This window comes from Copadichromis virginalis, linkage group LG11 (assembly GCF_057382275.1).
Source record: "Copadichromis virginalis isolate Kocher_CV1m ecotype Utaka linkage group LG11, C_Virginalis_male_GT1.1, whole genome shotgun sequence".
Classification (NCBI taxonomy): domain Eukaryota; kingdom Metazoa; phylum Chordata; class Actinopteri; order Cichliformes; family Cichlidae; genus Copadichromis; species Copadichromis virginalis.
The window spans coordinates 19,559,301-19,620,248 of NC_140628.1; the positions used below are offsets into that span (position 1 = coordinate 19,559,301).

The 60,948-nt window shown below is 39.2% G+C and overlaps 5 protein-coding genes across 8 annotated transcripts; 4 read left to right on the forward strand and 1 right to left on the reverse strand.

Moving 5' to 3' along the window:
* The first annotated feature begins 13,270 nt into the window (after nucleotides 1–13,270).
* Nucleotides 13,271–19,418, forward strand: LOC146698387 (protein BTG3). The gene is made up of 6 exons (XM_085473480.1): nucleotides 13,271–13,352; nucleotides 13,753–13,858; nucleotides 15,936–16,113; nucleotides 16,213–16,350; nucleotides 16,529–16,874; nucleotides 18,190–19,418. The coding sequence occupies exons 3-6, from the start codon at nucleotides 15,941–15,943 to the stop codon at nucleotides 18,385–18,387; spliced, it is 855 nt and encodes a 284-aa protein (XP_085329606.1). The 5' UTR covers nucleotides 13,271–13,352; nucleotides 13,753–13,858; nucleotides 15,936–15,940; the 3' UTR covers nucleotides 18,388–19,418.
* A 702-nt stretch (nucleotides 19,419–20,120) lies between these two features.
* kcnn4 (potassium intermediate/small conductance calcium-activated channel, subfamily N, member 4) lies at nucleotides 20,121–41,314 on the forward strand. 3 transcript variants are annotated; one of them, XM_085473481.1, is made up of 9 exons: nucleotides 20,121–20,749; nucleotides 28,557–28,652; nucleotides 30,320–30,768; nucleotides 32,003–32,138; nucleotides 35,062–35,079; nucleotides 35,557–35,667; nucleotides 37,616–37,737; nucleotides 38,751–38,820; nucleotides 39,910–40,080. In XM_085473481.1, the coding sequence occupies exons 1-9, from the start codon at nucleotides 20,462–20,464 to the stop codon at nucleotides 40,078–40,080; spliced, it is 1,461 nt and encodes a 486-aa protein (XP_085329607.1). In that variant the 5' UTR covers nucleotides 20,121–20,461. The 3 variants fall into 3 exon arrangements, with proteins under 3 accessions (XP_085329607.1, XP_085329608.1, XP_085329609.1); XM_085473482.1 differs by lacking the exon at nucleotides 35,062–35,079 and adding an exon at nucleotides 40,207–41,314 and having other exon boundaries at nucleotides 20,122–20,749; nucleotides 39,910–40,076; XM_085473483.1 differs by lacking the exon at nucleotides 35,062–35,079 and having other exon boundaries at nucleotides 20,404–20,749.
* A 156-nt stretch (nucleotides 41,315–41,470) lies between these two features.
* LOC146698389 (uncharacterized) lies at nucleotides 41,471–45,398 on the reverse strand. 2 transcript variants are annotated; one of them, XM_085473485.1, is made up of 2 exons: nucleotides 45,315–45,398; nucleotides 41,471–43,418 (listed from the first exon to the last, which is right to left on the reverse strand). In XM_085473485.1, the coding sequence occupies exon 2, from the start codon at nucleotides 43,410–43,412 to the stop codon at nucleotides 41,610–41,612; it is 1,803 nt and encodes a 600-aa protein (XP_085329611.1). In that variant the 5' UTR covers nucleotides 43,413–43,418; nucleotides 45,315–45,398; the 3' UTR covers nucleotides 41,471–41,609. The 2 variants fall into 2 exon arrangements, with proteins under 2 accessions (XP_085329611.1, XP_085329610.1); XM_085473484.1 differs by lacking the exon at nucleotides 45,315–45,398 and adding an exon at nucleotides 45,157–45,280.
* Nucleotides 45,399–47,043: 1,645 nt separating this feature from the next.
* smg9 (SMG9 nonsense mediated mRNA decay factor) lies at nucleotides 47,044–54,746 on the forward strand. Its single transcript, XM_085473486.1, has 14 exons — nucleotides 47,044–47,248; nucleotides 47,341–47,508; nucleotides 47,591–47,665; nucleotides 47,866–48,097; nucleotides 48,204–48,301; nucleotides 48,419–48,531; nucleotides 49,710–49,821; nucleotides 50,018–50,113; nucleotides 50,280–50,365; nucleotides 51,119–51,225; nucleotides 51,309–51,416; nucleotides 53,461–53,586; nucleotides 53,678–53,822; nucleotides 54,533–54,746. The coding sequence occupies exons 2-14, from the start codon at nucleotides 47,362–47,364 to the stop codon at nucleotides 54,609–54,611; spliced, it is 1,524 nt and encodes a 507-aa protein (XP_085329612.1). The 5' UTR covers nucleotides 47,044–47,248; nucleotides 47,341–47,361; the 3' UTR covers nucleotides 54,612–54,746.
* Nucleotides 54,747–55,298: 552 nt separating this feature from the next.
* Nucleotides 55,299–57,315, forward strand: LOC146698391 (uncharacterized). Its single transcript, XM_085473487.1, has 5 exons — nucleotides 55,299–55,814; nucleotides 56,077–56,193; nucleotides 56,271–56,417; nucleotides 56,718–56,828; nucleotides 56,917–57,315. The coding sequence occupies exons 1-5, from the start codon at nucleotides 55,769–55,771 to the stop codon at nucleotides 57,156–57,158; spliced, it is 663 nt and encodes a 220-aa protein (XP_085329613.1). The 5' UTR covers nucleotides 55,299–55,768; the 3' UTR covers nucleotides 57,159–57,315.
* The last annotated feature ends 3,633 nt before the right edge of the window (nucleotides 57,316–60,948 follow it).

Here is a 60,948-nt window from a genome sequence, read left to right on the forward strand (position 1 = left end):
TTATTACTGTCCCAGACAATGTTAGTTTTAAACTCTTTATTAGCAAACAGTAATTATCCTTTTTAAAAAAAAAAAAAAAAAAAAAAGAAAAGAAAAGAAGCAAACACGTGTGGCTCTACAATTTCCCTCATTTTAAGAGGTTTGTCTTCACTTTTCGCTTTTTTTCTGCCCAACTGCTTTACTCTCACTGGTCTTCTCAAAAAAAGACAGCCCACCGTCATCTCCAAAGAGCACACAAATAAGGCAACCAGCTGGTGAAACTACAGGAGAACTACAAGCAAATGACAGGAGCTTAAAAAACAAACAAACAAGTAAATGCTGGACTTACCTCAGATGACGACTCCACATCCATCCGCCCTCTGTTACAGATAAACCCGTGTACATGGTTTGGCTAACAACTCTACCATGGAAAGAGAGTGTTAGCACCGCCCCCGTGTGGACGACAGAAGGTAGGTTTAAACTATTGCTACTATTTCTTGCAAATAGTATGAGAATTTTTCCTTTTTCACATTCTCGTTCACATACCTTTCTAGAGCAACTGCAGTTTGCACATTATGTCAATAATTATGTACATGGAGAGCATTTTATAATATTATAAAACACAATAAAAAAAAGAGTCTTTATAAACTACATCTTAAAACTTTAAACTTTGCACTGATATAGGTTTATAACTTCTCCTGAAAAATAATAGCATTTAGGTTCTCATAACAGGGACAAAGAAGTTACATGATACAGGGACACGCTTTGAGCAAAAATCTTATTTCCTTTTAATTTAGCCTTTTCTTTATTCATGTTGTATTTATGCAGAATCAAAAATAATTTATGCACTTATACACACAAAACAACATTTTGTGTGTATAAATCCCAGAGCTTACCTTCTCTCTCATCAGAAATCTGAAAGTTGGCATGGGAACTGAAGATTCACATTCACGTTTGAGCTTCAAACCATCGGCAGTGAGCTACTGTACAGGAGGAAATTTTAGGGGATTCAACAGGGTGTTTCTTGATGGTTATTTTTAAAAAACAGGAAATATATTTTGCAAGCTTTTTCTAACAGAACCAGAATAGAAGAGCTTTTCTCCAAACAGAAAGTCAAACTGAACCAACAGTTATTTTGGTTTTTGTTTTTTCAAAATGATATTCTGTATTGAAATGTTTGTCCATTAATGTATGACTGGAGCTTTATTGTATGCCGTGTTTAAAAAACAACCACGTGACAACCACAGAGACACTGAGCCTTCTTCAAAGCATTAGAGGATAATTAGCATGCTTTAAGCAAAAATTGTGTTTACTTATAATTAATCAATTAAAATATCAATGGGATAAAGTAATGCGAGTTCAGGTTTGTCCTCTACATTATTACTCCATGCACCTATTTTGGTACAAACCCCTTTTATTGCCAAACACAGTGATTGGCCTTCCCTTCACATTCTTATCCTATTATTTCTCAGTTTAGGTCAAACTTCCAGTTTTGCAGTCCAATCTCACTACAAGGAGTACAGGTTTGAAATATACATTATTTACCTATATATCTAATGTGTATACATATATAAAATAAATTTCCATGCGGGGGCTTGTGACAAAGTGGATGAGCAGTTGTAATACTCTCCACTTGTCCCAGAAGTATTGACTTATTGACTTTTTGCACACTATGCACATTATTACCTCTATATATTTATTTGCTATAATTTGCTATTGTCAAAGTAACATTGCTGCACTTACTATCCCGGGTTTGTTTGTGTAAGCATTATGTTGCCAGCAAAACAAACATTCAGCAAATGAAAGCAAATACTCAGTTACATGTTGCTTTATATTTTGTTATGTTGCATAATTAATTCATTTGTGCATACTTACTTTGTTTTTTTTTTATTTGTTTTCAGTCAAGGTGTAGGTCAGGTGTAGGGAAAAGCCCGCCCAATGTTTCCTGATTTTTAAAGTACTGATGATGTCATCTCTGACATGAGCTGGTTAAACCAAGAGGAGGGGTTTCTTTTACCATAGGAATGCTTCCTTTTGTTTGTTTTAAGATACAAGGGGATTTATTGAATATTTTTTCTTATTTAGAGCCATTTAGTTAGTAAAGATGCAGGGAACTGCAGGGAAATTGATAGCATTATATATAGTCAATCTCTGCTTGATTCGGAGGAGGAAGGAAAGGTGAGCTGTTTTACTGAATCCATGTACGTTTGAGTTTTGTTAATTAAGTTAATTTGAGGGAGTTTTGTTAAGTTTCACATATGATGGAGGTCACTGTAAATAAATTGCTCATCTCTAGGAACCCCAAATTTCTGCTGACCTATTACCTTTCTTGACGCTCGAGTAGGAGTACCTCACAGAGGTCTGGGAGTTTGAGAATCCTACGCAGTATCTTTGCTGTTCTTAGGACTGCGCTCTTCCGCTGGGGTTCCTTGCGTAATAGTAGTCCAACAGCATCCTGTTCTCATCCCTTGTCCATCTATGCCTTCTTGTTCCAATAGTAAACTTCTCATCACTGTGTCCTGGTTCTCCCAACACCTGAATGAATCAATCAAGCAATAGAGCAATTTTTTACAGTTTTTAACACAAAAATCTTTCAAGAACATGATATTTGAAGACCCTAATTATAAAAATTAACAAATACAGTTGACCTTATACCATTGTCCTGAGAAAAACAAAGTACACTCCAGGATCGAGAAGCTGAGAATCACTTTTAGCAGCAGTAACTTGAAGTTATAATTTTCTTTATGAGTTTTTATCAGTCTCTCACGTCATTGTGGAAGGATTTTGACTCACTCTTCTTTACAGCATTGCTTCATTCAGGTTTGCAGGCATTTGTTTAAGCACAGCTCACTTAATCACTTAAGATTCTGCCACAGCCTTTCAGTCAGTTTGAGGTCTGGAGTTTGGGCCATTGCACCACCCTGATTCTTATTTTCAGCCATTCTGTTGCTTCTGTATTTGGGATCATTTTCCTGTTGCATGATAGAGCTTTTGCTTAACTTAAGCCGTCTGACAGACGGCCTCACGTTTGACTCCAGAATACTTTTGGTATACAGAGAATCCATTGCCAAATCATCGGCTCCCCATCACCATGCTTGACAGCTGGTGTGAGGTGTTTGTGTTGATGTGCTGTGTTTGGCTTTCACCAAACATGACACCGTGCATTACCATCTCCTCTTTGCTCTCCTGTCCAAAAAACATTGTTCCAGAAGTTGTGTGGTTTGTTCAGATGCAGCTTTGCAGATTTAAACTGTGTTGCTATGTATTTTTTCAAAGAGGGTTTCTCCTGGTAGTCTTTCCAAAGAAGTTGTGCTTGTTCAGTCTTTTTCTAATTTTACTGTTATGAATTTTAGCATTTAACATGCTAGCTGAGGCCTCCAGAGTCTGAGATGTAGCATGTGGTTGTTTTGGGGGTTTGGTACGGTCTGACCTTTGGGCTGTGACATCCACCCCTGGTGAGATTGTGGCATTGTGTTAAGGCATGCCTGAAGTGCTCACACTTCCCAATGATCAGTTAATCAAAAAACATTTGATTAGCACCATCTGGCTGCTACTTAAAGTCTTAATTCCTATGGAAGCAGTAAGGGTGTATAATATATTTATTTGTTTATTTATTTAATTTCCAGTTGATTTTAATGGTGAAATTGTTAACATTCATTTAAAATCAAACCTGCCTGCAAGACGGGAACTTGAGAAAGACCAACTTTTTTTAATCTAAAAAGAGGGAAAGGGTGTAATGCATTGCAAATACAAAGAGGTATCGATCCACTGACAGGTGGGGAGAAGGAGTGGGGTGTGGTGAAGATTGATAAAGGTCAAAGCATGTGTGTGCTGCATCTGGCATACCTTTTGTTAAAGAGGAAATTAAAAGTTCCATACTCATCCGCATTACTGGGGACCAGAGAGAGGAGGAGGAGGGGGATGGATGCCCAGAGAAACAGTTTTCTGTCTTAATGCAGACAAACTCTTCCCTCAGGCCAAGGACAATCATTAGCTGAAGGGAAAGAGCCAGCATGTGTGTTATAAGAAGAGATCCTTATACTGGCACTGATCTTGAAAGAGCCTGGACGATCGATCGCATTAAGCTCCCTGTGAAAGAGAGAAATCAATATGTTTTTAAAGGCAAGGCAGGCTGCATGTGGCGTATGCGTGTGGGCTTCATTGATACGGCCAGATGCATTCAGGGAGAAGCTGTTCCTGAAAAAGAATCACATTTCGAGGTCAAGTGGTCTCATTTCCAATACTTCCACAAAATGGCAATGCTTCTGAGAGAGCCATATAACGGGAAAAGGTGGCAAAGTGTGTCTGAAGAGTCCCAGTTTGGGTTCCTGTTATCACAGCAGAATATCAGTCAATGTTTGAAGAGCCCAGATGACACACTGGCAGGGGGAAAAATCAATAGTTTTCAGTTGGATAAAGTTATACTAGGTGAGGAGTGTGAGAAATACGGGAGGGAAAGGAAAAGATAAATGACCTGTGAGTGTCAGAGAAAAGTCAGTGCTAAAGATACAATTCATTGCCTGCATGGGTTAATGGGAGAATATGGAGTGGGGCAGAGGTCAGCGAAAGAAAAACAAAGAAAAACAAAGAAAAACAAAGAAAAACAAAGAGAGAATTGAATTCCAGTCAATTGTCAAAACAATGCTAATCAATACAAAACACAACCGCCACGCAGCAGATTTGTTGCTCTCACCCTTGCCTTGCCTATCTCTCTCTCTCTCGGGTATACTCACAGTAATAATTGACTCTTTTCATGGTATCTGGGTGAGTGAGTTCAACCCACTAAAGGCAGGAGTGAAGAAAAATGAACCCAAATGAGACAAACTCCCATGAGGCACACACACACCGACACACACATCTTATAAAGCGGGCTGTTTTTTAAAACAACCCTGATCTGATTTGATTAAGGGTGGTTCGGGGGGGGGGGGTGTACCAGTCTGTGGTTGCATAAAAAATTGAAAACAATAAATGGGTGGGTAAGATTTGAGGGGGATAATTCAGGAAGTAATATGTGAGAATGAAGATAAAGGAAGCAAGGCAAGAAATTTCAAATGTGGCTCAGTGTTGTAGAACAGGCCAGTGACTCTTCTTTTAAACAAAATACCACACTGCCCTCACATGGTCACAAAGAGAAACAAACTGAAGTGTTGAAGCACACTTCTTGCTTGAGTTTATCTTCTTTTTTGCACATAATTTGCCACTATAGTCAGAAACATTGTACATATATTTGTATTTAAATTGCTGGAATAACCAAGACCTTCACTAAAATATTTTTCGGCATTAATATAACCTTTATATGCATATTCTAAGTATTTTGTTTCACATTTGTTAGTAGTTTTTTTTTTTTTTTTTTGCTGGTATATACATAGAAAATAAACAAAAATCTCAATTTTAGCACTTCATACTCTCTCTGTAATATATATATATATATATATATATATATATATATATATATATATATATATATATATATATATATATATATATATATATATTTAATTTAATATAAAAACAAATGCAAACATTTCTTCAGTGATTTGAAAATAGTCACTGCATTACATCAAAATGATGAAGAAAAAACAATAAACCACCAAGATTGACTCGGGTGGTGGATTTTCTGCCATTTGTGATTCATGTGGAAAAGGAAAGTTTATGACATTTTTTGGTCTGTTTTTCAAAGTCTAAAGATTGTTTTATGATTAGTTTGTTATACACCATATTTTAGGAAAAAAGTCTACTTTTCAACATTGTAACAGTTGAAATATGTTCTAGTTTGATTTACTGTGAATTTAGAATTCCCTTTTTTGTCTTTTCCCCCAAATTGTTTTCTTTGATAATTTCAGAGAAAATTGTCGAAGTTTTGCTATTGTTTTCATATGTATGGCTCTCTGGCTTTTTAACTTTTAGCACCCTCTTGAGGTTAAAATATTTTGCCAAAGATGCTGGCTGATTATCACTCAGGGGTGGAGTCAGCACTGGTCTGTTTTGGAGGCTCCAAGAATAAATTTGTTACATATTTTTTAATCTATGCAGACTGTCCCATTTTTTTTCCTTTAAGAAAAAGAGAAAAGCTTTTACAGCTCTTATATGCAATTCTTGTGTCAAACTCTAAAAATGTGTTTGGTTGTTTTTTACTATACATGCACAGTAATTGAACTGTCATGGGCTGGGTCTTTTGACCCAGCATGTTGAGTTTCATGCCTTTGTATTACAAAGTTTGTGTTTGTATAGTTTAAACTTCAGTTGGTTCTGTTTGAGTTCTGTTTTTTCTATCTAGGTTCCTCTCATCTCCCCACTATGTTGTTTATAGTGCAGTGTCCTCTGTGTTTAAGTCTCCCTCGCACTTCGTGTGTTTCAGTGATGTCTTTGTCTTCCTCCCGTCATCTCCTGTTGTTTACATGTTTCCCTCCTTGTGTTTCATTCAGTCTTCCCCGTTTGTCTTGTGTAGTCTCCTTGTCCATTTAGGTTCTCCTTGTGTCTCTGTCCTGTTTCCCTCTCTGTGTTTATGTGCATATGTCCCTTTTTCTACTCCCATGTTCCCCTTATGTTCATTCCATGTCTCCTGCCTATCTTGTTTATCCATGTTCCCGTGTTCCCTCGTTTAGTTTTGCTTCCCCTGTGATGTCATGTTCATTTGCATCAGCTGTTTCACCATTTGTTTTCACTTCCCCTGATCGCCTCCTGTGTGCATTTAGTCTGTGAGTTTCATTCATTCCTTGTCCGGTCGTCTGCTATGTCATGCCATGCTTCCGGGTCTTCATGTAGTCAAGTTGTCACATTTAAGGTTTTTTCATGTTTAGGATGTTTCATGTTATATTTCTGGTTTTCCCCAGTTTAGGTTATTGTTTTGCTTCAAATTGATTTTGCCCTTTTATTTTTCTACTGCTTAATCAGCCATAATAAATAGCGCATTTTCTGTTAGAGTCAAGTTTAGTTTTTGCGTGTCTGCATTTGGGTCCTCCTCCTCACTCCACACAGTCAGCTTCCACCTGACTGTGACATGAACTTAGCACATGAAGCTCAAATTATGCAGTGACTCTATAAACTAAAAACGCTGCTGGCCCATGCCTACAGTTTTAGCAAAACTGCAAGAATTACAGGCCTTTCCTTCCACATTACCATATGTAAAAGCATGATTTTACCTACCAATCAAACATTTTGTCTGGATAACAGCACAAATAGTAAAGAGGGACATCTGAAGAAAGATGAGGAGAAGGAATAATAATAAGATGGAATGAAGATCACTAAGAATCAGTAACACAGCTGTGTAACTGATTGAAGCAGAGTCGATGTAGCTGACTTTGTTGTGGATCATGCATGTGCAAGGCTGAACAAGTGATTCAATTAAATCAAGCAGTGTGTCCGAAAACACCAAAATGATACATGCATCATCCACATATGTTGAACTTAAAAAATAAATAAATAATGTGTTTTCTGTAATCCTACTGAACTTTTATAACGACCAACATACATCAGCAAGAATAAGTTCGAGTAAGCACTTCTCATCACACTTCTCTGTTCATACTCTCTTCTTGAATTTTTCTCTGGATTAGAAGCTGTGTGATCATCAGCCCACTGATCAGCTCGTCTTCACAAGGCTTGAGCAGACACTGATCAAGCTTCATGTTAGGAATGGAAACAACACTCTGGGTGGCCCTCTTCATGTTGCCTAGCTAAAAATACATTTTCACAACATGAAACAACAAGTCAAACAAAAATGAACTCATTCTGAGTTGGGATTCATAGTAACATAGCATTGTTCCACAGCTTTTGCTCCAAGAGTGGTTGGTATATTTGTTTTTCAAATGCAAGACGCTCAACCTGTTGCCTGGTGTTTTTAATTTAATTCATTTTAGATGTATTTTCTATGTATGTTTAGATTTTGTTTTTGAAGCAAGTATCTGCATTTCAGGGGATAGGAATTTTTATTTCTTTGAAAAAAATCTCTCAAGGTGACTGTGTGTCAGTGCAGGTTCTCAGTAAAGCTGGAATTATATTTTCTGGGCCCCTGGCTCTCATGCAGACTCATTCGGGTCTGCATGACTTATCTACATTAAAATTAACAAACTATGCATGCGCCCCAGGCAGGTTACTTCAAAGGGACTTCAAGGAAGCATAACAGAAATGACTACAGGGTTCCTGGATCTCCTGCTGTCTGTGTCCGTGCCTACAATGGAGTACAATTGAGGCCTTATAGGCCAACTAACACTGTTGATAAAATAGTCATCTTAAGAGTCTTGAATGCTTTAACTGAAGGCAGCTGGTTCTTGAAGATGCTTCATCCCATATCCAAAAGACTTCTTCAGTTCTGAAAACTGATCCAGGGTATTTAACTTCTAATGAAGCTATTACTTTGTGGTGGTCCTGAGCTTAAGACCCAGTAACACACTCAGACAGAAACTGGGAGGTTGAACTGCAATGCACAGAGTGCACTGACTGAGAGGTTTTCAGAAATGCTATGAAGAGTCATGGTATGACATCATATATCAGATTCTGTTTGGAAAGCTCTATACCATGACACACAAGGATCAGTTATAATATTAATAAGCACTGGTTCACAGCTAAGCTGGTTAGGCAGAGACTGGGAACGGAGAAAGTGTTGTGAAGTGGGGACACACAGGGAGTTTCAAAGTACAGCCAGTCCAGTTTAATCCTGTCGTTATCTTTAGGCCTGCTCAAAGGAGTGACACCAGTTCTCGGGAAACGACTTCCGCTCATGTCTGGAAAGGTCTCAAGCAGGCAAGCCTAAATCCCCACTCCACAAGCAACAATTCACATCTAGTGAACAGACTAAAGGGCCAAAAGACTCCCAACCTCCACCCAGTACTTTTCACCCATGTTCCCATTTCACCACCTTGACCATTCATAATACAACAGGTCTAGACATCCCCCTTATTGGTCATCACTTCAGAGGACTCTCCCCAACTACCACAGCCCTTTAAATATACTTTCAGTGCCTTCTTTTAGGACCCATAGTAAACTTCAACTGAATAAATAGTTCAATTTATCAATGCTACATGGATGGAACCTGATTTTTTTTTTCTTTTTTGATTAATGCTAGTACTAATCAAAGCAGAACTAGAAAACAATATTGTGACATGATTAGGAACAAAGACATTTAAATTGGAATTTTAAAAAGCTCCTTGAAGTTTATGACAAAAAAATATACTTGTGGGGTTTGCACCGACCCCAGTTGATAGGCTATGGGTTAAAGGAGAAGGGACACATGGACAGAGAAGGTAGGTGGTTTGAGAAAGGAGTAAAAGAGTCCATCTACAGTTCATAATTTGTTAGACAAAGTGACAATGTTTGTAGTTTTGCCTCTGTATGCTTCTGTATAAAACAGTTAAAATGTAGTTGAAGTACTGATTTTCTGCTTTAATTGAACAGGTTAAGTAAGAAAAATTAGTTCAGGACTTTGGATTTAAGTCTTTAGTCATTTTTATTCATAGTCCTTTATTCTCAGAGGCTCAAACATATTTGGACAAACTAACATCAATATAAATGTAAATATTGTTTTATCACTTGAATGAAAATCCTTTGCAATCAGTGACTGCCTGACGTTTTGAACTCACGGACATCAAATACTGTTTCCTACCTTGAGATATTCTGCTAAGCCTTTAACTTCAGTTGATGCTTGTTTATCTGCACTCAGATTTCTATTTAATAACTGAAAAACATGTTCTGTTGAGTTGAGATCAAATCAAAGATTTAGCCATTCATGAATATTCAATTTCATTCCCTAACAAAACCCCTCTTGTGTTGCTTTTGCAGTATGCTTTGGGTTATTAGATATTTCCACTGTGAAGCTCTATCTGGTCATTTTTGTTGCATTTGACAGAGTGTGATCAGCGACTATTACCTTGTACACGTCACATTTCATCCTGCTACTTCTATCAACAACATTGTTAAAATTGCATCCACCATGTTTGCCAAATGATGTGGTATCCTTTGGATAATGACTTGATTCTTTCTGCGTACTTCATTCTTCTCAAGTTAGTCTTGATTTAATGTCTTCAAATATGTTTTTCTGATATGTTCTGATGTTTACCTGCAAAACCTTCTTGTTCTTAAGTGTAACCAGTGATTTGCACTTTGCTGTAATACTTCGTTTAAATTCAACAAATAAATTCAACCTCCTTGAGCTCTCAACTCGATTAGATGTTGGAAATCATTCTGTCATTATCCATTTTAGTTTGTCATTTGTGAGCTTTCGGCCATTTGGTGTTTTTGAGATGACCAGGTCATGCCTTCTTTTTTTGTAATTTTGACCACTCCTAAAGTTTTTGCTGTCTCTATGGTAGTTTTATTCAGGATTTTTAGCCTTTTTTTAGCCTCCTTCACCTTGAATGGCATCACTTTGGGCTTCATATTTAAACTTACAGTGAAATTCTATAAAATACAAATTCATCACTTTTCATTAATATGGCTGCTTCCATGAAACTGCTTCTCAATAAAATCCGTTGAATCAAAGCTGAAAATCTGCACTTCGATCACATGTTCAACAGCTGATTTAAAATCCTCTGTGATGGTGGGCAGAGGCAAAAATAAATTTTGTCTTTGTCTTAGGAATTATGGACCTAACTATATATCCACTTGAACTAATTGAAGCTAATAGTATACAACACCAAATACCAGCCACCTATAAAACAATTCTGACATCTCTTTCTATGTGTTTCATAACCCCCATTCACACATTGAATTGACTTTAGTGATGGCAGGGTGGTGAATCGTCTCATGGATAATTCACACCTGGGTTCATGCTACCCCACCTTTTGACTGGCTTTGTGACCCCTAGTGATGACAGGGTGGGTCAACGACTCTCAAGACGACAATTTCTAAAGACAACTGTCCCATTAAAGGCTAAATACCTGAGACCTCCCATTAGCTTTTAGAACTGAAACAAACTCAAGAGATAACTGTTATTATTATTGGCAGCTAGAAATGCTATGACTGAGGTGTGTGTGTGTGTGTGTGTAGCAGGGGGTCTTCATGAATTTTATACACTGAAGTCCTTCCAGCCTTAAGCTGTTAGAATGGGCTGTTCTAATGACCTAAATAAACCTGAAGGCTGTTTGTTTGAATGGCTTCACTATATAAAATTCATGAAGACCCCCTCCTACACACACAAATGGTAAATGGCCTGTATTTATATAGCGCTTTACTAGTTCCTAAAGACCCCAAAGCGCTTTACATATCCGGTCATCCACCCATTCACATTCACACACGGGTGATGGCAAGCTACATTGTAGCCACAGCCGCCCTGGGATGCACTGACAGAGGCAAGGCTGCCGGACACTGGCGCCACCAGGCCCTCTGACCACCACCAGTAGGCAACGGGTGAAGTGTCTTGCCCAAGGACACAACGACCGGGACTGTCCAAGCCGGGGCTCGAACCGGCAACCTTCCGATTACAAGGCGAATTCCCAACTCTTGAGCCATGATCGCCCCAAACATGCACACACATGCACTAAACCAACTCCCAGTTTTGGGTTTGGGAGACAGAAACTCCAGATTTTTTTCTCCAGATCAGTCTTAAAACTTTGATTTTTGTTAAAGCCTATACTTTAAGATTTGTGCCTCCCTTAGCACTAATTTGCATCTATCTGTCTCTGTTCAGTGAATCCATGCACTTTATAGATGCTGCTTATTAAACAACCAGGCTTGCAGGAGTTTACTGACAACTTCACCCTAAAAATAAATAAACTTCTAGTATAGATCTCTCTCCTCAGGGTTCCTTTAAGGAAAATTAAAAATAATAATAATAATAAAGAAATGTAAAATAAAATAAAACAAAACAAAACAAAACAAAACAAAACAAAATAAAATAAAATAAAATAAAACAACGATTTTTGGCCCTCATAGACTCGAGGCAATAATTTTTAATTAAAGTGTAAGAACTAAAGAAACTGTTTGGTATAAAATTAACATATAAGATTCAAATACATTTCATTTGATCAATTACATTAAATCTAATGTACTTATGTACCAAATTTACACAGAAAATCATCATGTGATCAAATTACTTAAAGTCAGCATTTTGGGCATAAACATTTTTTAGATCGGTCAACAATTGCTTCAGACCAGTGAGTCTAATATTTTATTGATTTTTTTTTTATGTAGTTAAAAGTTGAAAAAGTTAACATCCCACAATTTTAGTCTGTAAATGACCATTAAAAAAAATCCACGTTTGACTTCAGTGAAAGTGAGTTCAGCACAATAGCACCACCCATCCATTCTAGTTTATTTGGTATGTAACAGTTATGCAAATCAACCTCTTGAGCGCTTAAATAGTTGTAGGATACCGGCCAAGTCACTTCGAGGAACACTGACAAACAGCACTCACCTCAAACAGAAGGAATCTCTGCTCCCTATTGTAAGTAAAATTTGATTTCCATCGTTAGTTCTGATAAACACTTTTAATTGGTATCTTTCATTTGGTTATCTTTTGAAAATGTCCTCATTTCATGTCCGTGTGAACCGTGGACAGGTTTTTTAGATTCGTCTCAGCAACCCTGGTTACTGTCTAGCACGAGACCAACAGAGACCAATACTTCTTCTCTGTTCCTGTAAATCTTTAGTCATTTATTTGCGTTATCGTTCACACATTGTCGGACTTTTTAGTCTAAGCCACATTCAGACATGCGCGTCTTTATATTTGGTTCTATATGTTATATGGGTATGTCACTTTCCGTAAGCACCTGAAATTGGCAGAACTGGTCATTATGGGGGTGTCTCAGTCCATTGTAAGTAGTTATCTTGGCCAGGGTAATTGCTACATGTATTCCAACTTAATTTGTGTTTATATTTGTTACAAACTGCGGCCCTCTTGTCCAGGTTTGTCCAGGATTTCAATGGCAGTAAAACTTGACCGTGACATATATAAAAATTTTATTATATAAAAATCTCAGATGTAAAGCCACAATAATCTCTCCAAAATCACAAGCCTTTACCCCTCATTGGCATTAAACTGTAAGTTAAATTTAACACAGACTTAAAATTTCTACAAATTTACAAGATAAATCAGCATCTAACAGCAACAACACTTTAACAGTCTTAAGCGACCCGTTTACCCGTGACTGGGTCTTGGGTTATTAAGGTAATTTTCAAATTTACTCGTCAAGTTCATCTCACCTTATATAAGCTCATCATTGTACTAATTAAGTTATTTTCAAATGTAGCACGGCCTTCAGTTCCAGTTTCCCGAGACTTCAACAGAGAGCGTGAGAGAGGTGGTAGGCGTAGGCGTGGGGGAGTACTGTACTACTTATGCAAATGGTCACCATAGCAATGCAGCCCGCCGTTAGAATCGGTTATATGGTAATAATTAGCCAACGAACAGTTAATTAAGTCTGCTGCTAGTGAAGCTTCAGGTATGTAACAATCAAGCATGTAAATCCATTAAAACGTAACTTCATAATGATATATGATTCATAGGAACGCATTCCCTATGTGACATGTGTGTAGCTGTGGGGTACAGTTAATTACAATCCTGGGTTTGTTTGTATAGCACATAGTTGCTAAGCGCTTCACAGTTTGGGTGAAACCACACCTTTAAGAGGTGAGGACACTATTAGGTATCCCCCCACCCACACCCTCTTCCGCCTAGAAAAGCAGCAGAGTGAGGGATTTCGCTCTCTTTCACGCTCATCAGCTGTTTACTCCGGTATTCCATATTTGGGCCGGGCGGGCACTAGTCACCGCTTGCTCACTACACACAGCGAAGGAAGTGAGTCACGCTGACGGTAATCCTACGTCTCTGTTGCTTTACAGCCGAAGAGAACAAGGAAGCAACGTGCCGCCACGAGAGTTCCAGCGCATCAGTACCGAGGGGAAGACAAATACAGCAGGAGGGCACCGACAATAACTACGTTAAAATGTGAGTACTCACTTCTGTACTTCTAACTTTAATTTTATCGCGTTTGGTTGTGTAATGTGTTGAAGTTTTGTCGGCTGTGTTACGTCTGTTTGTTGTTGTAAATTTTATTTGATTGTATTTTATTAATGTTTTTTAAACATTTTATTTATTTATTTATTTATTTATTTATTTATTTATTTATTTAGTTATCTAATCTCATCTCCGGAAATACCCCCCCATCCAAAATACATTGTTTATTAATTGTTAATTAATACGTTGTTTGGGTGAGCTGCCTACAGCTGTACGTTTCTCGTCACAAACTTTCTGAATTTCCATTTGGGGGTTTCCGCACCGCCTGAAAACTCAAGCGCGTTATTTCCACTAAGTAGTGTGACGTTCCCTTCATCACAGCTGGATGGAGGATATACATTTTTCGCTTTCTTATATTCTTTGTCTGGCTTTTTTATTTTGTATCCCAACGGTCCACAAGCACGTGAACACGCTTTGCGCCGTGTCCTCATCTGCAGGCGCGGGGGGAATATCGACGAAACCGCTCCTAAAAATGGCTCAACTAATCTTTCCTTTTCAGGGCGACATTTTAACAGAGTTTTGCCCTCGTAGTTAAACATTAAAGACCGCAGTATAAGCAGCTGGAACAAGCCTGTGCCTGAAAATAGGTCAAGTTGTTCCAAACAAACCTGTATCAGAGGTTTGCGTATAATGACAGCCGCTCGCCTTTAAACGAGCACAGTAAACATGGTGTGCAGACTGAGAAGCTACCTCATTTTCGAGCTCACCTAACTTGTGATTATAGAGAAAACAAACACCCCCAGTGATGCGTTTAAGTTCCTTCAAAACGTAAATCATCCATCTGTATAACTCCAAATGAACGTGTGTAAGACCATCTGTCTTCAGTAACATGCTGTTACATTTTGTTAATCATCCAATTTAAGGACTTCATTAAGAACAAAAGTTCAAGATAAACCAGGGATTTAAAATAAGAACATCAGTTTTAAAACAACCTTTTATAAATAAATCAAAGCGTTTTTACAGGCATTTCTTACTCTTTGTTCGACAGTAACTAAAATCACTGGTTCAAGTGTCTAAAAATGAAGGTGTAGGCCTGCTATAAAAAAGAAAACAGAAAACAATATTTATATTCAATTCTGCAGATGTGTGGTTTAAATAACTGTTGCGGTCGCATGTACCACAATCGTTGAAGCAATTCTTAAGATATTGTGCTGTTATTAATGGCTTTAATGTCTCTTAGCACTTGTCACCCAAACCATATTGACTCTTCATTGCAGATTCTAGCCTACCCCTGTTTACCTCACAGACAAATTATGAACTGGAAGTCCGAAATGGTGTCTGAGGGGGATAACACATCGATGCTCTCATAGTTCATGCTACAGCAAAACATTTGTTAGGGATTTAAAGTTGCTGCTTGTGTCACAGGATCACGGCTACCCTTAAGGGAAGGCTGTGGCTCCATATAGTAGAGAAAATGATTATTTTCTGTGACAACACATTACCCAGACTGAAGCAAGAGTGGCACGTCGCAAGCCACAATAACAAAGTACAGTTTGCAACTCAAAAGTTCAAGGATGGACTTTCTTGTCAGGGATAACAGGAAGATGTTAGCACTGTCAGCTGGTTTGTCTGCAGTTGGCCAAAGCCTTGGCCCAATTAAGCACATTTTTTCTCTCTCTGATCAAGTTGACACTGACACTCAACCCAAAACAGACATGCTATCAGAAAATAAACAGCACAATGACCTCAATGAATTTGCATAGTCAAATTACTTGGATGTCAACCTGGCATTTATAGTTTGCATCTGATTTGCCCGTGTACAAACTTTATCTTTTTGTTGGCACAGAGCATGGCAATATATGTAAAATTCACTCAGGACATCTCACCCATGCTCAACACTGCCCTGAAGGCAAAGAAAAATAAATATACACTTCAGGGAAAACTGCACAGGGAAGTGTGATAACTGAAGTTCACGGTCTTCCACACCTCACTGAAGTCATAGCAAAACACATGCACAGAATCACATGGATAAATTGTGTGGTTTTCTTCCTTCTTTCTTTGTCTACAGTCACAATGAAGCAAGAGATCAAGGCCGGGGTGGACTTCCTCAAACGAATGGCTGTGACACGTGGTAACTTAGATGGTGCCAAAGCAGAGTTGTTTGCAGAAAATCTTCAAAGACTTCTATGTGAAAAATACAAGGATCACTGGTACCCCGACTGTCCCAGCAAAGGCCAAGCATTTAGGTAATCATCACTGTTTAAACATTTACACAGTGGTCAGTGAGTGACTTTTTCCTGCAAAGAAAGAAGGCACCTAACTTTTAATTCCTGAACTTTTCACAGATGCATTCGCATAAACAGAAGCATACCCTGTGATGAAGTGGTGTTGCAAGCCTGCAAAGAGACTAACATCATGCCCACCAGCCTGGGATTTCCATCTGAGATGACTCTGTGGATTGATCCACTGGAGGTGTCTGCAAGGTGAGTCACCGGGTGCCTGCAGAGGCAGACAAAGACGCAGCCATTTCTCAGTCTGTTCTGTTCTGAACGAGTGACAGTTGTGATGCAATATGTGAAACAACAAGTGCAAACTTGTAGGAAGTCACAGGCTGGAAAATGGATGGCATGACTTAAAAATCATTTACTCCCTTCTTCACAGATCCAAAGAGAACAACAGTCCCTTTAAAGTTGCTTCTTTCGACAAAGAGGAGGAAGAGGAGAATGAAGAGTGTGTGAAGGATGACCTGGATGTGTCCTCGCTGGACTCACTAAGCCAGGAGACTTCAGATTACCACTCTGCCACATCTTCGGATTGTGGTTCAGCTTCATCGAGCGACACGGAGGAGGAGGCGAAAGATGGGGATGTGCAGGGAGAAAAAGAAAAAGAAGGGCAGGTTGCTGAGAAGGGAAAGATGGAGGATGAAAGCTGCAAAATAACCATGGTGCCCAGGATTCGAAAGCCACACGAAGATGGATCAAACAGGGTCAAATACCCAAGAAATATGGTACGTTTTTCTTGCTTTCTTTTCTTTTCTTTTCTTTTTGTTTTCTTTTCTTTTCTTTTCTTTTCTTTTAACAATCTGTTGGTCATTTATTTACCACAATGCTTCTTAGAGCAGTTATCTATGTGGCCAAACCTGTGCTTATGTTAGTAAAAGAAAGCACACCAGGGCTCGCAAAATCGCTAGCCCGACGGGGAGACCAAAATCTATCTCAGCCCCGCCCGTCGGGTTATCATATAGCCCGACGGACGGGGCTGAGATAGATTTTGCGAGCCCTGCACACTAATTAACAATAGTGCTACAAGAAATGACTTCTTTGTTACAATGAACCTGAGTACAGTAGCCTAGTCAGAAAAACCCACATGCAGCATCCAGCTGCCACAAATATACACTTACAGATTCTCATCACATATCAGTTCAATTCAGTTTTATATAGCGCTTCATCAGCAGCAGTGATCAACATCTGTTGATCATCTCAAGGCAAACACCTAGCGTAAAGACCCCACAATAATAAAGAGAAAACCCCAACAATTAGATGACCCCTCTTTAAGCAAGCACTTGGTGACAGTGGGAAGGAAAAACTCAGGAAACCTCTTTCCATACCTTTTGTAAATTTTTTTGGCTGGCCATTCATGAGGTCTTGTTGATGATGATTTCCAATAATGGAACGACCTCTGAGAGTTGAATGAGGTTTGAATGAGCTTTAAGGACTCTTGTCTACATAAAAGCTAATCCTAGCCTGCCTTTGTTGTGGTGTAGCAGATGTCTTAAGTTGTTGTGCTGGAAATCTGGTTGTCAATTCACACGGTTAGATCCCTGCCTTAGCATTGCGCGACTATAAATCTGGGCAACTGAGCTACTGAAGGCAAGATTTTTTCCCTCTTAGTTAATTCACTTATTATATAGAATTAATGGCTTCAATAACCTATGCAGCTGAACATTTCTCTATGAAATAAGCGTGAGTTATCTGTGAATTATGCGTTATCCAGTTTTAAGGATTTATGGCCTTGTTGTTAGCGACCGTATAGGTCCAGTGTTGTGATTCATTGGATTTGTTGTTGTTATAAGAAACTGGCTTTATTTCTTTTGGATTAACTGACTCACACTTTTTGCAATTTCTTCCTTTACACAAGTAAGATACATGAACAGCTATTTTTAGTTTCATTTGCAAGTTGTTGTTGATGTTAGCTGCTGCTATATTATTACAGTGTTATGTTTTGTTGTTGTGTGCTTTAGAAAGGATTCATCACATATGGAAAAAATGTGTCTGTTACCATCCTTTCAGATTTCACTCAATCCAATCTTTGTCTCTGTTCAGGTGCCTCCTAACCTTCAGGTCATCTACCACCCTACACCAGTGTGGCCTCAGTTCAAGAAGCATGCTCCAGTTTTCATCAGCACTGTGCCACCACCTCCAGCCCAGCGGGTCGTTGGATACTACGTTGTGCCGCGGACCTTTCCGCAGTTCATCATCCCTCAGGCTCCCCTGCAGCCATGGCGAGCAGGGAAGGAGTAGACCAATTGTGAACTATGGGGAGGGCAAGTTTGGGGGCATTATAAGCATTATAAGCTGAGCCGTCTGATGTCAGGCCTGAGTAGAGATCTTCTTGGACCAAAAGGTTTAGCTGTACAGTTTAATTATTCCTTTCATAATCTGAAAAAAAAAACTCTTTTGTTTCTTCATTTTTCTTTGTCAACGACGGCTATTACTCTGCACAGGGATACCCCACAGCTCAAGTGAAAACTGCTCTTTGAATCTGTTGTGTTTGCACTGCTGCTTTTGTATTGATGAACTGTACTCAACAAGAACAACATCAGTCACTGGGTGCTTGAAGTTGAACTCAGGAATTCTCAGCAATATGTTTAATGCCAAAAATATGTCTTTTAAATTTTTTTTACCATCTGTAAATCTTTGCAGGGTGTAAAAGTCACAGTTAATCACTGTGAAATGTGATTCAGGGTTTTTAAACTACTGTAGCAATAGTGACAATATCTGTCTATTAAGTAGAAGAGGCTATTTTTTTACTAAGCTGCTTGTAAATATTACCACATCCGATGAGCACTTTATAATCGTATATTTGTTGTAATTTATTCAGCCACCAATGGATGGCAGTCAAGTCACATACAGTCAGTTTTATATATATATTTCAAACTTTGGTTTTACTTTAGAAACTTCACTTTTCCAAACGTGAACATGTTTATTTAATAGCTTAAACGCTCTCTGCTGTAATATACAGAACGCTTGTGTCACTGTCTTTTTCTTGTTTGTTTGTTTTTTAATTTGAAATGGGCTTGCTTATAAAGTCGTGACTTTTTTATTGTTCATTGCTTGCTATGAGGTCCTGCTACAGCTTTATAAACCATGAATTGTTACTTTTCATTTTTTATTTATTTACATTTCACGCTTACGCATTGATTGATTTTGTTCTTAGTTCTTGCTTGAGCCGCTTGTTTTATCGCAGAAGATTAATCCTTGCAGTTTTTTCTGAAATCATTGTTCTGACATGAATCGTACTTTTCAGTAAAGTCTTTGCTGTTGCGTTTAAATCCTGTTTGTGTTTCTTCTTTTTTTATTCACTTGGCTGGGAAATCACCTGTATAAAGTGTATCCTCGGGCAGAACTCTCACTGCCGTCAGCGGAACAGCAGGATCTGGTTAGCGGAAGTACTCCAGTGCGTTGGATGCGTCACGTTGCCCAAGGTCATGACGCTGTGCCTCAGTTGAAAGGGTTTAGGAGAAAGGCTTTTTTTTTCTCACTTTTTGTGTAGTCTATTTGGGGACTTACCTGTGCAATTTAATAAATATGGAGACATCGAAATCAGAGGGCACAGTTACATGAATGTTTTCAAAATGACAAGAAAAACATTTTCAGGTAGAAATGGAATAGTGACAGCAAACGATGTTCGTGAACCCTGACTACTGCATTGAATATAACCTAGTGCAACTCATCCCCGCCACGGCTCTGTAGCTATTGTGAAACTTGCGCAGTCCAGGTTTCATTGCGTCAGAATCAACTTGAAAGATTAAAATAAAAGCACGGGGGTTACATAACTGAATTTCCATACATTTGCCGTTTGGCGTTTTCTCTCAATTAAAATAACAATGATTGGATTTTTTTTCTTACACATCATCAAATAAAGAAATGTACAAAAGTTTATGTCATTTCACTGCACCTGCAACCTTCCTGTGCTTCACTGCTAAGAGAGTGCGCCACGCACGTGACGAGCGCATCCACCCGCGCACAAAGAAAGCGCTTATCAGACCAGCGCACACTCTTAAATAATAAGACATGCAAATAAGAGCGCAAAGTCCGCTGCAGTGTGGACAGTGTGACGGCGGTGCGCGCGAGCAGTGCGCGTAACCGCTCCGCGCCGGTTGGGCTGGAGCGGTGATTGTGGAGAAGACCCGAGAGTTTTGGTAAACCCGCATCGTGGATGAGGAACGCAAGTGAGAAGGGCCTGCTACGCGACTGTGCCATCGGACTATGCCTTACCCAGCTCTGGAGGAGAGCAACAGGCAAAGCATAGGGCGGGAAAGCGCAAGGCGACAAGGAGAGGGGAGCAGGCGGGCGTCTCGTGTGCGCTCCGGAGATGGAGATGACAAACCGCAGCCTGCACGGCGACTCCAAAGTCGACTGCGTGAGCTGCGATGGCCTGATCAGCCGAAACCATGGGGACTCCGCAGACGTGTCGGTGCCACTGACACTCCCCGGGAAACGGACAACTCACATGGAGGGAGACGACCTTTACAGACTCCGAGACAGAAAATTATTACTGGAGGATAAAAAGCGTCTGTGCGCGTGGACTCTGGGCACCGCTCTCTTTGGGATACTGCTCATGATAATCCACGCAGAAATATGTCCCTATGTTTACACTCCGGTAGGTTTAAGACACGAAACACGTCAGTGTCTTTCAGACATTATCTCCACACCGAAATGCACAGCTTACATTTGAAATTAAATTAAATGTTTAACCATAAAACTTTATCTTGTATAGTTCGCTACCTTCTGTGTCAGCTGCCGCCTCTTATTATGTGGATTCATGTGAATATTTTTCTTAAAAGTTCTTAAAGCCCACGCTAGAAGTGATGTGACACATTGCTCTTTTGCGCATGTTGTAAAGCGTTTAAATGATAGCATCTTTAATGATAGCAACTTTGCATCTGCAAAGTTAGTCCGTTTGTTCAGCCCTTCTCTGGAAAGAGCAGACAAAGCTCTGACAGCAACATTAAGCTCACTTTCTATTTTCAGGAGCTTACTTTTTTATTGTTTGCCCTTGGACTCATGCTCAAATGCTAAATGAACAAATGAACACTACTGCTTCTACCTTAATTCAGAGGAACTAAAGCCTGTAAAGACTTGTTCCACTGCTGGCAAGCAGCACCTCAAATCAATGTCAACCTTTTAATAATACACACCTAGATTTGATTTTTCTTAGAAGCACATTTCAGGACACAGCTTTTCATGACTAAATTCTTGGTTAACAAACAACACTAACCGCTTGCAGCTCCAGCAGCATAATCTGCACCTGGTGTTTGACCGTCCGTGACCCGTTAATTAGTTAGTTCATTTCCAGACAGTCTATTTGGTAGCACAGACTCATGATATTAAGATGCAGATCTCAGTGGATAACAATGCCAGTCTACACAATCAGCGAATGATTGACCCCCCCCCCCCCTCTCGCAGCACATGCCAGTTCCACATGTGGAAAAAAGTTACGACACGTGCTGCAGAACATCAGACCACATCCATGCTGTGAAGTCAGGGATTGATCATGCTGTCAGAGAGTCTCACATTTCTAATGCACACCAGGTACACCGCTCTGTCTGTTACATTCAATGAGGTTGACCTGGAGAAATTATGATGGTGAAACTAAATGTACTGGCATAAATATGAGTTCAGAATTTCAGTTTACAAACATGAACCAAGAACAGGTGCTGTTCAACTGCTCCTAACAGCAGGCATCGGCTTTGGTATGATGGAAATGCTGATGCACTGGAAAAGTGTTCTCTGCCCACAGTAAAAGCATATTATTTTGGAGAGGCTTCAGTTCTGATTTAACCATAGCTTATATAACTCATGCCAGGATTCATACTACTTTTTGTAACTTCATGCAGTGCCAAAGTCATGAATGTGAGCTGCACCATGGACTCTTTTGGGGGGGGGGGGGGGTTATCACATAACAGCAGCGTTAATCAAACATAGCATCTATATCTTTCCCTGGAAGTGCACCATATAATATTATTTGTTTTTATGTCATTTTTATGTATGCTGCAGCATATATTTGGAGCGGCTCTATCAAAGTTAGCAATCGTCTACAAAGTTGTATTCAAGCAAACCTTTTTCGTGGTTATGCACAAAAACAAAGCTATTTATGGAACCTTTTTCCACATTTCACCTCTTCCCCTGCAGCATGATTGTTAACAGTACTTCAGGCGATCTTTCCACATCATTTAGTGTATAATTAGAGCGTTTGCATGGCTAGGCTAATGGTCTCTCTGTCTTGACTAAGGTTGTTCTAGTTGCCAGGGGGATGCACTTTGACTTGAATGTGACCTTGTGTCATCTTTTCTGCTGCTTTTTTAATTAACTGGCTTTTACAGTTTGAAACAATTTACATGCACCGAGACTGAAAATGTGAGCATTCGATCATTATTGCAGGCATTTGAGTGATTCTGAGACTACAGGTCAAAAAGAAAGTTTGTGACAGATTGGTCCGCCTGAACATAAATGGGAGATTTTTGTCTCATACAGAAAACATCATTTGGTAGACAGCCCATACATTTTTATAGCATCCTATTGTTGTATCAAACAGCACCTCTCACTAATCATTACTTTGCAGATTATATTTAAACTTAGTCAAAAGCATTCCATGTGCCAAGCAGGTGAAAGTCCTGATAATGAATGTCAATATCATTATCACAACTTTAACGTGGCTATATTTCATCCACTGACTACACAGACGTTTGTTTTTTAAACTCATCACAGCAAAATAATCAGCAGAAATGGATCATCTGATCAAAGGTCAAACAAAATGGGGAGAACATTTTTTTTTCACACACGCAGGGCAGCCACATTTGGTATCCGTGTCCCAATTCCCATAGTGGAAATGACTTCTGTGTGAGCTTTGCTTTTGCTTGATATGGGTCAAAAATGATGTAAATCTTTCTCTTTTTGAATTTGACTTATGTAAATGTAGGCTGTGCAAGCCAGATGTGTGGGTGTGCTGCAAGTACTACACATCCTGTTCTTAAAAATGATGAGTTTAATGTTTCGGTGGTTGCTTTTCCTGTTTCACTTTTATGAATCTACATTGCCTGCAAAGTAGCTGCTGATAGCGAACATAGGTTTGCATGATTATGCCCTTTGCACTAAGAAACTTGGGAAGTCACTGGCATTCTTTGAAAATATGAGTACACAGCATGCGTATATCAACAGGATGAGCTGGTGGTGAGCTTCAGGCTTGGTAGGTATAATGTAGACATCAAACAAAGGAGGCAGCTTGATTAGGATGGATTTTATTTTGTTTGCTGCTTCCCTTTATTGGGATGGTAGTTTGGAGGTTAGTACTGTTGCATTATGGCAACAAGGTCCTTGCTTCACATACAGGGTGGGCATGGGGTGGCTTTAAATTAACTATAGGTATAAATGTGAGCATGAGTGATTGTCTGCAACCCTGAACTGGACAAGTTGAAGAAGATAAATGGATGCTTCCCTTTCATTTGGTTGAAAGTTTTGAGGTAATTACTATTATTTCTTTAAACATTTGTTAGCAAATGCTTTAATTTTTTCGCCTACTCTTGATTTAAGACTTACCCAGTAAACATTCACTTTATAATTTTCTGTTTCTAAATAGTATATTCTGAACTCATATGGGCATATGGCACAACAGAGAGATTTCAATGTATATCACCAACCAGACAGCAGGAATGTAAAAAACAAAATGAGATGAAGAGGCAGTCAAAACAAAGCAGCATCTCTCTGACGTTAAGAATGCAAGATTTTTTTTTTTTTTTTTTACCTTTTCCACTACACTACTTTTGATCTTGTCTGATATTCTTTGTAAACCCACACTTAAATTTATTGCAGAGAATGTACATGAATGTTAATGAAACCACAGTGGCTAACAAACCAAACTCGAAAACTAAAGTCAGATGCATGTATTATTACTTTGGAAAGTATTTATTTATTACAAAACTCAACCCAGACCGCTGACTATTGCGCTAGATATAGTGTTTTGTTTTGTTTTTTTATATTGTTTTGCCATACCTTGGGTGGCCTGTTCTGGTGACACTGGATCCTCATTTGTCCAAGACCATCTGTCCAAGTCTGTTAACCCAAAGTAGGTTAAACAGGAAAATGTTACAGAAATAATTTTAGAAACTCGGCACGAAACATGCTGTTGAGCTCTGTGTTATGGTGTGTGGTGAAATGTTGAGCTTTTGCGGGGTCTTCTAATTAGTGCTGGATGAATCACAGACGTGATGTGGATGCTACGGGAGAGACTGTGGAAAACAATGTACCTTGCCAATGGACGTCACACCATACCACCTACACACTCAACTCGCCTCAAGTTTGAAAGTTTGTAATTATCTTTTTGTCAGTAAAACCACACTGAACTATGCTTCTTGTGAAAAAGCAAAAAAGCTTCCACTAATACATCACCTGCACTGACATGTATGGCTCAGCATTATAGACAAATATAGGGCCTTTTAAAACTGCTGAGACCAAGGTGATTTGGTTTTTGATTCATCACGTGACACCGTCTCAATTTTACGATGGAGCAAAGCATTATGGTGTGAGTATCTGAGCCTGTAACTGCTTGTTCCGTGGAATGGAAAGTATTTAATTACAAGCACACATTACTTTAATTAAGTGGTTTTGTATGTATTTTTTGGAGTTCACTGTAGAATCAGTAACTCCTTTTTCATTAGGACTAATTACTGTAAATTATGTGAAGCTCATTTTGGAAAGAGTCAAAAAGTAGCCTGCAATTGTACTGTTATGTAACAGAAAGACAAAAATTGTTCAATATAATATATTATGGAAAGAGAAATTCCAACAATACATTCATCATAAACAAAAAGGGGGCTAATGTACATTTGAGAAAACATCAGATTGTAGAGACTGATTGGTGACCATGCAAAGTAACAGAAGTGCAGCCATTATTGGGCAGTAATAAAATACATGCAGTTTGGCTAGTAGCTTTTTGATTTGTTTTTACTATTTTGTAGTTGTGGATAGCATTTCGTGTTTTATAAAGTTGAATATCTTAGGTCTAGTATTATTTTTTAACCTGGTGAGTGAAATACTCCCATCTGGGCAGTTTCTGGAAGGCAGGTGTTTGACTGACAGCCATTGTATACAACAGCAAAATGGTTATTCCTACTCTTTCCCAAGAATAGTGGGGAATTTTATTTTTTATGTTTGTTTTTGATCATTGAACAATTTGGCACTTTTTTCCAAACAAAGCAATTGATCGATCCCTCCACTGGCATGAAACCTTTTTTTTTTAATTATACTTTGTGAATACAATCCTAATTCCAAAAAGGCTGGAATGTTGTGCAATATGTAAATAAAATCAGAATACAAAGACTATGAAACTTTTTTTTTCATGAAAAATGTTACCTCGTTTTGAATTTGATGGCACATCTCAGAAAAGTTGGGATGCAGGCAACAAAAACAGCTGGAGGAGCATTTTGCAGCTAATTAGGTTAACCACTAACAAGTCAGTAACATGACTGGACATAAAACAAGTCTAATCTTAGAGAGGCACAGTTTTTCAGTAAATATGGGCAGTTGTCTACAAATCAAAAAAGAGTGGCTACAATGTTTTGAACATTTCAGAATAACGTTCCTCAACATAAAATTCTAAGGATGTTGAATATCTCATCATGTACAGCATGTACAGTCATCAAAAGAATGTGAGAATCTGGAGAAATATCTGTGCTTAGGGGACAGAGCATCTATTGTTAATAAAATATCAGTTTATGAGATTTACAAATCATTACATTCGGTTTGTAGTTACGTTTTACAGGGCCAATCTTGGAATGGGGGTTGTGTTTTATTATTATTTATGTATTTTTTCCACTGTGATGGACTTATGACATGTCCTTCTGGTGTCCTGTGAGAGCTGCAATAGGTCCCAGGCTCCATTGCAAACCTGAGCTCTGCAAGCATTTAAGACAATATATTGATAGATTTTTTTTCAGATTTTTTTTCAGTGGATTCTTTAGTTTAGAAAGATGAAAGGATAAAATTTACAGTGTCACACAGCAGACCAAGACAAAGACGTGCGTTCTCTTCACAATGCCTCAGAATAAATGAATTTTCCTTAGATGAAACAAAGCCAATCCCCGTTTTGAAATCAAAAGAAAAATGTCATATACAGACTGCACCAAGGACAACCTTTTTTACTGCAAATGGAAGAATTTGACTCTACCTGAGGAGCATGTTAACAGTCTGGAACCCATACTGGCTAACAGTAACCATATGTAGCAAGTTTCTGTCCGTTGAGAGCTCTTATTGTGTCTTTTCTTTTTTTCTTTTTTTTGTGCATATTTAGACCAAGAAGAAAAGAATGTTCTGATATATATTTATATATATATATATATATATATATTAGATAATTAAAATATTGTGGTTAAAAGAAACATATTACAGCAACTTTTAAAAATTATTAGTTATTTATTTTTCATCTTTCATCCCTTTATGGTCTGGTTTGATGTAATTTCAGGATATTGTTTTTATTTTAGGTGGATTTCTAGTAAAATGTTGTTTTTTTTAATAAAACAGGTGGATGAAGGAACACTAAAACATAATTTCAGCAAATAATTTCTCATACTCTAGACTTAAGAAGTCACTTGGATGAGTGAAGAAACATTTCTCCCACTGAAAACGCTGTCCACATGAAAAGAATCCACTTATTGGGTTCTCATTCTCTAGGTTTTTTTTTTTTAAATTAAACTTCATTCTGCACACTTAATACTCAACCTGGCCTGGACATGGCACCCCTGGCACACTGGTTTGTGTGCTGTGACATGTTTTTCAAAAAGCTGGTTTCCTATTTACACTTTGGCATAATCAGATTGTTTGTTGTGGGTTTTCATGCTTTTTGAAAAAAACTGACCTGATTTCCAAGTCATTTAAATATAATTGATAAAGACAGGAGAGTTTAATGCACTAACATTGCATATCAATCAATCAAAGCTTTATTCGTCACATGCAGGTTGCCCTGCAGTGAAATGCCCCCCCCCCCCCCCTCCCCCGACCTTACACATATAGCACAAACATTACATGGGGATACAGGTCGGAGATTGGCAGAATCAGAGAAAAAACATTGAAATGTACACTACAATGGGGAAAGTACAAGAGGAAAAAAAGAGACCCCTACTCATGCTATGCTTCCATGGTAGGACAACATGAGAACAGGAAACAAAAAAACTCCTCTGCACAAAAAAGCACATAAATGTCCACAGCACAACATTGTGAAGACATGACAAGCCACAGGGGTGGGTGGGGGGTGAGGAGTAATCCGAAGCGAACACAGCAGCCGCCCTGCACAGCGCTACCATTCCAGCGCGGCACACAGACCCGCCGTGTTCCCTCGCAGGAAACAAGCATCGAAGGCGTTGGAAAGGGAGGGGGGATGAGTGAGTGCCTATCAGTGTAAGTGTATGTGTGTGTGTGTCCATAGTTCAGCTGAGATATATGTTATTAATGATATAAATCAATGGGGTAAAAGAAGAAATCAAAGATATATTTGGTGTGTGTGTGTCTGAGAGAGCGTATATTCATATGTCTTGATGCATTCTCAATCATCCAGGTAAGTAAATCTCCAAAAGTTGATTCTGTTGAACAGATGAACAGAATCAACTTTTGGAGACGTGTGTGTGTGTGTGTACTTACTTTAAAAAAGACTTCTTATTATGGACAGTGGGTGCCGTCATATTGCCTGCTCAGGCTCCTCAGAAGCTGATAGAGTATGTCCTAATTTGAGCGTTCACCTTCCTGCTCCGCTATCTGGCCTTCCTCCACCTCATCTCCTGATAGCTCTAATCTGACTCTCCTTCCACAATTCTGAGTTTAATCTTTTCTGTCTCTCCCTGCCCTCTTCTTCCTGAAATAGGCTGAAAATATGAGGTAGTAAGTCCTGCTGTCCACTTCAAAGGAAACTAAATAAAATGCTTTGTTTCAGAAGAGATAATATCACTGGGCATTTCTGAAATTCTACTAAATCAAAGTTAAGACTAATTGATGAAATGATTTCGTTTATGGGAGTAGAATCACAATATCTGCAAAAAATGATCACTTAATCTCCCTTGTGGTCATAAAATGTAGAAGCTGCAATTCCTGTTATTTTGAAAAGAAAATCCATTTGCTCTGTTTGCCAAACAGACACAAATATAGCATCAATAGAAAGTGCATTATGTCCTCTTGACATTGCAGCAGGACTCGTATAGATTGCATAAATGGCCTTTGACGTAGAAGTCAAGTACTTGATTTGCATGTAAGTGTTTTCGCTCAGTGCTACAGAAGGGACTAGCAGCTATCCAGTTCTTGGACTATATCAAACCTTGATATATGAAAACATGAAAAGCAGTGAAATTTTAGACATTGCAGAAGAACAGCTGTGTTTTCATCACTCACGGTTCTGTTTTCTCTAACTCTATCTGTTTTCTTCTCAGGGCTCAAACATTGCATTGATCATCAACTGCTCCATCAGCCTGTCAACTGGGTGTCTTCTGATCCTCATTATAGCTTTCCATTATAAGGACATCCAGGTGAGTATGCTTTTTATGTTTTTTGGCATCGCTTATTGAACTATTACTTATTGTAATTCAATGTAACTCAGCATTAGTTTGGTTAAAATTCAATTTTTTTAGAGATACTTAAAGGCAGCTTTTTAAAAAGCCCCTCTCAGGCCATGTCTGGTAGCCTCAACACTGATTGTCTGTGATATTTGCTGCATGCAGGAAAACCCCAAATAAAAATCTCAGCCCACACAGACATGCGCAATATTGCAGCTGTAATGTTTTTCCAGTCTACGTGGCTTGCTGCCGATTTGTGTGGGAATTTAATATACATGAAGGGATTTGGTTGAAATTAAACAGAGTAAACATTCTTTCATTTCCCCTCTTGCACAGTCACAGCATGCATGTTTAAGAGTAGTAACAACAACAAGTACAGAAAGAACTGTGTGTCTGTTTTGTAACAGTTTCTTTCATTTTTGCCTGCTGGGTTTGTATTCTTACCTACAGAGTGTTTAGTTTGGTCATAAGTCGCGTGTATCTGATACAAGAGGGGTACTGTCCAAGTGTGTAGAGGAGATAAGGAAGGACAGGCTTAGGGTGGGGACTGATATAGAGACAGTGTGCAGTGATGCATGATGTAACTGGTGTCAGAAGTGGCAGGCTAAATCATTCAGACCGTCTCAAAGTGTCTTAGTTGGTGGATTAAAGACAAAGTAATAATTAACAAAATGATGAAAGAGGAAGTTCTAAGAATGTCCCTGCTTCACTTTCTTAAACAAAATAAAGCTGCAGATTGAAGAAGTGGAAATATCTGAGTCACAATTTCAATACACATTCATAGTTTATCTCACAGGCTTCTGTCAAATATTTCTGGTTCAAATCTTTAGCGGGCCAAAAATAATTTTCTTATCATTTCCCTTTTAGCACAGCCCAACTATCGTATACTTGCAATCTTTCCCGCTTATAATGCAAAGTATGCATGTCGTAGTAATCCACATAATGAGATTATACTATGCGTATCCCAAAGTATTTTGTTCTTTCTAACAACTTTTTATTCCCCATCATAACTTTGCTGAGGCAATTGATAGAAATGGAAGTCATATAGTTAAAAAACACATCAGCAAAATGAAAGCACCCTGCTAATGTCATTAGCAAATATTGTAGGCAAATTCAATTCAGTTTAGTTTTATTCATATAGCACCAAATTATAACAGCAGTCACCCTCAAGTGCTTTATATTCTAAGATAAAGGCACTTTCATAATACACAGAAACCACAACAATTGGGCGACCACTTGTGAGCAAGCACTTGGCGACAGTGGGAAGGAAAAACTCCCTTTAAAACAGGAAGAAACCACCGGCAGAACCAGGCAGAAGAGAAAAGAAGAAAAAAAAACAGACTATGGAAGACAGCCAGAGATGAACAGTAACTAATGCTAACTAATGAGTAAATGCAAAGTGATGAATAAACATATAGTAAGTGAAATAAAAATGGAAGATGAAGCTAATGACAGAAGCTTTGGAGAAAAAACATCACAGATTTTATTGACACCATATTTACATACCATCATTACATTAATTGCATATCCACTGTATGAGAAGAAGATGCAACTGTAATGTTATTGTCTTCCATCTCCAACTGCACTTTGATCAAATTCCTTTCTATTTTTACTCTTTACTGTCCTTCCTCATCTCTCAGCTGTTCATCATTGACCACAACCAGGTGGACTGGCGTATCGCCATGACCAGCCACAGGATTATTGTCATCACCCTGGAGCTGTTAGTTTGTGTTATCCATCCTGTTGGATCATACTGGGGGGTGGGCCTCCATGTGAACTCCTCTTCCACCGTTCCCACTCCATCTCCACTGTGTGTTTCCAGCCACCACGGCGAGACCCTGATGGACATGGAGCTGCTGTTATCAGTGCTGATGTTCCTCCGCTTGTACTTGGTGCACAGAGCCATCTTGCTGCACAGCAAAGTGCTGCTGAGTGCCTCCTACAGGAGCATAGGCTCACTCAACAATATCAACTTCACCTTTCGCTTTGTTCTCAAGGTACTGATGAACAAACACCCAGCACGCATGCTGCTAGTCTTCATCCTGTTCTTCTGGCTCACTGTGTCCTGGATGCTTACACTGTGTGAGAGGTATGAAGCACAACTGAGACTTTGTGTAATCAAACTGATTCATAATCGCATTAAACTGATTTTTCATTTGCACGAATGCAGGCATTACAATAACGAACCAAAGATTTTCAATGACAAAATGAAAGTTTTCTCATAAAAAAAAAAAAAAAAAAATTAATTAGCTCTTTTTCTTAATCTCTCTTCCATCTTCACCCAGGTGTCAACTGACTATTATACACAGAAACACCAAAATGCTCTCCAGTAGTTTAACATTCCCCTTCAGGGTTTGATAGTCAGTTTGACTTTCTGGTTCAAGATGGATTTCCAATAAATGATTTCATAATTCTCCCCTAACAAAATTCTTTTTGACGTCTGCCAGCTAAATGTCAGCCTGATCCTCTGCAATCTGCCTGGCTGTTTAAACAGCGTGAGGTCATTTGTTCGTTTGAACCTTAATGGGAGGTTTGCCTTCAGTTTTCCACTTCTTTCTCGCATTCGTGTATATTTTGACATTTTGATTTGTCAGAAGTAATAAAAGAGCTTATTACTGATAGCAGATAATTTCACCAAATCTGTCAACACGCAACCATTATGCTAGCTGATTACTAGATCCGTGAGCCAGACGGATAAAATGATATGTTATCTAGCTGTGAGGCTTCAGCAAAGTTTATATTGGGCTTGTACTTTTGATGTTTTACAAGTTTATACTGGTTTCGACTTCCCGAACTCCTGAGTGCTGTAAAAAAATCTGCACTGATAAGGTGGTTTGATTAGTACGCCACACCTTCATCAAACAGACTGTGTTTGAGATGTTAAGAAACAAAATGAAGAACCTCAGAGAGTCAGGGAGAGTGTCACAAATAAACTTATCCATTGCATCACTTCAGCTCTTAATTGTATTTGGTGATTCACTGAAATAGTTAAATATAAGAAGGGATTTAGCCTGTAACTGTATCTATAAACAGGTTTCTGGATTAGACTGATATTAGTCAGAATTATCAGCTGCTACTTATACTTATACTCCAGAGCAGTTGTTGAATAGGGTTAGAGAACTAATCCTATTCAACAACTGATATTAGAAAACAAACAAAGAAACAACCATACATACAAAAAAAAAATGTTTTCTATCTCATACAGTTTCACAACTGGGGGGTGGGGTTAATTGTGGTAATGTTTATTTTTTAACTCAACTAATACCTCTTTATAATATGTTTCATTACACTTCAGTCTCAGTGCTACGTTGTTTCCCCTGCAGGCAGACCAAAGAATCAACAGGCCATATGGATACAGCGCTGTGGCTCATAGCCATCACCTTCCTCACAGTTGGCTATGGGGATGTGGCACCCAAAACCAACTGTGGCAAGGCAGTGTGTCTCTTCACTGGAGTCATGGTAACTAAGCTGATTTGAGAAAATGTAGTACTGAAAATGATTTTAGATTCACATAAAAACTAAGGGCATACTGAATAAAATAAAACACACAATGCTTGTTCTTCATCAAATGATTGTTTTGGCCTTGTATCAGACAGTGTATGAAAAAGGGAAAAGTGTAGCATCTTTAGCATAGCATCTTTATTTTTAATGCACTTTACATCCAACAATGTTGGCCAAAGTGCTACAAATATAAAACAAAGAGAAAACAGTTTAAATTACATATAGAATACCTTAAACTTAAAAAAAAATAACAATTGATAACAAACATATTAAGAGACATCAACAAGTCCTGCTGTGTACAGTAAGGCCCAGAAGTATTAGAACAAAGACAAACATGAAGATTTTCAGCTTTAATTCCAGAGGTTTAACAAAGGTATTCCATGAGGAATCACAATCATTTATATACAACTTGATGAACTTGATGAAGTTAGACTGCCTAAATTCTAGCACCCAGTCGCGTTCAAAGTTTGGTGTTTGTGAAGTGTGCAGTCTCATTTAGATGTTTAATCTGGCAAAGTTTAATCTGGCTTTATTGTTCTTGAGTCTAACCAGTGGTTTGCACCTTGTTGTAAATCCTCTGTAATTCCATTCAGTGAGTCTTGATATTAGACTTTGTCAGTGTCTGCCTCCTGAGGACTGCTCTAGATGTTGTGAAGAGGATTTTCTTATCGATGGTAATAATTCTGTAATCATGCACTTTAGTTGTTAGTGGTCTTTCAGGGCATTTGCTTTGTTACTGAGATGACCAGGTCGTGCCTTCTTTTTAAGACTGTAGCAGGATGTTCACAGCTTTCATTATCTCCCTGATTACTTTAATATGTTTTTTCAGCCCAATGATGGCCTCCTGTTTGCTGTTTACAGGAAGCATTCAGCAAATGCAAATTCAACAATTTGAATCAATTTCAAATCTGTTATCTGCTTATTTTGTCATGGAATAAAAAGGAAAAAGACCTAATTCATCTGAAACTACTTGGCATTCAATTTTCCAATTATTTTTGAGCCTCTGAAAATTAGGGAATGTGTATATTGTAATTCTTAAATTCCTTAAATGAATACTTTTGTTATACTCCTAAAAGTTTGTACTTCAGTCGCATCTTGACTGTTTGAATCAAAGAACTTTGTGGTGATGTATGGAGACAAAATGATAAAAACTGTCTCACTGTACAAACTGTTATCTCCTTACAGTAGCTGTGAGACAAAAACCCTCAATTCAATAGGGAGGCACAGGGAGTGGAGTTTTTTTAATCTTTGCTTTGCTTGTCTTTGTTACCACTGAAACCACCCGACACACTTTTGAGTGCAAAAACAGACAATAACACACAAAACCAAGAGCTTCTGTCACTGTTTTCACTTTGTCACACTATGTTGTCTCTAAATAGGTTGAATTTTCTGTTATCTTCCATTTTGTTTCATTTCTTCTCTGTTCTGTCACACTGTATTACATGTTGATTTCATGGATAGCATGAAATCAACATGCTATCCATGTTGATTTCACTGGAGGACTTCCTTTTGCGCAATTGATTTCATTCCTGTACTGTGATCTATTAGCATCTTTTATCGTCTGCTAGGGTTTATTATGTTTTATCGAATCCCTTCTCCGTGTATTTTAGCGTCATTTGTTCTACTTCATTCTACCTTCTCACCCTTAATGTTCTGTTCCACGTGTTTGTTTCATTCCCTTCTGTTCCACTGCAACAACTATTCATCCATTTTCCTATTTCATTTTTCCTATTTCATTTTCAGGTCAGTTCAGTTTGGTTCAGTTCACTTCTCCGCTGTTTGCAATCCAGCCTATTCTGCACTGTTCCACTAGTTATCTTTGATACATTAAATTCTTCTTGCTTGAATGCCTTCCTTCCCTTGTGTGTGTGTGTGTGATTTCGATTGCAGCTGTAAGTTGACACAGTGTACTTCTGCAAGACCTTGATATTACCAGGCGCTCACATGAAAAGACTGAGGGAGGGAAGCTGTCAGCATGCAGTGTACCCTGTGCAGTTGCACAAAGATCTATGTGAAGTGTGATGGCTCTGCTGAGTGTGCCATAGTGTCTCAGAGAATTACAGCCAGGTTTAAGGTTTTTCATGTGTAAAAGAGCAAAAAAGGACATATATGAACATCTTAAAGTGAGATGTTTTTCTTAAAACAAGTTCGTTTTTTATGTTAATGCAAAAATGTTGGTAAGTGAAGACTGAAAAAAAGCTGGAGGGAAAGGTCAAGTGAGGGCAAGCAAGGAGTGGCTCCGTGTTTGAAATGGCAACACATTTTGCTGCTGCCTTGAATTCTGGTACAAGCAGATAAGAATCTCGGCCATGGCTCTGGATGTGGGCACAAGTCCGGTTTAGACACCTCTGTGACAGAGTGGAAAACAGTCCTCCCAATCTTTCCCTCTCTCTTTCTCCATCTCCCTTGTTTTCATTAAGTTCCCCCCTTATAAGGCAAAACTTTCCACCATATCCATTTTAGGTGGTTTATTGCCTTTGGCACCACTACAACAGGAGGGTGTGCCAACCTGTGCCCAGGGTTTGGAAAAAAATAGATTTCCCACTCCCATCAGCAGCTCTGGGAGCTAGAAACTTGGGGTGATACTCACACCTGTAATATGGTTGAAAGCTTCAATGTTCAGCACTTTGGCCTCTGTCCAGCTATAACTCAATTTGCAGCTGTTTTAAGGAGTTGACACCACTTTTTGCATCCCATCCCTGTGTGAGGATGGATCCAAGGAAAGAGTTTGTACCTCCCAGGTTTAGCAGACGATGTAATGATAGATATTTTGTGGCTGGTGGAATGAAGGATAAATATATCTTTCAGAACTCTGGCTCAAGCTTTATTGCTCATGCTTGGTCTTTCTCTCTCTCTCTCTCTCCTCTCTTTCTAATGCAAGCTGAAAAGTGGAAAACAGGTAAAAACTGGTTAACTTTTATCTTTATTCGTAATGGATATGAGTGCAGTGTTTTGTCTCTGTCTCCACTGATACATCTTTTTATAGATGTGGATGTGTTTTGCTTTGAGACCCATTCGAATATTCACCATCATTCTGTATTTCCCTATCCAGGAATAGCGCTAAGCTATTCTCAGAGGAAACCCACACTATTTTAGTGCCACTGAGGCCCGTCTAAGCATTGAACTTTTTGTGTAAATTTAGTTTTGATTTATTAGATGGAAGTACAAGGATCAACACTGAGTTTTCTGAAGAAGTTCTTTCCTTAGAGGGTAATGGACACGTAAAAAGACACGCTGGCCGCTGTCATTGAGCTTAACTTGCAAATTCAGGCTCATCAGTTTTGTCTCAGTATTCTGGATCAGTCTTACACAATCGCTGACGATCTGTTGAGACGACAACAAAAATACTAAAAGCTCTGTGTGTCTTGGGTTTTAGGGTGTTGCCTGCACCGCCATGCTGGTTGCAATCGTTACAGAGAAGCTGGCGCTGAACAAAGGAGAGAAACATGTGCACTTCTTCATGATGGATATCCAGATTTCTAAAAGGGTAAGAGCATGCAACAATTTTCTGCAAACCTGTATAAACACACAGTAATCAGCCGGCATGCCTTTTTTTATCAAGTTCTTTCTTTTTTTGTTTTTTTCATTGCTTCTATTTGAAATATTCTGTAGTGGGTCATGTGACATTTGCATGTATGGGTCTTTTCCTGCTTATTATTCTTTTACTTCAAAGTTGATATTTGTGGTTTTGCTTGTTTTCCCCCTGGAATCGCTGCAAATCATATATCCTTTGGGCTACATGAAGTAGGTTAGTAGTAGCTATCGGTAACTGTTCATACCCACATTCAGTGTGCAGATTTGAGAACCATTTAATTTAGATAATCCCTCACAATGAACACCATGTCCGTGTTTGTTGCTGTCAGAGTCAATGGGACAATGTGTGGTAATGCAGTTGTAAGAACAGAGCAACTGGAAGTCTGTGCTGCATTGCCACACAGCATTGATACAACAAACTAATACACTTTGGTATGCTTTGTATACTTGGTATTCTGGGCAATAAAAAGGAACCCACAAGAAAAGGAGAATTTGAGTTTTTATGGTTCGAAATTCTGTGAAAGTTTAAAGAAAATATTGTTTACTAATAGCTAAATATAAATGACATCAACAGCTCTCTTGTCCAACAAAAAATAATCTTGATAACAATTTATGTTAATATAAAAGTGTAACACATACATTTTCTGAGCTGTGTTGAAGTTCTCATAAATAGTGGCTCTAATTTTTTTAGCATTTGCATGAAAATTTTTGTGCAACAATCCAATAAACATGTTGTAACCATCAATTACCCTCCCTCCCATCACTGGTAGCTGCAGTGTTGTAAGCCAAACAAGAGACAGGATAAAACGGATAGAGATGTCAGGATGGATGAGTCACTGCTTTCCATGTTGCATGCACGCTTTGGTGTTTGATTCCTTTACTACAGGATTGTGTGGGAAAAGAGAAGGGAGAACTGCCGGGCTCTTGATGTCCTTTTCAAGGCGTCAAACAGAGGAAATAATCTTATCTCTGTCAGGAAAGAAACTTGTGTCACTTCAGGCCTGTGCAGCAGCGGGCAGGAAACTGCTGACGCGTGTGTTTTGCTTTTAAGGGTGTCTGAAAGTAAGTAGGAGAGGAGTGTGGTTGCAAGTGTCTGCTTGTTGATGGGAAAAAGGGAAGTTACAAGAAATCATTTTCAGTGTCTTGGTAATACGCAAAAATGTGTAATGACTGACAGATTGTGCAGGCTTGGTTTAAAGCTGTGTTTTGTATAAAGCAGTACAGCTCCCCCCCAAACCGTGTAGCAATGTCTGACTGAAGTAGAAGCACTGCTTTGGAGGATACAACCATTTCCTCTCTCCTGGTGGCTGCATCCTGTCACAAGGTGCATCTTTATGCCTCGCTTTTGGTTGTTTTGGTTTGTGTGTGTGCATGTGCATGCATCCTCCTGAGCTTACTGGTGCAGTCCAGATTTACACTGATGGGAACAAGGGAAGACATCTGGATGCAAAACACTGACAACCTCTATTAATAACCCTCACAACAAGGTCGTAGTGACATCATCACAGGGTAGTTACAGTGATTTGAGCAGGAAGGTAAACAGACATGAATAGAATCAAAGAAAAAACAAAACAAAACAGGAGAATACAAGCGAAATCTAGAAATCTCAAGTTCCTAGTTTAGCCGTTATGGCCTGTTTTATAAATATCTGTATATAAGACTCACTGACCATAACAGCCACTATCTGAAAACAGCATCATTGTACAAAAGGGTGGAACAGGAAAGGCTATCTGGATTTCATCAGCTGGCCTGGACGATGTGTGCTGTACTAAAATCTTTAAAAGTTAACAGTTAGCGGCTCTGCACGAATTTTATCAGTCGAACATCCAAAGTTGATCGATATGTGCTGTCACCACATTTCTGTATGTTTAAGCAGTCAGTTCAAATGTTTCTTTTCCCAGATCCGCCATGCTGCTGCTAATGTGCTAAGAGAATGCTGGCTTCTTCATCGTGCAAACGTGACAAAGGGCAACCGCGGTGAGCACAGAAAACACCAGAGATGCCTTCTGGAAGCCATCAGAGTGTGAGTTACTGTATTGCAAAATAATACCTTCAGGCGGGGTGTCTGCGTGCGTGTTTCAGTCTGTGTGAGGGGTGTACAGTATGTGGGTGGTGGTTTGTGTGCCTTACATGTGTATTTTATGGGTCATTAACTAATTGTCAACATGCTCGGAGTCACCAATTTAAAGATGCTAATTTAGATTACTAATTAGATTTGTTTGCCTCTTTTATGTGGACAGGATATGTGTGAACAAGTGTCTGTTCTTCCTGGCAAGTAAATAAATAAAAGGCCCCTTTTTTAAATGATTATTTGAAGTTTTTGACAATAACTGACAACTATTGTGCAAACCTTTCGGGAGATACTTTTAAGAAGAATCACTTTTTTTCCTTCATAAAATTGGGTCTGCTTGTAATTGAACAAGTTTCTCTTCTAAGAACAAGTGGATTACACAAGACAGGATGTCTGAAACGCTGATCATGTGGTACATTATCCTGACAACAGCAATACATGTGTGAGAATATGTCAGCCTGTGTGAACGGGGTCGTACTTCCTGCTTTGAACTGTTCTAAACTATTATAAATAAACCCTGTGTGGAAAGTGTGAGAAGAAGGCCCCTCTCTACTCTAAGAGTAGAGACCAGGTGCTTGATTGCAAAATTGGTTTTCATATGTCTTTGTTAGCTGATTGTCTGGATTATCTATTGAAGGAACTAAATTTAGACCTTTTCCACATTCGCCGCAAACCTTCTAGTAATGTTTTATAGCATTTCAACAAACTCAGCATGACTCCTTTAATACTGAGTAATTGAATACTTGATTGTCAGAATATTCCTCAAATCAGAGTTTCTGTAAGTGTTTTATCTCAGTGTAGTCACTCATATTGGACGATCAACACTTCACAGCATTTATTTTGTTTACATTCCTGTGCCTCAGGATAGCATTTAAAATACGGTCTAATAAAATACAGTTTGAATTTTTCCACGTGTCTCAAAAATCACATTTACAGTTGTTGGGTTTTTTTTTTTAACTTCACAGATTTCGGCATTTACGCCTTAAACAAAGAAAACTAAGAGATTACGTCAGTGAGATGGTGGATCTCCCAAAGGTAAATAACAGCACATATGATTCACTGTAAAACTCCATTTATTTACACTTACAGGCCATTACATTTGGTATACATGTTCAGTCGCTCTGTAATGCAGATCTCTAATCAGCCAATCACCTGACAGCTACTCAGTGCATTTAGGCTTGTACGTCAGGTCCAGGCGACCGGCTGAAATTCACACCAAGCATCAGAATGGGGAAGAAAGGTGATTTAAGTGACTTTAAAACAGGGTTGTTGATGCCATACCGGTTAGTCTGCATATTTCACAAATCTGCTGTGATTTTCCCACACAGTCATGTCTAGGGTTTTCAGAGAATGCTCTGAAAAAAGGAAATATCCAGTGACCAGCAGTTCCCTGGCCACTAACTCCTTGTTGATGTCAAAGACTGAGCAGACTGGCAACAGTAACTCAAATCTCAAATAACCACTTTTTACAACCAAGCTATGCAGAAGAGCATCTATGAAAGCACAGCATGTTTAACCTTGAAGCAGATGTGCTACAGTAACAGAAGACCACACTGGGAGTGACATCTGCCAGCTATGAGGAGGAATCCGAAATTAAATATTGCTGTTTGGGGTTTCTTAGATAGAGCAGATAAATGCATACAAAAAAAACTGGATGATGAGATTTTAATTTGTCAGAAGTGAACAGGCACAGAAAAGGTTTCCATGAGGAAAAAACACATTAAAAAGACATCACCTAGTGAGAGTCACAAATGTAATTCTGGAGCGATGTAATTGCTGGAATTATATGAAAATGTGCCCAGTTTCACTAAATAAGCCGTTCTATGGTTACCTTACAGTCAGTTACGGTCTAACAATCTACTCCTGCTTACTGACTGAGTGCAGCTGAGCCGCAGCATAAAAAACAAACAGCTTCAAACAAAACAAAAAGCGATCCAAATGTTTTTGTCTGATTCCCTCAAAATCACTGTCAATCAGTCAGTAATCCACACAAACTCTGCAACATACTTTTAAAATGTATCTGCACAGAGTTCAGTAACGTTAGACTTTTGGTTCTAGTTTGAACTCCAAGTGTGTTTTCTTTTCAAAGCCAAAATATTTGTGTTGTGTGGTGGATTTCAACAGATGCAGATGATTATGTGCGACCTCAGTGCCAACTGGAATAACTCCTATCGGGAGCTGGAGCAGCGAATCCTCTCCATGGAGCAGAAGCTGGATGAGCTGAGTCGCTGCTTCCAACAAACGTCTGATCTGCTGTCTCAGGTTGTACGTCACCGCAACCCAGAGATCAGGTAAACAATACTTACAGATGCCAGTGTCCCTGCACAGATCTGCTAAAAAACACACTGTAAGATGTCATATATCATACGTATATTCACTTTGGAGAATAACAAAATTATTTTGTTGGGGTTTTTTTTGTAGGTGACACGACTGCACGCAGTTGTTAAAAACAGTCCGTAGTGTTTTCATCTGAAGTATCCACGAATCCTCTCCAACCAGAGCTGCTTTAGACTCTTAACATGCTGAACCACTTGGAGGACTGGCATACTCACTAAAGATCATCTTTTGGCCCCATTCTGAGTGTACTGCACAGTGACTCACTGCTGTTAAATTATACAGATAAAATAAGACCTAAATTCACTGCTGGGAAATCCGAGTGCATTTTCAGGAAATCTGCTGGGCTTTCAAGCAAAAGGATTGGTGACAGAGCCCAAGAACTAACCTGATCTCAGTCAAGGACTGTGGAGGATCCCTTAATCTGCAATAACATCAGATCTGTAAACTTCTATTTGCAAGATATTATTGATGCTCTACATTCCTAGCTTATTCCTGTGGAATAAGCCATTTTGCATGTTTTAATTTTTGCAGTATTTCAGTGTTAATCCAACCATTTTCCATCATCTGAGACACACAGTGTCTCAATAATTCATCACTGTTGTGCTCTCCTGTAGCCGTTTAAGTAAATCTTGAATGAAAATGTGTTTAACGGTAATAGACTTTGGTGAGTGAAGAGAATGAAGTGAATGTCAAATTAAACTTGATGAAAAGAAAGTTTTATTGCAAACTCTAAGTCGAAGGGATCCCATGACTATTAACTGAAACTTGCAGACTTGCGTCGGCCACAGTTTGACGGAAGAAAAAAAAACATCCAACACTTTACACCTGTTGAAAATAAAGAAACTTCAGTGGCCTTATAAGCTCATCTTTTAGCAATCCAACTGCTCCATCTAGTGGACAATATTAAAACACACAACAATAATCATAATAATAAAAACTACACGACTTTCTTCCTGATAATTTCGGATTCTTCAGCATCTCAAAGGAGCATAACATTTTCAGCTGTATTAAAACAGAAAACAAGATTTAATCAAACCTCTGTACAAATGTCACTAATAAGAAAGCACTTTGTGAGAACAGCTGCAAAACTGGACCAACTCTCTCTCTCTCTCTCTCTGGAGGATTAACTGGAGTTTTGTTTAAACTTAATCCAGTGCTGGAAAAAAAGCCTCCTTGTTGGCTACCTTTTTTTTTTTTTCCATTTTATTTTATTTTTTTTTAACTCCGGTAGTTAGTGTAGCAGCAGAAAAATGTATGAGAAACTAAATATGTAACATTTGCACATGGTAAAAAAACATGTTAATAACCATCTAAAACATGCTTATAATTCAAAGTCATTTAGAATGAGTGTGTTTATGTTTTTGCTTTATTTCTGTCACTGGAGGACACATGAATTAAACAGACTGGTGACAAGCAGGTGTCATGTGTGGCATATCTATTTTGATTTGTTGCTTGAAGAAATAAAAACGGATCTATTCGTACTTCTGTCACACCGTAGGCTTCTTCGGTTTGTTACTTGTCCTGTTTTTAAGCTGGTGCCATATGTATGCTGAAGGCCTGGGAAACAGTTCTCCGCAGTCACATGTGAAGGGCATTCTGCATGTTCTCTTGACTTTTCTTTTCCACGTGCAGCCAGAGGGAGGTTTTTTTGGAGACCCGCCCTTCAGGTGCTGCGCCAGGAGTTTAGCTCCTGTGAAAGTGTCCCCACAGCTAACACAGATGTAGCTTATGGCCTCCGCGTGCTGAATACAGTGTCTCAGGAGGTGCAGCCTGTGTTTAAAAGCTCGTCCGCATGGGCACTTGTGCGACCGGTGGCCTCGGTGGAGGTACCGGTGGCTGATGATGAGCGAGGGCTGCCGCAGGACAGCGCCGCACTGCCTGCAAGGGTAAGGCGCCTTGGAGCGCCAGCTGCTGTTCATGCGTTTCATCAAAGCCAAGCGATGGCTGTCATTCTCAAACATGGCTAGGATGGTTGGCATTGGTTGTGAGGGGGGGTTAAAGAGCGCACCCTCTTGGTATGTGTCCCGGGGTCTTGAAAGCACAGGAAAAGGGGAATGAAGGTTACTTGAAGGCGGTTGGTTTGGCTGAGCTAGGGCACCATTTGTCCCTGACATTTGGCCATCACTGTGTGTTCCATTAATGGCCTTGCTCACGAACTTGGTTGACTGCAGCTGGATTTTTGTGCTCTGGGCTCCTCGGTTATCCTTTGCCAACAGTGATGGAGTAGTAACAGTGCACGCCTTGGTGCTGACCACTGACGTGTGAACTTTGGTTACGTGCTCTACTAAATATTTCTCAGAGGTAAAAAGGAATTTGCATATGTTGCATGCTTTCGGCATTGACTCAGAGCAGAAAAGCACCAAAGGCGATTTTCTCCCTTTGGGACACTGGTGGCTATAGTATAAGTTTTTGTGACTGAAAACTTGGCCACAGATGTCACAGGCATACAGAGCCAAGTGGTGTTTCTTAACAGCACTCTCAGTTAGAAAGGCCTTCTTGCACAGAAAGCATTGATATTTTACTCTTACGCCACTGCAGTGCAGCAAGTGGAGCTTAATTGACTTAAACGGACCTCTGCCGCACACAGTGCACATTACACTATTGGCAGCAGGAAAGGGTGCACATGTCGTTTGGGAATCTGGACAGTCTGAAAAATGACCAGAATCATTGGGAAAACTGGAGTTGGAGCGACCATTTGTTTCAGAGTGATCTGGAGGCAGTTTATTAGGTTTAGAGTGTGTCATGACTTCATCTTCAGAAGCAGAGCTTGTTGAATCTTCTGCCATGTCGGAATCACTTTCAGTGCTAAGATCTTCATCATCTGCACCCAGTATGTACGCCACACTGTTTTTAGGCATCTCAGGCTTTATATCAGCTCTCTGTTCAGACCTCAGTGCTGGCAGTGAGTCATGTTGAACAGTATCTGCATTTTGCTGCATTGTCTTCTCATTAGGAGAGCTGTCACTGCTCTGCCTCTTACAAATCAAAGAGGAATCTTCTTGGATAAACTCAGAGTCTGTACAGTGTTTCTCTGCATGCTTGTTCAGCTCCCAGACATTGCTGAAAGACTGATGGCATTTGTTGCAGACAGGTGGCAGATGCGCATTATCCAAGTGTGTAGAGAGTGACGTCAGGCGACGGAAACTAACCTTGCAGATGTGGCATGTGGCTTTGGTATTGTGGCTTTTATAATGTGAAATCAATTTCTTTAAGTTGTGGATGTTCTGCCCACATTCCCAACATTTTGATACCAGGTGCACATCTTCGTCGCTGCTCGAGTCTGCTGACATAACAGTCTGTGAATTTTGAACAGAAAAGACAAAAATCAGTTGAAATAGTCCAGAATATAGCACCTTGTTCCTGCATTTACTTTTATACCTGTGGCCCCAGAGACATGTGGACAATGAGTGGACTAAACATTCTGACATGGTTTGTAGTGATGCACTTTGGTTCGCTCAGAGTTCTCTTTAATTGGGCTTCTTCTGTTAGCCATTTAGCATGAAACCAAATCATGGGGAAAAGCTACAAGTTTACCAACTCATCAACTGATTTGGACCAGAGAAAACAAACCACAGGTGTGAACATGCTCCTAAGATTTACAAACACTGTCTGAAATGGCTCAAAAACAAATGGTTGAACCAGATTTTCTAATGAACCATACGTTGGTGAATAAAAGATGGACCGATGGCTAGCTCACAGCACATCAGTGACCGTGAGCTAAAGTTCAGCCTCACACACCTGCTCACATGGCTGCAGGCTTTTCGTTTGTATTTATGATGTGTGAAGACATAAAACATTGTATAGAAGAGACAGAAAAATACATCAATAAGACACTGAAATATTAACCATTGATGAGGCCACAAGATTAGAATTTTTACAGTAGCCATTTTAGTTTTTTGAAACCAGACTGATGTGAAATGGTAAAGGTTAATGGCACTAATGGAAACCAGAATTAACTAAATTAACTTTTTTTTTAAATCAGGTGATTTGCCCCCTGTTGGCCATTAGATGAGATGGTTCAATGAATGATTAAGGAACTTTAGCACTGGCTTCACTTTTCAGAACCGGAAGCTACATCTATCTTTTTTATTCAGTTAAAGAGCTTCTAATATGTCAAAAATATAGTGTATAGTTTTTCAAACTTATTGTAAAGCAAAGCTGCCCAACCTTTAAAGTATTTGTGGCATTTTTTTTTTTTATTTGCACAAGTTGGTAGTCTGTACTTGCAGTTTTATGCCCTAATGTAATTAAAGTTAGTTAACCAACTTCCATGCTTTATTTCAAGAAGAGCGCGAACCCTAAGGTAGTCAAGTGGCAATCTGTGAGGCAGAAAAATTAAGTCGTCATGGAAATGCTAAAAACTAAAGTTACTCTTGTTGCCAGCTGATCCACTTTCCAAACACTCTGGTATTAAAAGTCCTAAATTTGTTCTCAAAAGACAGGTAGAGAAAAACTGTTTCGACTTCCATTAGTTCCCCTGTTTACTGCAACTCCAAAATAATATGAATATTTTTGTAACTCAACATCGGGTGGAGCTAGAACAGGCATCTGCTTCCACATCCATCTTTTACGTGCAGTCTATTGGCTTCCACAACTAAATAAGTTAATAATAAATTAATATTTATAACTGAACAAACATTTAAATGCCATCTACATAGCTTAATATCTGTTATTATCTGGAAGCTTTGTTGTTGAGTAAACCAAGGTCTTGGCTAGAAAAAAAAAACAAAGCAAAACAAACACAAAGAAATTAAAATCACCCCCTAAAATTCAAGATATTACCTCTCTCCTGTGATGCTGTGACAAGTATGCACTTTTTCAAAGTACACAGGTTAATAACAAAAATAAAAACAATTCAATAAAATTTTTCAATACTTAAAATAAACATACTTTGTTTAGTAATGACTACTCTTCTCAGGCATCCACACTCCAGTATCACAGTGCCACTTTGCCACTGAACTATCAACATTTGCTGGAAGAAACAACACACGTTCTCTCTTGTGGCTGACTTAATACTATACTAGATGCACTTACCCCGTCCACAAATACCGGTAACAGCAGACGGTTCGTGCAACTCATTTACTGTGAAAATATAAGTAGCTTAACTTGGTATAATGAGCAAATCCAGCTGTAGGTGGGATAAAAAAACAGGTCTCCATATTTCAAAGAGAAAAAGAACAATTCACTTTTACCTCGGGAAATCCTCCTGTCCTTTATGGCGTCCAAGATCGCTGTTCCGAACTCATCTACATCCGGTTTGAACCGGAAGAGATGAGCCTCCATCTCCCACAATGCATCGATGTGCTTTACCCACTGAGTGGACAAGCCAAGGCAACTCTAAATTATTCTTACTACAAATATAAATATTTTGCAGCTTGCTGCTGCAATTTTTAATCTACAGATTTATTAAAAAATAAATCTTTAATGCAAAGCGATCTCATGCTAAATTGCTAACAGAAGAAGCCCATTATTTATTTTATTTTATTTCATTAATTTTTATTTAAAGAAAATTATGAGACACCTTACTTTTTTCTTTCTGAAATCAAGCTTATACACTAAGAAACGTATTCCCCTGCATCTTCTAAATATCTCTTTTTATGCATATATGTTTATATGCATTTTATGTTAAATAAGCAGAGTGAGTGGATGCCTGAACAATGGAGAAGATTTGAAGAACCCTGGTGATGTTAGAGCTGTAGTAACTAAAGAGGGATAACGCTTATACCAGGAAGATATGGCAAATAGTATTTTAAGCTGGGTTAAGAAGAGAAGTGATGGTCAGTGAGCGGAAGTAATAATTTATGCATAGAAGGAGCACTACAGATGTGATGTTTGCCTAAAGGGAGGGTGTTACAGCAAACAAGAGGAATGAAAGTTTGTAGAAGCAAGATGGAATTCATGTTCGAAAGAGCGAGAGGCAGGTGTAAGAGTGCAAAGTTGCAAAGAGTAGAGGTAGTCAAGGTAGATGAGCTTAGATATTTGGGGTCATCCATCCAAAGTAAAAGACAGTGCACAAGAGAGGTGAAGAAGAGAGTGGAGTGAGACAAGTGTCAGGCGTGATTTGTGTCAGAGAGAGGGCAGCAAGAGCAACAGGGAAGTGACACCTGTCATGATGTATGGCTTTAAAAAAAGAAAGACAAATAAGATAAATGAACCAAAACAGTTAAACAATGTGAAGCAAAGGAGAAGATCATAAAGATAGATTTTCCTTATTCATTTATAATATTATCCTTCCAGATGTGTTTAGATCAGTGTCATATTAAAACAGTGGGGTTTTTTTAATTACTAGTTGAAATTGAGATTGTGCTGCAAGTCCTTGACGATAAATAGATTAACTTTATAAATTAAACAATTCAATAGATTTTTTGGCTAGGAGCTGAGCATGCCGTTTTTCTTGTTTTTTTTATGAAGAGAGAAAAACAAAACAAAACACAAAATACTGCGGGTTTACTTAACCCGAGATCAATCCAAATGAGTGCATAATTAAATAGTCGAAGTCAAGTTTTATTCAAATTTTTAAAAATGTGACTCTTTTTTGAAATATAGATTAAAATGTTCTTGTGTAACAGCTTTATCAGATTTAATTCATTCATTCATTTAAAAATGAAGTCAAGTCAATAAAGTTTAATTTGACTTTGACTTGACTTCATTTTTAAATTAGGATGAAACTATGAAAAAAATCTGTTATACAGCTTTCATTACTGGGGAAATTTCAGATTTCAAAACAATGATTAAAACTAATTATATTATATTATATTATATTATATTATATTATATTATATTATATTATATTATATTATATGTGTGATAAAATAGTTCCTGACAGGGGAACTAGTCATGTTTTAACTGTGTTTCAAATCGACTTCTTTTACATGACGAACAAGATGCATTTGTTTTGTACAAAAGAGATTTCCAGGCGGGTGGAACATTATCGCTTTCCTTATCCGCTCAGTTGAACCGTACACGGCAAACGCCAAGCCACGAAACAAACACTTCACCAGGAAGTCTTGGCTAGCGTTGTTTATAACCACCGTTAGGGTTGACTTATAATGATAGCTTCTAGCTAATTTTTACGTTTAAATGTTAACGATATTAAAAGCCATACCTTGAGGCGTCGGTATTAGAGGTCTGTCTTTTAGGAAACAGAATTTTAATTATAAATAATAGCTTTATCTCGGCTCTACTACCCGTCGTTTACAAGCTTTCTGTAAACATCAGCTGTTCCAGGTGAGTCGCGATATGTCCGAGTCCGGTCACAGTCAACCCGGCATGTATGGGCAAGGGCGCAGGAGGAGGCGACGCCGAGGGGACAGAGATGTTGGCCCTCCGGGGCAAAATCTGTCCGGACCCAGTCGAGATCGGGATTACCAACCGAGAGAGCGAAGGGTACTTCAAACGATATACTGCTTTGGCCTCTGATTTTATCTTCTCTACATCAAAATACTTACTCGAATCATTTTCTTTCCAGGATGGAAGCGAGGATCCACCAGGTCCTCTAATTCAGAAGACCCCCATCATTCTTGCAAAACCTCCCGGAGAAAGGGTAGGTGGGCTTGTCTTTGAGACCACAAACTATAGTCTACAGTTTAAATTTGTGAGGTATCATTTTGCTTACCCTAACCGAATAGGAAGAATAGCCAAAATCAAAGAATATTCACAATGCCAGAACAAAACGAGCCGTGCTTGTTTGTGCTTACGAAGCACTTCCATCTCCAATTCGTGCTGTTGTTTATATATTCTAAGGCTAAGCCCTCACAAAATACACCTGTCAGTGGAACACCAGTCCTTGAGAAGCCCATCATGCTAATGAAGGCCAGGGACGATGGAGTGAAGCCAGGGACACCTACTGAGTCGGCTGCACAGTCCTCTGGTCCACCCTCTAAGATAGAGAGGGAAGGGCAGCGACCTACTCAGCCTGTATACCAGATCCAAAACAGAGGAATGAGTGCTTCTGCATCGAGCAGTGCATTGGACCGTGAGTTGTTATAGACTCTACAAAAAGACATTTTATTTTCTTCTCCAAATTCAAAAGTATGTTCATGTGCAATAATTAAGGCCACAAGCTTTCATGTGACTTCCAGCCATGGTTGGGCAGTCCAAACTCCTTCCTCCGGAGAAAATGAAGCACAGCATTAAACTGGTGGATGATCAGATGAATTGGTGTGACAGTGCCATGGAGGTAAATTCATAGCATTTAATACATTTAGTTGATTTTGCAGATTTAAACAGTGCTTTCAGTTTACTTTATGATATGTGATCAAAGGAAACTGAGTGATGTTGTTGTGATGTGTTGCAGTATTTGAGGGACCAGACAGACATGTTGGTGGTGGGAGTTATTGGCTTGCAGGGAACTGGGAAATCCACCATCATGTCGCTGTTATCTGCCAACACTCCTGAGGAAGATCAAAGGTAAGGTTAAAGAATAAGATCAAGATGTAAAGTGTTCTGCACTACACACACTACTGAGGTTTTTGCAGACACATGACAACTAAATATACGGTGTTCAGTTTGGACCTGTGACAATCATGCTGATGGGTTAGGATGAAATGAATGGGACACCAGTTAGAGACCATTCCACACCTGTATAGCAACCACTGGGAAAAATCTGTATTTCCTGGATGGAGGTTGGCGGCAGTTGCATTGAAATGATTGCCAACGTTTCAGTTACACCGGACTAGATACTATTTCATGACTTGCATTTAAAAATTTGGAGTCCCTGATGGTTTGGCAAAAACCTCCTTGTTGAGCAATATCCGCATGACTCACGTGAGAAATATCAGTAGTGTTTTGGTTTGGGCCAAACTCATGCACATAGGCTTAACTGGTGATTTTTAAATTGCAGAAGATTTGAAATGATGAAAGTGCTTAATTACACAAAAAGACAGGAAAAAGGTCTTTGGCTTGTCTTAAAGCACGCTGAGTGGTCACTGATAATAGAAAAGTACTCTATAATTGTCATTCACTTAAATTGATCCAACACACAAACTGTAGGGAACGGCGATGTGATGGCTGAAGCTCAAGAGATGGCGCATTTCATTTACTATTTAGAAGGTTATTGGTTTAAACCCTAGGTGCTCCAGTCTGCATGCCAAATATCCTTGGGCAACAAACTGATTCCTAAATTCCTCTCCGATGCATCCATCAGAGTGTGACGCACATAACCCAGGAGGTGCCCAGGAGGCACTTTCCCTTATTCAAGTGAAATGCCTACTTAAGTTAAGAGGGAATGAGGTAATACAACCGTAGAACTTGTCTGAATACATTTTATCCCTGCCATCAAAACGCAGAACATCTAGTTCCCAACCACTGAGCCGTGGCACATAGGTGTGTCGTGGAAGATTGTGGTTCCACTCCTGCAGGGAAAAATTATCAATATGCTTTTTGTAACATTTTGTTTGGTGGTGTGCCATGTGATTTTTCTAATATGAAATATACTCAATATAATACTCTATATTTGTCTGATAATTACAGATGCATTTCTTTTTTTAAAGGATCAATACGAGTACTTTAATAATTAATTTGAGAAAAATCACTTGAACAGTTCTTTGGAGGTGATATTGAATAAAAACGTGTGTTTGTTTGAACAGGAGTTTTGTATTCAGACCCCAGACTCAAGAAATCAAGGAAAGAGGTGGAAATCAGAGCACAGGGATTGATTTCTTCATCACACAGGAGAGAGTTATCTTCTTGGATACGCAGGTATGAATGAAGTATTGTGATTAGAAATGACAGTTTCTACGGTTTACTGTAGTATTTTCTTTTTGCTGTCAGAATGTAAGTTGGTACAAACTGTCTGTAATGTTAACCTTGGAACTGCAAGATGTCTAACTGTGGTTAAGGATTTGTTGTGCTGAAGCAACAACATGTTTCACTGTGTTTAAATGTCATTCTTCAGCCAATGCTTAGCCCATCAATTCTGGATCATCTTATCAACAATGATCGGAAGTTACCTCCAGAATACAATCTTCCTCATACATATGTTGAGATGCAGGTATGTGGCTGGCCTGCGGAGGACAGTATATAATAATATGAATGCTGGTGCTAAACACCTGTGAACTTTAGTTTTGGGATTCATTGTTTGATGTTGGTTTAGTGATCGTATTTATTCTTTTCTACAAATAAAGCATGTTTGTACTCTCTGTATAATTCTTCTACAGTCTCTTCAGATCGCTGCCTTCCTGTTTACAGTGTGCCATGTTGTAATTGTGGTTCAAGACTGGTTCACTGATTTGAACCTTTACAGGTGAGTATTTTAGGTCTGCGATGGACCTGTGCTCTCAAGATGGTTGTGATTATAATTTTAAAGCCCAATACTCTCAAAGGAATGCTGAACATTTCATGCTATATCTTAAAAGGATATTTGTTTTTGCTTTTTCATAAGCTCAGCAATGTTGTTCTTTCAGCCAGTCTGACATTTTAAACAGGCAAATCCAGACCTGTGTAAAATGTCAGACTCCATGCCCATCTAACATGTGCTGACATTTATTACCTTTTGTACGCCACAATCCATTTGGATCAGTTCATGACTCATTTTCTTCACACAGCATAACAAACAATCTGAGCAACTCTGGCTATGTGATTAAAAACCTTTTCCCTTTGCATAGCATTCTTGCCTAATGCTGAAAATATTGCCATTAAAAGCAAGTTTTCACTGGCTTTGTACATAGCTTAAAATGATATCTCTGTAGTAGAAAGCTACAGTTTTAATCAGCACAAATATTGATATGATTATGTATTGTTTTGGCATCCTTTGGTGAAAAATCAATGTCAGATTACCAAACAATGGTTTTTACCAGGGCTATTGCCAAGTAGCATCTCACATTGGCACAGCAGGAAAATGGCAGATTCTGTATATTTACATATGTAACTATCCAAGCAAATTTTACCTGTACTCTTTCCACTCAGTAAAATGATCTAATTCTCATTATTATTGCTTCTTGTGACACAAATTGATTCCACAGCTGAAGTTATATTATGGTGTCACCTTTATGGACAGGTTTCTTCAGACTGCTGAGATGCTGAAACCTTCCACACCATCTGCAAGCCACGACAGCACCGGCTCTTCAGGCAGTGATGACGGAGCAGAGTATTATCCACATATAGGTGGCTGTTTAATGCTGACGCGCTATATTTGACACACAAACCAAATTTAAGCATGTCAAAGTTTAAATTTCTTTCTCCCCCAGTTTTCCTCCAGAACAAGGCCAGACGGGATGATTTCTGCCCAAGAAATCTGAAGAACATGCATATGGTGGTCAACAAATTAATGGCTCATTCTCACCTCAAATACAAAGGTGCAAAACTACAACAAATTTCTCTTTATGTTAATGTTTTATGTGTAAGTAGTAATGAATGCCAGTAAGGGAGCTGGTAGAAGAAAATGAATGTGATATGGTGGCAAAAAAAAGTTAAGTAAATGGTAAGAAATTATCTACATTTAAAGTACTGGGACGATCGTGGCTCAAGAGTTGGGCGTTCACCTTGTAATCGGAAGGTTGCCGGTTCGAGCCCTGGCTTGGACAGTCTCAGTCGTTGTGTCCTTGGGCAAGACACTTCACCCGTTGCCTACTGGTGGTGGTCAGAGGGCCCGGTGGCGCCAGTGTCCGGCAGCCTCGCCTCTGTCAGTGTGCCCCAGGGTGGCTGTGGCTACAATGTAGCTTGCCATCTCCAGTGTGTGAATGTGTGTGTGAATGGGTGGATGACTGGTTGTGTAAAGCGCTTTGGGGTCCTTAGGGACTAGAAAAGCACTATACAAATACAGGCCATTTACCATTTACTGTGCAAATCTTGAGTCACCCCTCAAAACATGAATGGAAATGCAGTGTATAAGGAAAATACGAAACTTTAAAGTCAGTATTTGGAATGACTACTTTTTCTCTCCTGAACTCTCTTAGGAAAGCTTTGTTATCATTTCTTTAAGCAGTCTTCAGGAACTGTTCTCCACATTTATTGAAGGACAGTCAAAACTCTTCTTTTGACGTTGGCTGCCTTTTGTTACATTTTCTATGGATGATTGCAAACAGTTTTAATTATTTTTGATGTCCAAGTTCTGGGGAGGCCAATCCATGACTGATATAGGGCTGGGCAATATGAGGAAAATCTATATTGTGTAATTTTTTTACTATATCAAGATACATGATATATATCGCGATATGTTTAAATAACCTCCAAAACAAGTGTCATTTTCAATCATGCAGTGCCAAAAATGACACTGGTGTACTCATTTAAATTTTTTCTACAAAGAATCTGAATGAATTGACATGTTTTATTTTAACAGTAACCATCAGTTTCATACAGGGATTTTTCACAAATGACTATGCTGTCACAGTAAGTCTCTTTCTGTGGTCAACACTACACCTTTAACAAATAAAGATCATAGCAGCACAAAAAACTTTGAGCAATAATTAACGAGACAAAACAACTGAAATTAAAAAGGTGCTCCTTTGTGCTTTACAACATATAAAAAAATGTGATGACCTCAAATTATAGAGACAAAAGTCTACATAATGACTATAAAAACGACTGACCAAGAACAGTCACTGTTATCACAGATGGTTTATTTGAGGTTTTCTTTGGTGTGGGGAGACATTGACATGCAGAGTTTAAATTGGTCTTAATTTTGCAGTTGAACTTGTGGTACTGATACCTTTAGGGGCATAATTTTACAGCATGTTTCGCAAATTACCCCATTTTGTTTGGCATCCTCCTTGTGAAAGTCAAACAATAGCGAGTCTCATTCCCTTGCTCATCCGATACTCATGCTGTTGCTATTTTTCCTTATCCAGGAGTATATAGAGACATATCCTCAACGCAGTTGCTGGGTAGAAGAATTTCTGGGTGGGGGGTTTATAGCGCCCACCCCCAGACTGATAGTGTTCCTGTGAGTGTTTTTCTAGCCAGGTATGCTTTCATGGCATTGACAGTGTGTTTGGGATCATTCTCCCATGATCAATGTCAAAATTAATCTTTTTCTGCATTCATAACTCTATCAACACCACTGGCTGAAATACCTCCCCAAACTATGACCCTCTACCATGTTATACAGATGGCTGTAGACAATCACTGTTGTGCCTCTCTTCTGACCTCCATACATATCACTGATGATTTAACCCAAAAGTTCTAAATGTGCATTCAGGAGTGGTAAAAGGCTCCATCAGGTTTATGGTGTTTCTAGATGAAAACCTTTTGTTTGCTTTGTACTTGTGAGCAAAATGATATTTTGTGACTGTTCAAAGGTTTTTAGTGAATGTGTTTGGTTTTGTAGTCCTGTAAACAAAGCATCACTTCTGAAGTGGATTAACAGGCTGGCCACAACTATAACATGTGTTTTATTCTCAGGAACATTATCCATGCTTGACTGCAATGTCTTCCCAGGCCTGGGGCAGGACTATCTGACAACCGAGGTCAATATGTTTTTGCTTCCTGTGCAGGAAAATGACGGGGAGGATAATTTGACCAAAGCAGGTTAGAAACATTTATTCTTCTCATAAGGTAAAACTCAAGTAACATCTCGTGTGTTGTGTGAAAAATAAATGAATCTTTGTACGTTGTTTAGGGTCAGGAACGTACCCACTGTTCTCTCTGCTCCCCGGCTATAGAGGACACCCGGCCTTTTCCACCATGGTTTCAAAACTCCGCAGCCAAATACTGGCCATGCCCCGCTGTCAGCTGTCACACACTATTCTCACTGAGAAAAACTGGTAAACATCATATCAGTACTATTTATTTATAAATGAATAATTATTTTATTCATATTCCACTATTCAAAAAGTGTAGGTGACTAATCCATGGTAAAAAAAGTGAGACAACCAAGTAAATACATCCTGCACCCAGGGTGAGAATCAGTTTTATGTTTTAAACTGGTTTGCTCAACAAAGCCATCATAAATGTCATTGTTTTTGAACTCTCATAGAAACAGTTTTTAATCCCTGTGGAAGAAATGCAAAATATCTATTAGAGATGAGGGGTCTCTCTGCTTCCCTTTACTTTCAGTGACTACAACCTGCTGTCTTTTTGTTTTGTTTTTTGTAAACAACAGAAAATGAGCGCTGGTGGTTTGTTGTGAAATAGTTTTCTGAGGTGCAACTTGCTGCATGTACCTACAAGCACAAAACTTTCAGAGTAGTGAAAAATATTTCTTGCTGTGGGATATCAGGTTAATTTTTTTCTGAACATGCTTAAAACAATATCAATTGAAAATGAAATACTACAGTGAAAAGAAACATATTTCCATGCCATATAAAGAAAGTAAAAGTGTTAATAATTAAGGTTGGTGCAGAAATGCATAATATTTGGATTTTTTTCTTCTTTGTACTATGTCACTGTAATTTTGTGAAATCTTGAGACATTATTGGGATTTCGTTTAAGTTTATCCCTCTGTTTCCTGTCTTAACTTTCTTTGTTTTCACAGGTTTCACTATGCAGCTCGTATCTGGGATGGTGTGAAAAAGTCCTCGGCCCTCTCTGAATACAGTCGTCTGCTCTGCTGACACGTGTTTAACTGCTCTTATGTACAGTTTTATTTCACTGATCAGATCACACAAAGACAAAAGAAGTGCAGCTGAATGGGATGTTGGAAAAAAAAAAAACATCACTGGGACATAAAATAAATATAATTATTCAGACTTTGAGTCCTGCTTGTTCTATAGTGTCCTGGGACTGTCCTCAGGAATTCTGATAGTTACAGATAAAGTTACAGCCTGTGCAGAGGTGGTGAGCGGGAAAAGAAAGTGTCTTCTCTCAGCACATGTCTAATAAAAATGCGAGAATAGTTTTTAAATTCAAGTCATTCTTGACTGTGTTTCAGTTTTGATGCACTGATACTTAACATGTTTTATAAGGTGAAAATACAGATTTCTGTCTTGTTATTACCTTTGTAAAAAGTATGGTAAAAATGAAAGAGAGAACTGGTGGGCCTGGTTTTTTAAAGATATATGTTGTATTGTAGAATGCATGTAGCATGCATCACAGTCAGTTTTTTTTTCATTCAGTGCCACTAGAGTGGTTGCATGGTTAAAACATACTCTGCTGACAACTGAAACAGTCACTGGTTATCAAAGAAAAAAAAAAACAATTCACGTCCGTTCTAAAAGAAAATGATTTGCAGCCTAAATGCAGCCTAAACATATTTTAGCAATAGAATGAAACGACTTTAAAGAATATTCCATCAAATATATGATACAAAAATCAGCAATTTAATAACACTAAAACTTCAGCTATGAATAGAAGCATATATATAGCCACCTGTCATCAATACACTGATACAAAAATCAATAAGGCATTTTATTATCACTAAAACTTCAAACAAATAAACAAACTGGAACTAAACAGGTTTTTAAACTAGTTTTAATAGATATTATTCTTCCTCATACATATGTTGAGATTCAGGTATTCTATGTTATTCTATTTTAACTTTGGAGAATTCTAACTAATACCAATTTAATTATCTAGATATAGGTTCTATGAAGTCTATTCATATATACATATATGCTGTTTCAAAGGCTTGTTTTTGATAGTCAGGTTCTTTCATTGTCAAAGGAGGAGTTAAGGAGTGGTCACAGCAAGAAGACCACTTCCCCCCAATAAGAATTACTTATAAACTGAACAGAAACTAAACAGAAATTCACTTCTATCTGACCATCACACAATGCAGATCTTTGTGCTGATCCTTGGGATTGTGCTGCTCCCTAAAGGCAAGTTTTTGTTCAGTTATCTGTTCTTTAACATTTTTAAACCAGCAAGTTCTGTAATATTCAATGAAATGTTTTCTTTTTTAATGCTTTTACAACAAGTGTCATTACATCTTAGTAAAGGTTTGTCAATTCTACAAATGATTGCACTATTTATTGTACTGTTAGCCATCTATTTTTCAAACTGTTTTAGTGAATGTTTTAGAATATGTCCATGCATTGGAAGCAAGAGAAAGTTTACTTGTCTTTATCTTTGTTTTATCAGCCTGTGCTTTGAAATGTTACGAATGCATACCGGACCTCTCTGGAAGCTGCGCTCAGACAACAAAAGAATGTCCTTCCAACACTCAGTGTGCATCAGTCAGAATAGCTTCATACGCAGGTTTGATTTTGTATAGTTCTTATTTTATTCTTCTTTTAAACTGGTTCAGTTTTCAATGGTTCGTCTTTTTGTTGCAGGTGGTTCAAAACTGGTTGATATTAAAGGTAAAAGTTGTGCTGCGGCTGAGGAGTGTGTTCAGGCCTCAATCAACTTTGGAGGCGCCCGAACTCTAATTACCAGCAAGTGTTGCACCTCTGATCTTTGCAACTCTCAAGATGCCCCTGGTAATTTCTATCATGCTTCTTGGTATTTTGAAATCTAATTTCCTGTTCTTGAAACTTAAAAAATAAAAAATCTTTTTATCAAATATGTTGAGAAATTTTAAAGTGGGTCAATCGTCGTATTTGCTTGAATAGATCAGGGCAAAATAATCAATCTGTGAAAATTTCTTGATTGAAAATTCTCAAACAAACATATTAGTAACATATTGTTTTCTGTTGGTTTTTTTTTCCAAGCTGATGTTTTTGGCACACAGTTAAAATAAGCAGGGAAACAAATATTACAAATATTTCTGTATTCAACAGAGGGCAGCATCTCATCTCCAAATGGGAAAAAGTGCTTCCAATGTGTTGGAAACGATTGCACACAAACTCTAAACTGCAACGGAAATGAGGACCACTGCATCTCATCAGCAAGTAATATACCGACAGGATTCAGTGTCTGCATGTTTGTTCTTTTCTGCTCAGACAAATGTTCTGTTATTCCTTCCTTTCATTTCCTCAGTGACTGCAGAAGGACAAAAGGTGACTGTAAAGGGCTGCGCCTCCAAGCTGATTTGCTCAAGCACACAATCTCCACAGATCACAGGAATCACTGCAGCAGAAATCAGCTGCTGCCAGGGTGACCTCTGCAACAGTGCTGGGATGACAACTACATCACAGCCCAGTAGTACAACTGCTGGCACTACAGCTGTTGGCCGTCTGCTCTTTGTCACAACGCTGATCTCTCTGGTCTTGTTCTCTTAGCTGATGAAACAACAGCATCACATCCCAGCTTTTCATATGACTGTCACAATGTTTCCTCCCATTTCACCAGACCTTAAAAAATTATTGAAAATTTTGTAACTAAATATAATTTTCGGTTTGTGGAAAAAAATTAACGAATAAATTTCTTAAAATCCTATATGCATCTCTGTTTCCTTTAAGTCTCAAAATCATTTTGCACGCACATTTAAAGGTTATCGTAAGGAGTCAGTGAGACATTTTCCTGAATTAATAGAAAAGTAAAATACAAATATGGTGGTTTTTGACAATTAAATTCAAATTTCAAATTCAAATTTTATTTGTCACACACACACAACCATACACAGTATGACATGGGGGTGAAATGCTTGTAGCTGTACAATGCCCGACCATTAAATGACAGAAGAAAAGTTCTACAATATTTACAATTTACTACAAAAATTTACAAATTAACTTAGGAATTTACAGTAAAGAATGTGCAAATAGCAGAAGAGATTATAAAGATAAGGATTATAAATTATAGGAATTATAGGATTATAGGAAATGTGTGGTGGTGCGTGTGGTGACGTGTGTGAGAGTCCAGTCTTATAGTGACGTGTTTGGGAGAGTCCAGTCCTACACCTGGTTCAGGCCCCGAATAGCCTGGGGGAAGAAGCTCCTCTTCATTCTCTCTGTTTTGGCCTTAAGGGAGCGGAAGCGCTTCCCAGACCTCAACAGTGAGAAGAGTCCATTGTTGGGATGGGAGAGGTCCATCATAATCTTCCTAGCTTTGGACTTGCACCGCTTGGTGTAGATGGACAGCAGGTCAGGGAGCTCTGATTGAATGATGCGTTCTGCCGAGCGCACCACCCTTTGCAGATCTCGTCTATCCTGCTTGGTGCTGTTCCCAAACCAGGTGCAGATGTTTGACGTCAGGACGCTCTCGATGGTGCAGGAGTAGAAGTTCTTGAGCACCTTCAGTGGCAGATGAAAGTCTCTAAGTCTTCTGAGGAAGAAGAGACGCTGACGGGCTTTCTTAACCAGGGTGTTGATGTGACAGGACCATGACAGGTCCTGAGTGATGTGGACACCCAGGTATCGGAAACTGTCCACTCTCTCCACTGGCGTGCCACTGATGATGAGGGGTTTGTAATTCCTCGCCTGCTTTGTAGTGAAGTCCACGATCAGCTCCTTAGTCTTGCTGATGTTTAGGAGGAGGTTATTCTCCTGGCACCAGGTCTCCAGGTTCCTAATCTCCTCCAGGTAGGCCGTCTCGATGTTGTCGGAGATCAGGCCCACAACAGCAGTGTCGTCAGCAAACTTGACAATGGAGGTGGTGTCGGATGTGGCTACACAGTCATAAGTGTACAGTGAGTACAGCAGGGGGCTTAAAACACAGCCCTGAGGCACTCCAGTGCTGAGTGAGATGGAGGGGGAGACTTGTTTTCCCACTCTCACTGATTGGGGTCTGTCTGTGAGGAAGTTGAGGATCCACTGACACAGTGATGAGCTGAGTCCTAGATCCGTCAACTTGGTGAAAAGCTTAGAGGGAATTATTGTGTTGAATGCTGAACTGTAGTCCACGAACAGCATCCTAACATAATTCCCTCTGCCAGTGTCCAGGTGACTCAGGGATGTGTGGAGCAGGTGAGATATGGCATCGTCTGTGGAACGATTAGTCCGGTAAGCAAACTGAAGTGAGTCGATGGTGGGAGGAAGTGAAGAAGTGATGTGATCTCTCATCAGTCTTTCAAAACACTTCATCACAATTGAAGTCAGTGCTACTGGACGGTAGTCATTGTGGCAAGCGGGCTGTTGTTTCTTTGGAACAGGGACAATAATGGACCGTTTGAAGCACGTGGGAACCACAGCTTGGGCCAGGGAGAGGTTGAAGATCTCCGTGAACACCGGTGCTAGTTGATCAGCGCAGGCTCTAAGGACCCGGCCAGGGATTGCATCTGGTCCTGCTGCCTTCCTGGTGTTCACCCTCCTGAAGGTGTTCCTCACGGCATGCTCTGTGATGACGAATGCATTTTCTTCACTGGTGCACTCCGAGCGCGCGCAGCCGTTTGTTGTTTTAATTGCTGCGGCGTCGAAGCGAGCATAAAACGTGTTCAGCTCATCAGCCAGTGAAGCATCGGCATTCATCATTGAAGAAGCTGGTCGTTTATAGTCCGTTATAGTCCGCAGTCCTTTCCACAGGCTCCTAGAGTCGCACTGTCGTAGCTGTGACTCTAGTTTTTCCCCGTAGCTCCGCTTTGCCTTTCGGACCGCGCTGCGCACGTTGTAGGACGCAGCCTTGTATAGGTCCATATTACCGGAGACAAGCCCTTCATTGTAGGCAGCGGTGCGTGATCTCAGAGCGTCGCGGATGTTTTTATCCACCCACGGCTTCTGGTTGGGAAACGTTCGGATGATAGTTCTTTCTGCTGTGTCGTCCGCTAGTTTCCCGATAAATCCCACAACCGCTTCCGTAAACATGTTGATGTCATCAGAGCTGCGCCGAAACATGTCCCAGTCTGCGTCATCCAGTGCGTCCTGCAGCGCGGCCACCGATTGGTCTGTCCAGCGAGCGACCTCCCTCCTGATTGGTGGTTGCTGCTTTAGCCTTTGTTTGTAAGCAGGTATGAGGAAGATGGCGGAATGGTCCGATTTTCCAAATGCCGGCAGGGGTTGAGTCTTGTAACAGTTCTTGAACGGGGTGTAGCAGTGGTCTAATGTCCTCGTGCCCCGGGTGGGGCAGTTGATGTGCTGGTGAAGGTTGTGAAATGTCCGTTTGAGATTCACTCTGTTAAAATCTCCCATAACAATGAGTGCGGCATCTCGGTGAAGTGTTTGTTGATGTGTGAGAGCCTCATGTAGCTCACATAAGGCAGTGTCCGAGTCCGCGTGAGGCGGAATGTAAACAGTGCAGGCAATGACCGCAGTGAATTCCCGAGGGAGATAGAAAGGGCGACACTTAACGATCAAAAGCTCCAGATTGGGCGAGCAAGAGCGTGTGAGTGGGGAGATGTTTGTGCTGTCGCACCATCTGTTGTTCACCATCAAACACACTCCACCACCTCTTTTCTTCCCCGACTCCATTGTCCTGTCCATGCGGTAAACCGAAAAGAACCCCGTCGGCTGCATGGCGTGGTCTGGTATCGCTGGGTTCAGCCAAGTCTCGGTGAAGCAGAGGAGCTTGCAGTCCCGAATGTCTCTCTGGAACTTGATTCTGGCTCTGAGGTCATCAAGCTTGTTCTCGATGGATTGAACATTGGCTAGCAGGATACTGGGCATGGGTGCGCGGTGTGCGCGAGCCCGTAGCCTGTTCCTGATGCCTGTTCCTGAATTATGTGTAAACAGAATAGCACAGAGTTAGTGAAGGAGTGCTTACAGTGCAAAGTGTACTCATTATTCTTGAACTGTCACCTACTAACTGCCTTTCAAGTTTGTGTGACTAACACACAACCAGATGATGATGTAGAGTCAAAAGTGTAAATACACTGATCATGGGCATTATTGGTCCAGCTAGGTTTGGGTGATTTGCATTTTTTTTTTTGCAGATTGTATTTACTCTAATATAATCTATTTAGAGTATTTATATTATAATATATTATATTATAATCTAATTTATTATATTAGATTATATAATAATTATATAATAATCTAATACAAACTCATATAAGATTTGTTTGATGTTCTGGCATAAACACATATATGAATACATTCTTAAAATGTATGTGTACGCAGTGTTGGGAAGGTTACTTTTAAAATGTATTCCATTACAGAATACAGAATACATGCCCCAAAATGTATTCTGTAACGTATTCCG

What these genes read in the sequence shown, in the direction of transcription:
- LOC146698391 (XM_085473487.1), top strand. Translation starts at nt 55,769, where the DNA reads ATGCAGATCTTTGTGCTGATCCTTGGGATTGTGCTGCTCCCTAAAG. An exon ending in CAGAATAGCTTCATACGCAG is followed by an intron (nt 56,194 to 56,270) that starts GTTTGATTTTGT and finishes TTTTTGTTGCAG; the next exon opens with GTGGTTCAAAACTGGTTGAT. An exon ending in CCACTGCATCTCATCAGCAA is followed by an intron (nt 56,829 to 56,916) that starts GTAATATACCGA and finishes TCATTTCCTCAG; the next exon opens with TGACTGCAGAAGGACAAAAG.
- LOC146698389 (XM_085473484.1), bottom strand. Translation starts at nt 45,201, where the DNA reads ATGAGTTGCACGAACCGTCTGCTGTTACCGGTATTTGTGGACGGG. An exon ending in TACCGGTATTTGTGGACGGG is followed by an intron (nt 43,419 to 45,156) that starts GTAAGTGCATCT and finishes CAAAATTCACAG; the next exon opens with ACTGTTATGTCAGCAGACTC.
- LOC146698387 (XM_085473480.1), top strand. Translation starts at nt 15,941, where the DNA reads ATGAAGCAAGAGATCAAGGCCGGGGTGGACTTCCTCAAACGAATGGCT. An exon ending in CCACTGGAGGTGTCTGCAAG is followed by an intron (nt 16,351 to 16,528) that starts GTGAGTCACCGG and finishes CCTTCTTCACAG; the next exon opens with ATCCAAAGAGAACAACAGTC. An exon ending in TCAAATACCCAAGAAATATG is followed by an intron (nt 16,875 to 18,189) that starts GTACGTTTTTCT and finishes GTCTCTGTTCAG; the next exon opens with GTGCCTCCTAACCTTCAGGT.
- kcnn4 (XM_085473481.1), top strand. Translation starts at nt 20,462, where the DNA reads ATGGAGATGACAAACCGCAGCCTGCACGGCGACTCCAAAGTCGACTGC. An exon ending in ATGCTTACACTGTGTGAGAG is followed by an intron (nt 30,769 to 32,002) that starts GTATGAAGCACA and finishes TTTCCCCTGCAG; the next exon opens with GCAGACCAAAGAATCAACAG. An exon ending in CTTCTGGAAGCCATCAGAGT is followed by an intron (nt 37,738 to 38,750) that starts GTGAGTTACTGT and finishes TTAACTTCACAG; the next exon opens with ATTTCGGCATTTACGCCTTA.
- smg9 (XM_085473486.1), top strand. Translation starts at nt 47,362, where the DNA reads ATGTCCGAGTCCGGTCACAGTCAACCCGGCATGTATGGGCAAGGGCGC. An exon ending in ATACATATGTTGAGATGCAG is followed by an intron (nt 50,114 to 50,279) that starts GTATGTGGCTGG and finishes ATTCTTCTACAG; the next exon opens with TCTCTTCAGATCGCTGCCTT. An exon ending in GGATAATTTGACCAAAGCAG is followed by an intron (nt 53,587 to 53,677) that starts GTTAGAAACATT and finishes TACGTTGTTTAG; the next exon opens with GGTCAGGAACGTACCCACTG.